General features: G+C 42.6%; 7 protein-coding genes and 1 non-coding gene across 11 annotated transcripts; 5 read left to right on the top strand and 3 right to left on the bottom strand.

The window, feature by feature from the left end:
• Positions 1–3,123: 3,123 nt before the first annotated feature.
• On the bottom strand, positions 3,124–7,199 carry LOC4329631 (uncharacterized). Its single transcript, XM_015771918.3, has 6 exons — positions 7,095–7,199; positions 6,763–6,961; positions 6,522–6,608; positions 5,335–5,703; positions 4,811–4,955; positions 3,124–4,723 (listed from the first exon to the last, which is right to left on the bottom strand). Exons 1-6 carry the CDS (start codon positions 7,178–7,180, stop codon positions 3,501–3,503), a joined length of 2,109 nt encoding a protein of 702 aa, XP_015627404.2. The 5' UTR covers positions 7,181–7,199; the 3' UTR covers positions 3,124–3,500.
• Positions 7,200–10,041: 2,842 nt separating this feature from the next.
• On the top strand, positions 10,042–10,113 carry TRNAQ-UUG (transfer RNA glutamine (anticodon UUG)). Its single transcript has one exon. It is a non-coding gene; the product is annotated as a tRNA-Gln (tRNA).
• A 5,886-nt stretch (positions 10,114–15,999) lies between these two features.
• On the top strand, positions 16,000–16,842 carry LOC9266831 (formin-like protein 14). The gene has a single exon (XM_015769503.3). It carries the CDS (start codon positions 16,021–16,023, stop codon positions 16,669–16,671), a length of 651 nt encoding a protein of 216 aa, XP_015624989.1. The 5' UTR covers positions 16,000–16,020; the 3' UTR covers positions 16,672–16,842.
• A 4,995-nt stretch (positions 16,843–21,837) lies between these two features.
• On the bottom strand, positions 21,838–27,625 carry LOC4329634 (protein PSK SIMULATOR 1). Its single transcript, XM_015772103.3, has 12 exons — positions 26,675–27,625; positions 25,995–26,320; positions 25,813–25,905; positions 25,629–25,719; positions 25,107–25,200; positions 24,907–25,004; positions 24,719–24,788; positions 24,507–24,610; positions 23,890–24,006; positions 23,732–23,808; positions 23,602–23,646; positions 21,838–22,943 (listed from the first exon to the last, which is right to left on the bottom strand). The coding sequence occupies exons 1-12, from the start codon at positions 26,999–27,001 to the stop codon at positions 22,319–22,321; spliced, it is 2,067 nt and encodes a 688-aa protein (XP_015627589.1). The 5' UTR covers positions 27,002–27,625; the 3' UTR covers positions 21,838–22,318.
• A 13,112-nt stretch (positions 27,626–40,737) lies between these two features.
• LOC4329635 (zinc finger transcription factor YY1) lies at positions 40,738–44,171 on the top strand. Of its 2 annotated transcripts, none has more exons than XM_015772203.3 (6): positions 40,738–41,056; positions 41,180–41,238; positions 42,528–42,727; positions 42,837–42,926; positions 43,226–43,369; positions 43,449–44,171. In XM_015772203.3, the coding sequence occupies exons 1-6, from the start codon at positions 41,010–41,012 to the stop codon at positions 43,938–43,940; spliced, it is 1,032 nt and encodes a 343-aa protein (XP_015627689.1). In that variant the 5' UTR covers positions 40,738–41,009; the 3' UTR covers positions 43,941–44,171. The 2 variants fall into 2 exon arrangements, with proteins under 2 accessions (XP_015627689.1, XP_015627691.1); XM_015772205.3 differs by having other exon boundaries at positions 41,190–41,238.
• A 6,949-nt stretch (positions 44,172–51,120) lies between these two features.
• Positions 51,121–55,337, top strand: LOC4329636 (transmembrane 9 superfamily member 1). The gene is made up of 12 exons (XM_015772118.3): positions 51,121–51,312; positions 51,860–52,052; positions 52,162–52,266; positions 52,416–52,433; positions 52,509–52,597; positions 52,678–52,830; positions 52,990–53,124; positions 53,211–53,377; positions 53,881–53,975; positions 54,069–54,442; positions 54,539–54,812; positions 54,894–55,337. Exons 1-12 carry the CDS (start codon positions 51,211–51,213, stop codon positions 54,959–54,961), a joined length of 1,773 nt encoding a protein of 590 aa, XP_015627604.1. The 5' UTR covers positions 51,121–51,210; the 3' UTR covers positions 54,962–55,337.
• A 488-nt stretch (positions 55,338–55,825) lies between these two features.
• Positions 55,826–60,302, top strand: LOC4329637 (pentatricopeptide repeat-containing protein At3g62890). Of its 3 annotated transcripts, XM_015771933.3 has the most exons (5): positions 55,826–57,719; positions 57,885–57,971; positions 58,166–58,401; positions 58,512–58,975; positions 59,978–60,302. In XM_015771933.3, the coding sequence occupies exon 1, from the start codon at positions 55,857–55,859 to the stop codon at positions 57,615–57,617; it is 1,761 nt and encodes a 586-aa protein (XP_015627419.1). In that variant the 5' UTR covers positions 55,826–55,856; the 3' UTR covers positions 57,618–57,719; positions 57,885–57,971; positions 58,166–58,401; positions 58,512–58,975; positions 59,978–60,302. The 3 variants fall into 3 exon arrangements, with proteins under 3 accessions (XP_015627419.1, XP_015627420.1, XP_015627418.1); XM_015771934.3 differs by lacking the exon at positions 57,885–57,971 and having other exon boundaries at positions 59,975–60,302; XM_015771932.3 differs by lacking the exon at positions 57,885–57,971.
• Positions 60,303–62,910: 2,608 nt separating this feature from the next.
• LOC4329638 (uncharacterized) lies at positions 62,911–64,787 on the bottom strand. The gene is made up of 2 exons (XM_015771935.3): positions 63,924–64,787; positions 62,911–63,854 (listed from the first exon to the last, which is right to left on the bottom strand). The coding sequence occupies exons 1-2, from the start codon at positions 64,272–64,274 to the stop codon at positions 63,255–63,257; spliced, it is 951 nt and encodes a 316-aa protein (XP_015627421.1). The 5' UTR covers positions 64,275–64,787; the 3' UTR covers positions 62,911–63,254.
• Between the last annotated feature and the right edge of the window lie 1,106 nt (positions 64,788–65,893).

Genomic DNA, 65,893 nt, shown 5'->3' on the forward strand with positions numbered 1-65,893 from the left:
AGCTCGATAACAGTTACTCCAAGGCCTGCACGCGGTTGAGAATATGAATTCGTTCATTTGCATCGAAGTCGGGGGCTACTGTCAGGGTTATGGATACCACATACCTAATAGTAGTTGACTAACTCTCGGTAGGACCCACCACATACCATGTCTTATACGGAAACTGACTTCACGTATGGAGGGAGTTCCGGATAAGGAAAGACAACCAGAGTTCTACATGGAAACGACATGGACTACTCGGATTGTATCCATATTGGTTTTCCTATTTCTACTTGGCCAAAGGGATACCTATGGGTATAAATACAAGGCCCCCTAGGAGGAGAGAGACCCACAATCAACATACACAAAACAATAGATAAAGACAGAAGATCAACATACAAGCCAACATACGCCAAGACAAGACGCCGGATATCGACTTCAGGGATAAGCACGGCTAGTCCCCTACGGTGTCTCCGGGTACTGTCAGGAGAGACGAAAGCGCTATCTCTGATCTCGCCGGGCACGGATTCGAGGAGGAAGACTACCCTATTGTCGACTACGAGTCAGACCTTCAGACCGCTATGTCGACAACAGTTAGATAGGCTACCCCAAATATTGTACTGGTGTGATTATGGTGAATAAGAGCAATACCGGCTTCGGCCAACAGGATGTAGTGTTATTACCTGACAATTCAGGGGCCCGAACCTGTATAAAAATCCCCGTCTCCGTCTCTTTTACCTCAGTCTCGCGTATATCCTAGTACCAACGATCCTCATACTATGCAAATACCGGAATCGCGACATCAAACGTCGACAGTGGTGCTATAGTAAACATTTGCTAATGATGGATTAATTAGGCTTAATAGATTCGTCTCGCAATTTACAGGCGGAATCTGTAATTTATTTTGTTATTAGTCTATATTTAATACTTCAAATGTGTGTCTGTATACTTAAAAAAATTTTAGTACACGAACTAAACACAGCCACGATTAAGTTACATTTGATCCGTGGTAAGGTTAAGTTCTCAATTTCTTTTTATCAGATTATTATCGGCCGCAGTTAAAATCTATTTTTTTTTTAAAAAAAAAAGGTTGATATTTTTGAGAAAAAAAAGTTGAGTTTGACAGTTATTTTGTAATAATCTACTTTTAGCATAGTTTTGAAACCTCTAATAATGTAGATGTGAAAAATTAGCCTATAAATTCGCCGTTCAAAAAAATTAGCCTATAAATTTGTTTATTTTTTCACAGTTTATCAACCGGAGCCCAAACGATCGAAGTAGATCGATTGACCCTATAATATTTTAGTAATATTTCTAAAGTTATGCAATTATTATAAGTTTCTTAATTTTTAATGTAGAATTGACCTAAAACCGAAAGATGCCAACCTGGATGAATATCATGTCCAATGGCTTTTAGCCGAGAGGATATGTTAGAGACAGTTATTGCTACTTATGTGTAGTTTGTACAAGTAGTAAGTTCTTATGGTACTCCAAGTTCGCATTCGGAGCATGAAAATTATTTTCCATTTCAGCCGAAATAAACTAGTACTCGAATATAATGATTTCTACGTTGTTTATCAATTCCTAATTAAGGTAAAAAAAATTTAAGTCATTTCAGTTATTGATTTTAAAATTTTTATTTACTTGGATTTCCTTTGAGGCATCCGATTGGCTTTAGAATCATTGAAATAATGATAATCATGAGAAACAGCGCGCAATTCTTTATATTATGGTATAAAATTTAAATTGCAAAAATTATCATATTTTGGAACGCATGGAGTACTTCCCTATGGTATTCCATGGAAACTTTCATACTACTACAATATTCGCATAAATATCTTTTTGAACTGTCGTAAATGGTGGTTATGTACAAAGATAGAGCCTAATATGTACAGTTAGATAATACATATTTATTTAGCGGATATACCTCTACAATAGTTGACATAACAAAGGTTCTAATCATTAAACTAAACAAAATACCACTTCCTCCGTTTTTTAATAGATGACGCCGTTGAATTTTAAACACATTTCTGAACCATTCGTCTTATTAAAAGATTTTACGCAAATGTATAAGATATAAATCATGCTTAAAGTATATATGTATGATAAAAACAACTCACAACAAAATAAATTAGAATTATGTAATTTTTTTAATAAGATGAGTGATCAAACGTGTGACAAAAAGTCAACGGTCATCTATTAAAAACAGAGGTAGTACTATTTTATTACTGTTATTTCCTTTTTCGCACCCTAGTAAAGCCAAGCACCCTAGTAAAGCCAAGCTTCCATTTTATAGAGAGCAAATAATCGTTGTTGTTAACTGTAGAAATGATGTTTTTCCTTTCTTCTTTCTATCTCTTCCATTTTAGTAAAGATTCATAATCAATAGTCTCATTAATTACCATTGTACACACCCTAAGGCCCCAACCATTGGTATATGCCGAAGGGAATACTTCGGCGACAAAGGGAATTTCGGCATTATGTAACGTACAAATTCACAAAGAATGTGTAGGATTCTTTATATCCAAATATTGTCCCATTTGAACGAACTGCTGGGCAAATGCTTCATACGACGAGCACTCTGTAGTGGAATAGTGCCATTTTTATTCTGGGACCAAAAGATTCTCTACTGTACTAGGTTATCTCGGCCCCGCCTGTTTGTGGATTACTCCTACTAATCAAAAACAATTTTAGAGACGACAAAATGACTAATTTTAAAATAAATTTCTGGCAAAACTTAAAATCAGCTTCGAACAACCAGCAGCATTGCCAGCGTCCGTCCATTGCCAGTTGCCACGATGTCACCGCAATGGCAAAGAATGATCAAAGCAAGCGACCTGACAAGACACGAGTGACCAAAATGCCAACTGCCACGGCACACGTGGTCACCAGGCTGCAGCCCCACCGTGTGTGACAGTTACACCAAACAGAGGTCTTAACATCCACTGTGTGCGGTAGCAGTTGACACATCAACCACGCGGTTATCATCATCAATTACAGTACATGCAGTAGAGTGTATGAAATGCTATCACACTCCAAATCTTCGTCGCAATGCGTGCAGCATGGAAAAAATCTTGAGCCAAAAACAAGGCCATTCCAGAATTCATCCCCTGTTTTTTTCAAAGCCATAAATTAAAGCCGATAGAGACAACTTGCATGGCGTGCCATCTTCACAGTTTGATCAGGCCACAATGACATAGTTTCTGAATATTTGGCCAATCAACCAAACTATCCAACGGAGAAAGAGGCGAGGCTGTACAGGAAGGCGGCATGATAATCTCAGGCCAGCTTAACAAATGGAACATATCAGTCTAAGACATCACAGAGAAGGCAAAGCGATTAAACGGTGTATCCAGTCTAACCTAATGTTTTCACCAGTGCTTTGGTTCAGAAAGGAATTGAGCTACAAATGCAAAGGGGGGCAAAGAATAGATGGTATCTACGTGGCCCTATTTACATTTCAAAAGTAAACTAAGCGCACAAAAGTCCTAGGGCGTTATTATAGCAAGGAATTTACCATGTTAGGCTGGCTTCTGGCTGGCTGGTGGATTCACCTTGCTAGCCCCGTTCACCGCTGTGTTGGCCCGGTTGTTGGCTGGTGTTACGGTGCCAGGCGCCACATTCTTGGGCACTAACAAGTTGCCCTTTGAGCTCATGCTTTGCTGCTTCTGGACAGTACTTTGGGTGCCTGTGGTAGCAGGAGCAGGTGCCTTCCCTCCTAATGATCTATTCAGCACGCCAACTATGCCGCTAGACATCCCACCCTGTGGAACTGGAGCTTTGGTCTTTTTCGCAGTTGCTGGAGGTCCAGCAAATACAGGGTTGCTTTTGCCAACTGTGGGCAGCGTCTTCAGCTGTTTTTTCTGGCTGCCAATAACGCTTTGAGCTTCTGGAGCAATCTTGGCAGCCTTGCTCTTATCCACATTATCCTTATTTAAGCATCCTTGGGCCACAAAGCGATCAAATTCTAACATGTCTGCATCCTTGGGGTCTATGGCCTCCTCAATCTTGGGATCTTGAACATCTTCCTGCTTCACATCCTCAGGGAACAAGTCCTCCATTGTGACTGCAAAATAATTAGAGTTGTCATCTATTTCCATTTTGTCAGAAGATCCAGACACTGGTGTGGTGTTCAGTGCTTTCTTAGTTTCTGATAAATGCACTCCAGCGGATTGTCCCAGAGGATTAACCCCAGCGACTTCTGAAACATTATGAACTTGTTCAGTTGCATGTGCAGTCAAAACTTGAGATGGACCACCAGTACTTTGTAATTCTAGGTGTTGATCACTGCCAAGCTGTGTCCCAGGTTCACCAGCCACAGTAGGTGTTTTAGATCCCGTAGAAGATTTTGAAGATCCTGTTCCTCGAGATCTTATGTGCACAGCTTTTGTGGACTGTGCAGCTTTTAAAAAATTGGTGGCAACACTTGGTTCGGCAATTCGCCCACCAGCAGCAAGAGCTGCCTCTTGTATCGACAAAGGGCCATTCACAGGAATTGATTGGGCAACTTGTTTCTTAGAATTATTTCGTGACTTATTTGAAGCATTTGATACTTTTGGAGGTGGAGGTGCAGATTGCGCAGGTGCTTGATGCAACTGAGGTGGTGGTAACTGCACTTGTACTGGTTGCACTGGAACAGGCACCGGAACAACATGCACCGGTACCGGCAATGGTGAAGGTGCTGTAACAGATTTCACCTCAGGATTCGTAGTAGTAACCATTGGATTGTGATGTGGCACACCTCCTGCATGAACAGTTCATATAAGCACAAAAAGTATCAGCAAAGACCACCCCGAAGATCACATGGGAAAAAAAATGCCAGTTGCGATACCTGGTCTTAATGTAGACGATCTGGTCGTCCCAATGGCCAATGAAAATGCTTTTTGTGCTGCCTTTAGTTCCTCCGACATAACATTGGGTATTTTAGGGGTAGCAGGCTTGGTTGACCCCTGACGCTTGCAAATAAGCGCCCATCTCTGAAAAAAAAACATACATTATCTTATTAGACTACAGCTGTCTACATGAGGAAAATGGGGGAATATCAACCATGGTTATCAGTTATCAGCAGTCACAACTGCCAGATGCACGATTACACAAAAGAACTCAACTAGGATGGGTGAAAACTCTAATATAGGCTTAGATGAAAAGCGATCAAACGATTGCAACAGCAGCACACCTAATTTTTTAAATACTTGCACTGTGTGCAAGGAGGTGCCGACTCTTTCATTATAGAATTGTTGCAATGCATGTAACCATAAGTTGGGCGACTTCAGGAATGGTAATCCCATATAGGCGAATAAGAATGAACAAAGCACAATGATGGGTGCTGGTATGCAATTGACAAGGTGATCTTACCTGTTGAAGTTGAAGATGCGTCCTTGAACTATCAAATTTATATTTATGCAGAATTTCCATCCAATTTCCTTCACCATGCTTCTGTACACCTGCTCCTAGTTCCATGTCCTCCTCTCTGGACCATGGTTTAGGCTTCTTTTTCTTTTTGGGATGTCCATTAGGGTCCAAAGGATCAGGAGATGAGCCTGTGTGGGAGGGCTGCTTTGAGCTGGAAACCGGACCTGTACCGTTTGTTAGACGGTGACCAGGCACAAGCTGTTTATCAGATGGAACACGCACTATCTTTTCATTTGGAGTGTTTAGCGCAGCAGCTTCTGAGTTGACACGTTGACCAGAGGTTTGTTCACGTGAAGATCCGGTGATAATAGTCTGAAATTGCATGACAGGATCAGGTGCCATTACACAGAACCACAGGCCTCAAAAGAATACCATGCAAAATTGCCAAAGAAACTAGAGGTTAGGTGGTTTTGTGCATCACATTCCATACGACAATCTTTTCCATAAACTAAAATTGATTGCCCTTTTATGTCTTTCTAGACACATGTAATTCAAGACTGCCTGCAAGCACTATAAGTGTGCCACTACACACAATTTTAACTTGTAAATTATTAGATGGCAGGGAAGGCCACACACTGAAAAAAGAGAACATTTTTCCCATGCATTTTCACATCCACAAAGGAACTTTTTATTGCCCTATTTGTAGTGAAAAACACACGGAGCACTATCTTCCAGTTGATAATGAAGCACCAATCAAGCTATGAACACTGCCAGTATTGAGCATCAATAATAGCCTTTGAATATGTTTGCCCATATTCTGTCTATCTCAAACTATACACACTAGCATAACTACTAAGTTATTCAACAACCTATGTTAGTGTCAAAGCATAAACTGTGCTTGCGGAAGCCAACAATAATAGAAACACTACACATTATCAGATAGATACTGAACGGTGATAAAATAGGAGATCACGACCATAATCAAATAATATGTGCAACAACTGCCTCGTATGAACCCAAAATGACACACGCACACACACAAGAACTACATAATCACACAGAAAAAAAAAGGTGCGAAAATAAGGGGAAATCAACCAGTTTTAGCATCTTATACTCGAAAGAAGCATCCACGCTATACGAAATTATAGGCTTCGGTTGTACAAGATAATGGTCTTTCCAGAAAGTGATACCTTGGCAAACGATGTGGCCTCAGCTAATGCTTCATTACCCGGAGCAGGGACAATCTCAATCTCACATTCTAGATCACTCCCATCGTCCTACGAATTATCGGTCACAGCAGCACAGCACCATCAGAGAAACGAACAACCAACACTGAAAACAAGCTGAGATCTACTTCTACTACTGTATAAAATCTCAACAATTTCCCGAATATATATAAAAAAGTAACAGAAATCTCGGCGAGTGGCGAACCAGCGGCAGGGAGGCGGGCTCGACGCTCTCGACGAACTCGTGGCCGTAGGCGAGGTGGCGCCACAGCATCTGGTACTCGCGCGCGGAGGTGATCCCGGTGCTCGTCCTCCGCACCAGCGCCCTCCAGTCGATCCCCTTCCCCGCGCCCACCTGCTTCCCCATCTCCTGCAGCATCGTCAGGATCGTCGCCGGCTGGTACCTGCGAGGTTCGGGGGGGGGGGGGGGGGGGGGGGCAGCGCCGCGCCGGTGAAACGAAACCCTAGAAACGACCCGCCGCCTCCGCCGCGGGGCGAGAGAACGGAGAGAGAGAGAGATGGGGGAGATGGATTTACCTGTGCAGGATGAGGTAGGCGTCGTCCTCGGAGAAGCTGCGCTTCCGCTTTGCCGCCCCGCCCCCGCCGGCCGCCGCCGCGTCCATCTCGGAGTGTAACCGACTCGTCGGCGCTTGGCCGGGGAACTCCTTTTTCATCTCCTTTTCTGTTATTATATTATTTTTTCTCCCCTTCTTTTTTTTTTCTCGATTTGCTTGTTGATGAGAGCGAAGAGGGGATGAAGAATTGAAGATAGTCACATAGGTGAGGTGAGGAAGCGCTGATGGGCTTTTTGTGCTGCTCATCCCCTCTTCTCCATCCCCCTCTTAAGATCCTATAAACAAGTTGGGGCCTCCTTTGCTTTTGCAAATGGCAAATTATAGAATCTGAGTGTTTGCTCAATTGTAAAACTTCTCAAAAAGTTTAGTATTTCAGAAGAAAGGTGTTCTCTTTATAATGTTATGGTACGGACACCTAGTTAGTTTCATAAGAATTTCAGAAGATTGCATTCTTAAAGTTTTATTCTTATATGATTCAATGGATTCGATAGTTTGGTAATATACATCCTATAGAATGATTTTCCAGCCCTTTTTTTCAAGAGGAAAATAAGCATGAGGCAAGAGCCTCTACAGTGTGAACGAAAAATCGATTTTACGGTAGGAGAATCGAATCATGCACAGTGTCGTTGTTGAACGTCGTAGGTGTCAAAACAAATCGAACTCACATTGGAGTCGAACAGAAGGAGTAAAATACTATTTATTGTGCATGCATGCATAAAAGGTACACCAATGATTGGGTGATTCTCTTTTACAGGTCCTACAAAACAAAACGATTTGAATACTATAGCTACTGACCTGAAATTTTGTTCAACTCTTCGATTAGATTGGCCGAACTAAACACTACAGATGCCTTAAGAGTTCGTGATTTGTCTTCCTGTGAGAAGTCCTCTGTTTATTTCTCTCTACTTCCTCTATCACCCAAGAGTGATTCCTATAAAATTCATGTGATTTATTTCCCGAGGACCATCAGGCACTAGCTCAAATATTTCTATTTTTAAAATCTAACAATATTCCAAAGAGCACAACGTCCCATTCAGTGGCAGAGCCAGTATTTGAACATGAGGGGGCAGCTTACTAAATGATAATTAATACGGAAAAATAGCATGACAATTAATATTTTTGTCTTCTAAAAGCCTCACACGGATAATGTGTACATATGTTTTGGCAACACAAGAGAATTAATTTTAGCCTTATTATACGTTGCCAAAATATATAAGAACATCGTTGCAGTTCAAAAGGAACACATAAAATTACACAAGTATATTAATTGAATTTAACCTCAGCGGTTAGCTATTTACTATTGCAGGATTGCTGCATGCAAAGCTAAGCAGCCAACACATACTACGGCTAGTTGGCCAAGGACTAACCCAAATCGCAACCTAGTATCCATGCATATGGTTTGTTCATGGGGGGCCTAATACACTGATGAATAATTTTTTAGATAAATATGTGATTATTTGTACTACTTAACACCCCCCAAGCAGAGATTCCATTTATACGTTGTTTTTCTTATTTCTATGTCTTTTAGAAGGAACCGGCTCCTCTAATGTTCAAGACGCATGTCACCGCGTAACATTGCTCACACATATGTTGTCCAAATTAATCGGACGCACCTGGTGATTCTTTCGCAAAACAGTTTCTCGTAAGCAATCGTTTTAGAGAGGGCTTAGCTTAGTCGCTAATACATGAGATTACTTCTTCTCTCTCTACCTTCGAGCAGATCGTAGTGTGGCAAAGAAAAAGCTAAGGACCAAGGGACGAAAAAAATCCTTGCTAACACACAAAGAGCACAAATCTCCGATGTCTTTCTATTGAAAAATCAGGGGAATGTGGTTTGAAAGTTGTGGTATAGGGAAGAGTATCATATAGGATGGTTGATTTGCCGGTTTTCCATTGCCGCTATATATATGATGCTGTTGTATTTTTTTAGAACTTAGGACTTAGGAGATGGTATTGTGAGTCAGGTGATCAGTACACCAAAGGTCCAGAGCGCCGTTGCGTGTCGTGGACCAAAGCATTGGCGTGCTGTTACCGGTGAGTAGCGCGTGTAGCCAGAGGCATTCCTATTCTGTGGGTATGTGGCAAGTTCCTTTTTTGATAGAGAAGAACAAACTAAAGATTAATTCAAGGATTAGCGGAGGAAGACGATATCCCTATAGAGCTAGGCCGTCCGATTAATTTGGACGACATATGCACAAGCTACGTTAGGTGGTGGCGTGCCTCTTAAACGTTAGAGGAGCCGATTCCCTTCTGAAATCTGGTTTTCTAAAGGAGCCCTAAGTATACTAGATAATAAATTAGTGACCTAACATCCTCTAAAAAAACTAGTAATTTAGTACAAGGCAAAGTGGCACAGAGAAAGAGTTAGGATAACACCAGTAGAATATAGAGATTGCATAGTGGGTTAAAAAAAACTAATTTAAGATTAATATTTTGTAAAAGGGGATTTGATGATTTTCCACTCTTTACTCTTTAAATTGGGGAACATTTGATGATTTGTCATTCAAGTCATTGACTTTAGAGGACACTGCATGTCATTGTCTCGGTAGCAATAACCTTTCTTCTCACAATATAAAAAGTTCACAAGTCGTGTTTTAAAAATGTATACTCAAGTATGTCTTGTGTGTAGCATATAACTATGTCTTAGATATTTATCTATTATTAGTTGAGGCCAAAACAAAACGACGGACATAGGTTAGGATGCATGACAACATGGCTTATATTAAGCATTAACTTTCACCCCTGTTTCATTTTGAAGATGTTGTATTGGTAATACCAAGATGGAAACAAAAGACCATCGTTTGCATCCCTCATAGGAAGTTTAGCCGCGAGAGAAGATTTGAAACATCGATGTAAAAAAATATATGCTACGAATAAATAATGAATCTAACGGTTTGAAAATCAGAAATGGTTCCATAGTGTAGTGGTTAGCACTCCAGACTTTGAATCTGGCGACCTGGGTTCGAATCCCGGTGGGACCTTTTTTTTCTTTTGTTTCTTTTCTTTGTGATTTAGCAGCTCATGCATGAACAGGCGATGCATTGGGTGGTTCAATCTTAGCACGAAGTGCAGCTTTTTATTCACCTGTTTCTTTTTTCGTTTCTTTTCTTTGCGATTTAACAGCTCAAGCATGAACAGGCGATGCATTGGGATCTTTTTCGTTTCTTTTCTTTGCGATTTAGCAGCTCATGCATGAACAGGCGATGCATTGGGTGATTCAGTCGTAGCACGAAGTGCAGCTTAGCTTTTTATTCACCTGTTTCTTAGTCCAGGGGATAGGCAAGCTCCATGTTCTTCATTCATCAGCAGTCTACATGCCCGATTGGTTCGTTTCGTTTTTTTTTTAATTACAGGTTCTGAATGCCTGGGTTTTTCTTTTCACAATCCAGATTACACATTTTGCAGATAAGTATTGCTGCAATTCTGCAATTGTACTCTGAGCAATCTCTCTTTTGTTACCAGTACAACTTACCACTGGTAAAGCTATGTCACTGACTGCTTCTCTGAACCATCTGAAGCTGCATAACTGATATTTCCAGCCTACAGAAGAACATCTCTCCTGCCTCCTCATTCTTCTTGCCATGTCTCATTTATTGCGTAAGTTAGTTATCAGTTTATCAGTCACTAAGCCATAAAATTATGAGCATGACAAGGATCCATCCACGTTACAGTTTCTCAGTTTCCCATTGAGGTTCATACTTGACAGCAATTAGTGATTAAGCTAAAACAGAAGCAACTAGCAAATGATGTGATTGCTCTTGTTTTTGTAAGCTTATAGAGGTAATTTCTGGCCTCTGCACAAGCTCTCATATAGGAAACTCCAGCTCAAAAGGCCTGTAGATGAATTAATTCACCACACCATGCGTTTGCGACAAACTGCTGTAGTACCTGAATTTTACTGACTGAATGAACTTCTGAACCACTGTACCATAACTGGATTCTGTTATCAGTCGCAAGGCACTGAACATACTTCAGAAAATAGTATCATGAAGATATCCCTAACCAACACGTTATATGTTGTATTTGTTTGTCCATGCTTTTTGCTTATCATGCTCAATTGGTCATGCACTGACAATACATATGACTCTATACCAAATTGTATTTAGTTTGGCGCAGCTTCATCTGTAAGCAGTGGACCAAGACCAACTAACTGTATCTATTAATCATGTTCCTCTTCGGCTTTCGCATATGTTTGTAAGTACTAGGGAGTAGGGAAGTTGGTTTCAGCGCATCCAAGATAGCTGTTGAGATTAATCTGAGTTAAGTTGGGAAGACACATCACTGATCAGATGAAAAACACTACTGTTCTTTTGTTCTATTAATTTCCATTAGTGCTACAAAGGAAGAATTTCTACCTCCAAATCAACCAGTTCTATTCATTCAGATTTTACGGCATGATACATAATTTTTATTTCCTTATATTACTAGATTTTTTCTATCACAAATCATTATGGCCATTTGCAAAAGGGATTTTTTTAAAATTTCCATAGATCGTTTTTTTATCATTTTTCTCTTCTTTTCTTGTAGAACAACTCCTGTAGCAGCTGTTTCATCTGCTCCATTACATACCAAACTCCCATAATTATGCAGATTTATCTGTTCCAACCTGCTTGCGTGATGAATGATGATAACTCATGTGTCTTAATGCACAATCTGGTCCAGAGAAACCGTACAAAAGATTACATGCATGGATGACTGATTGATCATCATATGCTGAGCCTTAAACTCTCACAGCGAAGAACTCTGCATCCTGTTTAGAATTGCTACCTGCAGACACTCTAATTACATGCAGTATTTCTTGTCATGTACTCATTGTATTTTGCATATCATTGCCTGATGTTGTTCTGCTATCTACCTGACCTAACGAAGGAACCAATGAATTGACAGCTTCTGAATTCATTCTTATCATTCTTCCAAGACCAATGCAAACTAGTAGAGAACAGATGATTCATATCAATCTTCAGACAGCAAGTACGCAATCAAGGATGGCATGTAGCCTCTTGGTACCTGGTACCTAGTACCTGGTGATACCTTAAAGATAGTAAAAATGTTGTGTATGCTGCATTCTTGTTTATTACATAATCGCGTTAAAGATGAAAACATGTGCCAATATTATGAATACTATCTGTAAACAGTAGTCTGAATTTTTTTCAGAAGATACTGTCAGTGAATGCTCAACATGTTCAGGGCATTACAAAGATTTCATTATGAATGTAGCTTTCGGAGTGCACACACTTTATGGAGCAATATGCACACTAGTGCCCCCCACAATTAGCCGGACCACAGCTTTTCTTGCTTGCTTAATGATGCTGCATTTGCCCTGCTAATCTGACGGCGACCTGTTTTTCAGGCTCAAACAGTTGCAGGCAAGGTAGTAAAATTGGAGGCTGAAAATATAAAACTGGAGAATCAATGCCATTCATTTCTGCTCCCCATTTTGCCGTTTTGCGTCATGTGAAAAATGTTCTTTTTTATATAAAGAAGTGCTTAATGGTTAAACTGCAATGCTCATGCCACTTAATTTCAACAAGATTAGGTACACCTGATGCGTACGTTTATCATATTACTATTGTGTCTGAATATAGTATGCTGTAAATTAAGAACCGTCAGTTCAGAGTTTAGGCATCAGAGTAGGCATTTCTTTTCTGAGTAATTTTGTCTGTTATATGCACATTTTGTCAAGAACTCTATCTTTTTTTACTGACAGTTATCTCAACTAAATCTTCGTGACCCGACACGCGAAGTAAAATGTTGGATTCGACGGTAAAAACAAAAACTATTTGGCCTTCAAACCGTTCTCTTTAAAAGAAAAAACTGGACTTCAAACTGAAGAGTAAAGTTCAGAGCCAAGCCAAATAATGGACTTCACCCAATAATATATTAGGTCAGCATGTACCACATGGCCCTTTGACAATGGCTCCAAGATTAGGGTGAAAGTGAAAGAAGAATCACCCCAAATTAATTTTCCTCGAATTATCGGTTGCAACACGATGCCAGATACTACAAAACACAGATTTAATTATCCTGTACTCGATATTCAGAAAACTCCCGTCAGCTAGGTTAGCCTTTGTCATCTTCCTGGTGTCTGTTGCAAGCTGAAAACGCTGTCCTAGCTAGCTGATACTTAAATGATAATTAACGCCATGAATATTGCATGATAAATGGTGACTAATTATCCCAGGAGAATCATTTATGGCGTATTATCTCCCTCCGTTTCAAAATAAAAGATAATTTTTATTTCATTAGGATAAGAATTTAACCAACAATTACTCTATTATGATGTAATTTTTGTGACAACTAAATTTGTTAAATTGGTGTTAAAAAATACTTAATTATGGTTATGCTTTTCTATCACATTAGTGAAACAAAATATGTCTTGTATTTTCAAATGGAGGGACATTATCCGAACAGATGATACTAAATGATAGTAGCAATTAACACCATGAAAGCATGCATGACAAATGATGAACTAATTAACCAGGACAATTAATTGTTTAAGCCATCTATCTAGCTAGCTATCTCCATCGTCTGAACAAACGCAGACGACACAGACGCAGGTAGAGGATTGCAGAAAAGCAAAGCCTAATGACAATCAAAATCAGGCGCTTTCCTAGCTTGTTTAGTGCTTATCTTGCTAGCTTTTGTCTCTGATAGCAGCTGGTTACTCTAATTTGCTTCGCTTTTCTGGGTGTTTTGCTCTCCGATGCTTTGCTTCGCTTTGCTTTTCTCCTCGTCAAGTCAGTGATGAACCCCGATGGCGAAATGGGCTACATGTGTCATTCGATGCATATGCATCCATGGGCGTGTAGATTTCAGATTGGGTTATTTGCGATGCCGAGTTTCCAATTTAAATGGATGAAAAGGGGAAGTAGCTGGCATGAGGAAAAAAAAATTCCATCGTTTTCTTCTTCTTTTTTTACCGTGAAAGTTTAGGTTTCTTGTATCGTGATTTGCAATTTACCACTTGAGTAAGTCTGTAAAAAAAAAAGAAGAAAATTGGGATTGCATTTCTGGGCATGCATGAATCCTGGGAAGCTGCCTGAATTCAGAGTGCGTTGTTCCAAATGGGAAGTTTCACTCCAAAGCTACTACTACTGAAGATAACTGAAATCTGAAGACAGAGAAAAGTACATGCACTGTAAAAAGGTAGCCATACTCATTGGATCGTTCTGCCAAGATCAGTACTGCATCACATCGATCAAACTATATCTATATGCAACTGATCTAAATCTGAATTTGTTAATTAACTAGAGTAGGGAGGTAGTATATATACAGTCCCTTGCATCTTCTGCAACCCATTCTTTAATCAACTCAAAAAAAGACAGGATGAAGTGAACAGCCGTGCGCATTATCTCAGTGATTAGAGTTAAAACGGTTAATTGCAACCATCACCATCCTCGTGTACACGTGGTGCTGAAAAATAATCGGAGAACCTACTGTCCATGCAAAGCTTTTGAGAGAAATGTGATTCAACGACGTATCACCAGCAGCCTAAACCTCCAAATCGCAGTGTATATATTACAATTTCGTCACAGAAAATGAATTAAAGTTTCAAATTGCAGTACTGTTAACTTGTGTTACCAGCCTCGCTTTTGTGCTTTGTTTGTTGAAGGAAACATCGCACATTAGTCACATTCTACTTTTTACAAAGAGAGGACGAGGAAAAAAGAGCGAAGAGACGGTAGGGCTAAAGTGGTATTAATCCGGCGCTCCGAATTTCAAATGTGCCATCAGTGCACAAGTGGACTTTAAACTCGCTCTGCTCATAATCCTGTCGTGAAATACACTTCTAAAACCACTTACCAGAATATTTAAAACAACTTGATCTTAAAGACTTGAACTAATTTGAAACACGACAGCTTCTGCCAAATCGTTGCAAAAAGAAAAAGAAGAACATATTTGTGAAGAATTTGAGCTATTCGATCCCGTTCTTTTCTTACTCTCTCCGTCTCTAAATATTTGACGCCGTTGACTTTTTTAAACATATTTAACTGTTCGCCTTATTAAAAAAATTTAAGTAATTATTAATTCTTTTCCTATCATTTGATTCATTGTTAAATATACTTTTATGTATACATATAGTTTTACATATTTCACAAAAGTTTTTAATAAGATAAATGATCAAACATGTTTAAAAAAATCAACGGCGTTAAATATTTAGGGACGGAGGGAGTAACTAAAATACATATTTTATCTCAATTTTCATTGGCACATTTTCAAACTGCTAAATGACCCATTTCATAAAAAACTATATATAAGTTTATTTTAAAATATCAAACAAATCTTTTTAAAATTATAATAATTAATCAATTCATTATGCACTAATGATTACCGCGTTAGTTGGTTGGAGACAGTAACTAATCCCTCGTACACTCAAAATAAAGCAGCTCATTAGCATACAATTAATTAAGTATTAGTCATATTTTTTTAAAAAAATGAATTAATATGAAGAATTTTTTTAAGAGAAAAATACACTATTTAACAGTTTGGTAGGCGTGCCTATAAATAACGCAAGAGAGTAACAAGGCATGGTTTAGTTCCCAACTTTTTCTTCAAACTTTTAACTTTTACATTGCATCAAAATTTTCCTACACACACAACGTTCCAATTTTAATCAAACTTCTAATTTTAACGTAAGTTAAACACTCCCCAAGTTAAGAAAGGGGATGTTTAGCCCCTCCCTCCCACACACCCCAACCCCAAAGCCAACAAACGATCTCAGCCTTAATTTTGCCACAGCTCTGGTAAAAGCTTTGTTGGCGTTGCTGCGGACTGAAGCAGCCGGGTTGGCCACGTCACCGTGCCACGTGGCCGACGGCATTGCGCGCGCGGCAGCATAAAAGGCGACGCCGCGACGCGACGGCCCCAGCGAGTTGCCCCCACCCACCATGCCCTCCTCCTCCTCGCCGCCCCCGCCGCCGCCGCCGGCGACCACCGCAACTCCACGCCGGCGCCGCCGCCGGCGGCTCCTCCCGTCGTCGGCAGGCGGCGGAGGCTCCTCCTCCTCCTTCTCCTCCACCAATTCGTCGTCGTCGTCGCCATTCGTCTCCTTCCTCCCGCCGCCCACGTCGCCGTCGCCGTTCCACCGCTTCCTCCCCTCCCCGCTCCGCGCCTCCTCCGTCCCATTCTCGTGGGAGCACCGCCCCGGCATCCCCAAGACGCCGGCGAGGTCATCCCGCTCCTCCTCCAAGCAGCCGCCGCCCGGCGTCGTCGGCGGCGGGAAGCACTACCCCTCCGCGCCGCCGCTCCCGCTCCCGCCCTCGCTCCTCTCCAGGGCGGCCTCCGACCCCTACGCCTCCGCCGTCGTCCCCGCCGAGTACGCCGCCTCCGGCGCAATGCCGCCGCATCCGCCGCCGGGCTACTACTACCCCGCCGGGGCGAAGGCCGCCCGCCGTCTCCGGCTCCGGCGCCGCCGGCCGCGGCTCGCCGACGCCCTCGCCGAGTGGCTCTCCGTGCTCAGCCTCTACCGCTCCTGCAAGCGCGTCGCCGCCTGCTTCGCCGCCAAGGCCAAGCCGCCGCCGCCGGCGCCGGCGCCATGAGAGCTCGCGCGCGTGCCATCTCTCTCTACTACTCGTGTACGTTTTACTATTATTAGTTTATATGATTATTATTGTGGGTTTGGATTTGTGTTTTGGTGTAATTAATCAATTCGTGTGATTAACTAAGATGGGAGTATCATACATGAACAACAAGATTCTTAGTTTGATTAATTAGTGTGCTTAATAATTAATTGGTTAATAATCTCCAATAAATCGGCACCATTAGTTATAGTCAAATGTTTGTTGTTGTTGTTGCCGGTGAGGTAAGTTGGTGTGTGATAGCTTCACTGAGGTTGGGCTTAGGTTTGAACTTGTGGTTGAGTTTCTCTGGGTGACCATTGCTGATCAAATTATCTTTAGCTAAAGTTTCTCTGGGTGGCCATTGTTGATCAACTGTGTAAGCATGAAATTAATTTAAACTATCTTTAGGCTGAGTGTCGAAAAGGGGTTAGGATTGAATTTTTTTTTTTAAAAAAAACAAGACAACTCATTAGCACACGAAATTAAATTAAGTATTAGCTATTGTAAACTTGGATTTATTTGTTTTTACAAAAACTTCAATATATATTCTTTAAAAAATATATAATATTTAATAGTTTGAAAAGTGTGCTCACGAAAAATGATGATGTATCTTACCCTAATTTCTTCTTAGAACTTAACCTAGGTATAGCTAATGTTACATACAGACATGGCAGGCTGCCGAAATGAGCGTGCTTATAGTGTTTTTATACACATGGCAACATATGAGTAGAAGTATAGAACATACCTCAATGTATACTTGCACCACCCAAGTTCGAGTTATATATATCAAACTTGGTTTAAAATTTCTCTTAATAAATTGGAGCATATGACAATGTTTTTTTTTAAAAAAAAAAACTTGACTGGCGGGAATGACCGTTCCTCGGCTTTTCATTAAGAAGAATAAGTCTCAACCAATCTGTCCGAGAAAGATCGCGAACTCTGCCCCCCGACCCCTATACGGACTGGTTCTTTGATACCACTGTCCACTGCATGAGGATCTGTTCTCCATTGATTAATTCTTAATAAGTATTTATATAGGGTTAGCAAGTGATTTTTTTAACCAACTCTGAACTACTTGAGCACTGTAATCGCTAAGCTACAATCCCTTTCGTATATGCCAAATTCTTCGTAATAAAAGCGCACGATACCATGTTTATTGGCTATAACCAAAATTATATGGATGGATGATTGCTACATTGGGATCTACTAAAGACATGGTGCTCTATATTAAAATTGCTACATTATATGTATGTATATATATATATATATGTATATATATATATGTGTGTGTGTATATATATACATGTATATATATATATATGTATACATGTATATGTATATGTATACATATGTATATATGTATATATACTCAATTTCAACAATGGTGCCCGGGCACCATGGAGCACCAAACAAATTTAATAAATATAAATATATATATATATATATATATATATATATCGCTGCTACATTGGGATCTAAAGATAGGGTGTTCTATATATATTAAAACTGTTCCTTTTATATAAATTGCAATGTGTCCTTTTCGACAAGATTGTGCGAGATTATCAGAGAAGCACCGCACTGTCAACTCGCACGGATTCTTAATTCCTGCCATTTCTTTTGCTATTTGCGAGTTGTGACCTTACTTGTTATAGCAACCTTGGGGATTTTTTTTTTGTCGGGGCTGTCATAAATCATTAACCAACAGTCGATGTAACTGCACACCAACTGGTTGATTATATTACGACATGCTGACCATATAATTCTTGTAGTAGGTTTCAGTCTCCAAAATACTATCACAAAAAATGTTTCAGTTTAAATTTGAACTAATGAGTATTCTTAAGACACCGGAGTGTCTGCCAAGTAAAGATGTTAGCCTTCATTCCTTTTTTGAAAAAAGAAGTTGCTCACTAGCTAGTGATGCAACAATTATTCACAGGCCATGATCCTGTTAATTAAGGATTTTTTTAAAAAAAATTGATAGTGGTCAGCTCAAGCTCTTTTTCCTCCTGAGTCCTGACAATGCAAGCTAGCTAACCCCATGCTAAAGTCCACAATAATATATAGTCCATGGATTCCTCATGCATATATATAAAGTTAATTATAAACAAGGCATCCTAATTGTCCATTAATTATAGATTCTTATTATCCATCTAGCAATAATTAAACTACTACATCAAGCAGCATCTTCATCCTGTAGAAAGAGTACACACTACTTTGCAGCCAAAGGGGAACCATAATGCGAGTGAAAGAAGAGATTCTTTAATTAATTCCTTCATGCTAGCTACTGGAATACTAGTTAATAGCTGTTTGGTTCACTCCCTCACTTTGTCAAACTTTACCACACTTTCTAGAATACTTGTTTGTTTCACTTCCAAAGTTGTGGCATGCCAAAGTTTTTCAATTCAAAGTCTACATGTCATACACCTATCTTTTAGCTAAAAGTTGCCTAAGGTGTGGTCATCAATTTATAAGCCACAAATTTAGCTAGGTTTGGCAATGTTTAGGAGTGAACCAAACAACTCCATGTGTGCATGTGTGTGCAATATGCCACCGAACCCCATCAGCGATTGTTTCCTTGCCGAAAAGCGTGGAGCCTTTTCCTCTCGCTGGGTCTTGGCATGGCAGATTGATTGGCAATGGTGGTGTTTGTATGGTAGTACATGCTTCCTCCGTTTTTTTAATAGATGATATTGTTGATTTTTAAAACATATATTTGATCATTTGTCTTATTTAAAATAATTTATAAGAACAAATGTATAAGATATAAATCATGCTTAAAGTATTTTTAAGTGATAAAACAATTCATGACAAAATAAATTAGAATTAGAATAAGACGGATGGTTAAACATGTGATAAAAAGTTAACATCGTTATCTATTAAAAATTGGAGTATATGTATTATATGTATATGCATGTGGTGTGCATGACATGAGCCGTAAGGCAAGGTGACATTTCTGATGACAATCAAAGCTTTGCTTGCGTCTTGCGTCGTGTTGTGTTGAATTGTTTGCTGCTTCGTTCCAGATGAAAAACAAGCGGCAATGAGCAGAAGAATACAGCGATCGATCGAGTTCGTTCTTGGTTGCTAACTGGCAGGGGCGGAAAAACAGCTAGCTGGAAGGTCGTGGCTTGGAACGGCTCAAACTGGTGGTCATATAATGAGTCGAACGGGGCCATGTTTGGATTTTTTATCTCATGAGCTTATGAGCAGTTCATCACGAGCTGCTTGTTTTTTTACTCCCTTCGTCCCTAAATATTTGACGTCGTTGGTTTTTTAAAATATGTTTAACCGTTCGTCTTATTAAAAATTAAAATTTTAAGTAATTATTAATTCTCTTTTTATCATTTGATTCATGGGTAAATATACTTTTATGTACACGGTCAATCATATTTTAAAAAACCAACGGAGAGGGAGTACACTAGTAAAAATGATCATTAATTGTGTATATATGCTTTATTAACTAGTACGTAGTATTTTAATTGCATCCAAACCATTTGTATTTACTTTTTTTTTACCGCAGTCAGTAAAGGTTTCATCGGTCGTTTTGCCATTCAATCCTATATATACTTATATAGTTCATCCCCACTAAATGTAGTTAATGATATTCTCTCTTCTCTCATTAAACCACATCAACTCAATTATTTCTATCTTTTAGATGATAGATCTATGGTCTAAATTGTCTATTCTTTCTTCTCTCATTAAAAACATGCAATCTCAATTATTTTTTAGGCTTAAAATTGTATCAAATTGTTTTAGTTTTGATAATCAAATTACATTTTATTTTTACATATTATGCAATTTAATTTTCCGCAGCAACGCGGTGGGGTATTAATCTAGTTTAACTGATGAGAAAGGCTTGAGGGCGATCTTCTGGCTAGCCAGTTCTAAAAAAAATTGTCTCACCCCTCTCTTAATAAATTTCGATACGGGCCCCCTTCCTCTCATATCCAATGCCTAATTTCCCAACCACTAACCACACAAGCGCGACGTCTATCTCCTGATGTAATTCACACCTATGTATGTGACACCATTCCATTTACCTCCGGTTGCTGAACCTAACCGGAGGCAAAGAATATACTTCCTCCGTTTCAGGTTATAAGATGTTTTTATTTTTGGTTAAAGTCAAACTGCTTTAAGTTTGACTAAGTTTATAGACAAATATAGTAATATTTACATTACCAAATTAGTTTTTTAGTAAATTAATAATTGAATATATATTTATTAATAAATTTATCTTGAGTCGAAAATATTATTATTACTTCTATAAACTCGGTCAAACTTTAAGCATTGACTTTGACCAAAGTTAAAACATCTTATAACCTAAAATGGAGGGAGTATTAGGTTGTATCACATTTTTTTCTTATATTAGTTTATTTTAGAATGGAAGGAGTACGCGAGATAGAGACCAACATAGTACACATAGAGATCGGCACCACTTGTCCACTTCACTCCTCACCACCATGGTGGCATGGCGAATTATTGCGCCCCCATGAGCCCATGCGGCAGCCTTCCCCTTCCTCATGCAGCTATACCTTGAGGTGGAATCCGGATCAGGTGCAGTCGCTGCTGGGACTGCAACTTAGGCAGTACCAATTTTCATCAACAGATGCAAATGGAACGGTCCAGATCAGTGAGGCATACTGTTTATAGCACTGTAGCAAAACACTGTAGTACATAATACTGTTTGTACGGTCGCTGTATCACTAGATCTGAGCCATTGATCACTGAAATGGACGGCTGAAATTGCTTGCAGTTCTTAAGTTGCAGTCACAGCTATAACTGCACCTGATCTGAATCCCTTGAGGTGCACCTGCATATGGATTGATCCACAGCTGTAGTAGCTGGAGAGTGGACTCCAGCCCAGAGGATGGCACAAGGACAATGCGATCGTCCATGTTATCTTTCTTCTTTTCTGAACCTCTCTGATCATCTCCCTGTTTCTTCCTGAATCTTTGCTCCCTCTCCCTCATGGACCATGCATGGATTGATCCATCATCCATGACCCACACAGGGCGAGGAGAGGCTAGCAGATCTTTGCAAGGGTCCCCCCTCCAACAATCTCATGAACTTGGGTACATGCAAGCCCACATTGTACATGTAGTGCAGCACATGGAGTGAATGTACCTGCACAGAACAGTGCAGACAAACAGAAATGAAACTGTGCATTCCATTCCAAGACAAGAAGGGTTGAAAATTCACAAGCAGGAGGGTTTTTGGTCACTATCTATATGTGCCTGCAGAGTCTGTTGATATATGTAGTAGTACTACTAGTCTTCAGGCATTGCACAGCTGGAGTACTATATAACATGTCCATCCATGATTGTCTCATGGTAGTACAGTACCTGACAGCTGCAATTCTTGGGCTATCTATCCATCTATTTTTCTTTCTTTCTTTCTCCTACAATATACAATGGCGATTAATTAATTAATTGATCATGTATCAATCACACCCTAATTAAGCATCCATCACCGATCTTGGTTTCTCATCATCTGGCCATCTCCATTTCTTTCTTGATTTTTTTTCTCTTATTTTTTCTCACGGTTTTCCGGCGTCGCTGCGTTTGAGCAGTGGACAGTTTGAGCAAAATTTGCGGCGGAGAAGAAGATGGTGGCTGTGACGTCACGGTCACTGCCGCTTCTGTGCATCCGCCAGCGCCTTGATGCCGTCGATGTCGAAGTCGACGGCGGGCGACACCACGGCGGAGGAGGGCCTCCTGCTCAGCGGGAAGAGCTTCCCGCCGCCGCCGCCGCCGCCGCTCCGCGCCGGAGCATCGTTGCTGCTCTTGCTCAGCCTGTCGTTCTTGCTCAGCTGCGCCGCGGCTGCCACCGCCGACGAGCTGTCGCCGCCGGCGCCGCCGCCGCCGCGAGCTGACGACAGCTCCTGGCTCCTGCTGTGACAGGGAGCGCGACGCCGGCGGCCCGCGTACACGTCCTGGAGCATCGCGCGGTCCTCCCTGGTGAGGCCACCGCCGGTGCCGCCGCTCGGCCTCGCCACCGCCGGCGGTGGCGGCGAGGACGACGACGTCGTCGTCGGCACCTGGTGCGGCGGCGTGAGGGGAGGGGAGCGCACCGGCGACCTGCTCGGCGACCTGGACCTGCCACCGTTGCTTGGGCGGCTGTAGCTGATGAGGTGGTGAAGCCACAGGACGAGGTCCAGGATGCACGCCTCCGTCTTGGCCTTGTCCGCATGGTAGAATGTCTCGATCTTGATCACGTCTGGCTGCCCAGCCGCCCTCCGCATCGCATCGTTCCTGTGTAAATAAATTAGTTTGGAATTAAACATGATGAGAATTTCTTGCGTTCAGTAAGCTGGATGTACTGTACACACGCAATTGCGCTGCTAGATAATGATACGGAATATATTATGTATAAAAGATAATATAACAATACAGCAATGCAACTCGTACGTACATGCTTCCAGATGAAAATGTGATAATATTCCTGTGGAACAACTCTAACTGATTTGATGTATATTCGAGCATTCGACCAATCTACAGTTTTATACTCCCTTCAACCCTAAATATTTGACGCCCTTCACTTTTTTAAACATGTTTAACCTTTTTTTTTCAAAAACTTTTATGAAATATGTAAAACTATATATATAAATAAAAGTATATTTAAAAATAAATCAAATGATAGGAAAAGAATTAATAATTACTTAAATTTTTTAAAATAAGACGAACGATCAAACATGTTTAAAAAAGTCAACGGCATTAAATATTTAGGGACGGAGGGAGTAATTTATAGTTTGAACTTTGAACTTGTTAAAATCAACAGCGCGAAGTGTTTTTCTTGTTCTCTGATTAGCATGGTAATAATTTTTGGTCCTGTTTTCTCATGTTTTGATAACACAATAATTGGACTGATTAATTGATGGAGTGCACGGATGAGCAATGATGAGCATCTAACCCTGTGTTCGCCCACTCGCCGACCCATCCGAATCCATGGTGAGCTCTGATGTAGCATACAAGCAATGATGAACAGAACGTCAGTATCTGGAGTAGAATCAAAGGCTGGCTGGATCTTTTCAGTGCTATACCTGGCTGTATTGTTGGCAATAGGGATAATCCATTGCAAGGTTCTCTCCATTGAAGATCTGATTTCAGTGATCGGAACCTACCACAGCAAGACACAAATTTAGGATGTGAATCACTAATGCAATTTATCGAGCGATTCTTTTATTAAGCATCAAAATACCTCTTGTGGTTGTGGGCAATTATGTAGTTTTTTTCGAAGAGCAGACTTAATAGTTGGGGGCAGTCCTTGATAGAGCGCATCTCTTGTGCTTTGTGGTGGAACGGTGCTTCGGGAAACCTTCGGTTAGCCAAAATCAAGTCAGTAAACAGATTCAGTAATTCAGTCAATGTTCAACAAATAATTGTACTTGATGTCAATTCAGTAGAAGTATAATTTGCATTATTTTCTTTACTAGAATCATAAGATCTCTAACTCTACAAATATATTTTTCAGCAAAAATTTGTGACTTGTGACTGTAACATTTACAGAGGTTGACTGCCTGAACACAAAAGCAGCAGTTCTGAAAGAAACCATTGCAGTTTAAGAATCCCAATAACTTAAGTGGCTTTTCAAATTCTATCATTCTATCTTTCTCATGCCATTGTCCTGTATGGCCATAACTTGGGGGAATACAGACCATACTTTCGAGCGGATAATATCATAGTATGGAAAAATATCACCAGCTATTAAATCCTATGGGAAAACATTGACAGTTCACCTGATAAGCTTAAGATCATCTAAATTTTGTGTATTGACATGAACAGAAAAATATATAAATAACCTGAAGAAAAACTTACAATGTTGTCAATCTGTGAAATGATATTGGCATAGTGCAGCGAGAGGCCAGCTGATCCTAACGTCTGACGGCTCTCTGAAGGTTGATTCAATTGTAAAGCTCCATCTACAGAAAAAAGGGAGACCAAAAGCATGGAGAAGTCCAAAGTAATCAGTTGGTAACCATACTGAATTAGTGACTTGATGATTGAAAATTCTGAGCAACTAGGCATACCATAGGTCCCAAAAGATTCTTGAATCTCTACATGTAAAAAGTGGACAATATCCACAAGTTTATCCATGACCTACAAACAGAATGAAGATTACATGGTTCAGATTAACCATTAAACCCAGATGACAGGGTTATCTTTCTGTCATTATACAAACATTTCATCTCATGCAAATTTCAGTACAAACGCTTACGTCTTCGAGCATCTTATTCCAAAGGGACTTTTTCTTCAAGCTTTTCACATGCCTCCTTTGGCTCTTCAATTCTTGCCTTATAATCTGAACAGTGTCCCCTGCTCATTCATTGTACTCAAACAATCATTCTCAAAGGGAACGACTAATGGCTTCCTAATTCAATCTACAAGGGTGTGAGGTATTGATGATGATAGGTGTACCTCTTTCAAAAGCAACTGATTTTTTCTCTTCCTCCAATTTACGGCGATAATCTTGCTCAAATCTATCTAATGCATGCAACTCATGGTACAGATCCTATGAACAATATAAAAATGAAACAGAAACTGTATTAGGAAAAGCTAGCATGGAGCAGATGGACATGGGGTGAAATATGCATAGCAAACAGATTAATGATTGACGCAAACATGATCTAGTAGCATAATAAATAACACTTGGAATCGATTCTCGTTTCAGTATAACCACTAAATACATACTGCCTCCAAAATCAAAGCGTGACATTTCCTTTTCCTTTTCAAACTCAACTGTAGCAACTTTGATCACTGAATTCTACTATCATATATCCAGAAAAATATGTGTGTTATACCATAAATATTTCACTCGTATCATTTTCATTGAAACCATATATTCCAGAGAATGTTCTGTCAAAATTATCGTGGTTGCACACATTCTATGATCGCATTATTTCGTGACTAGGGGAGTATTTAAGGGTGTAATGTACTCACAGCCGTGTGCCGAACCAGTGTCAACAATTGCTGCATCTCTGCTTCTGCTATTTCTTTCAAGTTTGGTTGAGGCGTAATTTCTGATTCTAGCCTGGAAGCAAACAAGCACAAGATCAAAACCGAGTTCATCATACTCTGATATCAATCATCAGGACATGTAATCAGTGTGAAGCTGTGAACCTACTTGGAAAAATAGCGATCGAGGTTGTGCCACTGAGTATCCTTGCAACGATTGCCAAATCTGATCACCTCTCGCGAAAATAGCGCCAGCTCTTGCCTGCAAAGATGACCAGAATGTGAAGATCTCATTTACAGATCATGGAAGTTAGAACTAGAGCAACAAGATCACTCTCATCCATCACAAACCTCTTGTCGGCTGCAGCAATTCTCATCAACTCACTCATATCGCTAGAAACCAAACGCTTTACGCCCTCCGATCGGAGGACGGTCCCCTTCAAGTATCTGACGCTTTCTTTGGACAGAGACTGCATCAGGCTCATGCCCTTCACTATTGTGTTGGCAACCTCAAACGCAAGAATCTTTTGTGGGCTCCCCTTCATCTTCGCGCCCGCCACAAACCCACCTACAGGGCTCAAATTCGTCATGCTGCTGCTCAGTGTGTCCAAAACCTCCACTGCTTTCCCAATCCCAGATGTGCTGGCTCTACCAAACACCGAGCCTTTGTCTGAAGCCTGCAAAGAGTGCACCATTACACGGTGGAAACCGGTCAGCAGCCAGCAGGTCAGGAGAGCTTATTCAGAAATGCAAAGCTCATGCCTGAATATGCACAATCTGATACACATACACAGAAAAAAAAATAAAAATAAAAGGCAACTAGATCATTGTCTCATTGTTTATGCTACAAATTGCAGTGTAAGAAATGCCTAAATTACGTCAACAAAATAAGACGGAGTCCACATCTTGCAGTCTCTCAACTTTGAAGCAAAAATGTTCATGATCGATGTTAACCATCTATTAATCCAAATGGCAATGCTAATCCTGTTGCTTGAAGAAATAGAGGGGGGAAAAAGAATCGGGAGACTTGCCTTGCCGGAGGTGCTTGTCCTGGACTTGCCGGCCTTGAGCTTCTCCGACGAGGAGCGCACCAGCTGCGGCTCCTTGGAGACCGACCGGCGAGCCTTGCCGCCGCCGCCGCCGGTGGACAGCCGGGGGGCCTTCTCGGGGGAGAGGCGGCGCGGCGGATCAGGCTCCGGCGCCACCTCCACCGGTGCCGTCTTGTGCTTCCCCTGCACCTTGCCGGCGACGGCCGGGAACGCCTTGAGCTCCTGCTCCACCACGAGCCCCATCGCCCGGAACGACAGCTCCGCCGGCGACCTGTCCCCCGGGATCCCCGCCGAGCACACGCCGCCCATCTCGGCCCCCAACACCCAATGCGCCGCCGCCGCCGCCGACGAGCTCACAACCCAAACACCTCCACCACCGGAATCCACCGCCGGCGATCGACAACCAAACGAGCAAAACAGGATCCGCGCCAATCCCACCACCGCAATCCACTGCCACTGGACGCCGCAAAGATCGCGAACACCACCAAGAACGCTAAGTCTCCCGCGTTGCCGACGACGACGACCACTACCACCACCACCACCAAGAACGCAAAAATCCAACTAAACCAAGCGAAAAGAAATAGAGGAGAGACGAGGCGAGGCACCAAACAAGGGAAGAAGAGGAAGGAAGGCGCGGATCGCGTGCGAAGTCGTCGCCGCCGCCCGCCGCCCGCCCGGTTTTAGTCAACAAAGCCGGGCGTCCGAGACCAGATTTTTCTCGCCCCGCGGCTGCGCCACCGCCAACCCCCCCGACAGCGAGAGAGCGCGCGCCGCCGGTGTGGCCGGACGGCGAGGTTTCTCCGGTGTGATTTGATCGGAGTCGGAGGAGGAGGAGGAGGAGGAGTGCTCGCGATCGTCGCTAGGCGAGGCGAGCTTTGGGTGGGCGACTTTTTGTGGGTTTTTTGTTTCTAAAAAAAGGGGGGGCGAAATGGTGCAAAGTCCACGGTCGGGGGTGGATTAAAAAAATGTACGGGCTGTCAGCCCACCGCAGCGATGGAGCCAATGACTTTTGGTTGGGTTTGACTTTGGGCGCTTTGTCGACTACCCCCACCCCCACCACACCACCACCACACCACCCCTCTCTCCTCTCATCCTCGTATGCTCCTCATCAATATCACACTTTGGCTTGGTCACAATCAAAATTTTTTAATCACAAAAGAATATAGATAAATCTTGGCCATAGTCAAAATGGGTTTGAAATTTCGAATTTGTAGTATTTTTACGGTGTTTTAATTCGTAGTTTTTTTTTTGCCTTTGTTGTGACTATTTTTTTCCTAGCATGTAAGAAATCAAACAATGGCAATACGGTCTTCCTTGCAATGGGCCTTTGTGGAAAGGGAAAAAAAAACTAAAGTGTGGATAGAACGGTGCAGGGTACGATGACGCAAAGATATAACGCGTGGTGTTGAATACATGTGTAAGGTTTTCTTCGTTTAGACGTCTTCAGTTTTTGTTGCGTGGCTAGCATCTACGTAGGTTTATATCAGCTATTTATTTTTATTCATTTATCACTCGTTCGTCACACCATAGCTGAACCGCTTATCTCTTCTTTCTAATATTTTATTATACTTTAGATATCATCATACTATGGACACTTATGTTTAGAGATGACAATGGGTCGGTCGAGTTTGGGTGGAGCAAGAACATGCTTGACCCGAGACCCGAAAACTCCTTGTCCGCCCATGTGCAATACTCTTCGCTGGGTGGGAAAAAAAACCATATCCATGCTCGTCGGGTACTGGGTACCCACTGGTACCATGAGTTTTTAACCAACATGACGGAACTATCTATTAATAGGTATAGACTGTCATAATTAAACATCTATTGTTAACTAGCAAGTATAAAAACCACAAGCAATCTATGTACAAGTTATAGTCATTCGCAAAGTATTAAGTATATATCAAAATTAATAATTCTACCACTACAAATTATAGTAGCCTAGGACTATGTTGCAGTTGCCACCACTTCACTTGGTCACAGTCATTTTTTTAAGATAATGTGTGCCCACAGTCAAAACTGGTTTGAATTTTTGAATATGAAGCCTTTTTATGGTGTTTGGATTCGGTAGGTTTTTGCTTTTGTCATGATAGATTTTGGTGTAGCATCGTTCGCACGTAAGAAAAGGTTCCAAATGGGATGGTGTGAAAACAAACAATGGCAATAGGATCTTCCTTGCAATCTGCCTTGTAGGAAGGGAAAGAAAGGCAAGTGTGGGTGGAACGGTGCAGGGTGTGATGACACAAAGAAAATGTGGGTGGAACGGCGCAAGGTGTGAGATGACATGGAGATATAACGTGTAATATTGAATATAAGTATAAGGTTTCCTTCATTAGTACGTCTTCAATTTTGTTATGTGGCCAGCATCTACGTGTGTTTATATTAGCTATTTGTTTTTATTCATTCATCACTCTTTTCTCACACCATAGTTGAACCGCTTGTCACTTCCTTTTAATATTTTATTTTACTTTTAGAGGTTGTCATATCATGTATATTTATGTTAGATTTAGATCTACTACATCTTTTTTTTCACTCCTCCGTCACACTAAGATTGGATCACTTGCATCTTTTTCCCTATATATTATTTATTTATAGGAGTCGTCAAATCTTCAGGCACTTATATGTCCTCATATCATATGTTTTTTCATTCATTTATTGTTCTTTCATCACATCATGGTAAAAGAACCTACCTCTTCTTTCTTATATATCTTAAATTCTTAATCTTATAGGTTGTCGGACCATAACACATCAATGTCAATCAAAACAATGACATCCCTGTCCGTTTTTGAACCAACAGTGGATAATTGATGATGATGATAGTTCGAGGTACCACAACCGGGGTTTGAAACGACTACCATAAGTAGTATCATTGCCTATTCCTCACATTAATCGCTGGTGATACTGATTTTCAAAAAAAAGGATGTAATCAATGCAAAAAAAAGTGATACAATTTGCATTGATTCATAGTAAATTGTGTTCATATAATCATTCATACACACTGATAAACAATCCAACTAGAATCACACACTTACATTCGTACAGATTTATCCAACAATAACAAATAAATTCATTGTGATATTAAATACATGTTTTCCTACAAAGGCAAAAAAAAATAGAGGGAGAAAGAGATGTGTAGGCAGAACGGTGTGGGATGAGATGACGCGAAGATAGAATGTGTGATATTAAATATGAGTGTAAGATTTTCTTTATGAAAGTGCATCTAGGCCCCTAATGATTTTGATGATTGATTACAATGCGATTAGAGAGGACTAACATTTTTATTCAAGCAAATATGAAGGTTGTTATGTCCTCAACGTGTTGTAATACAATGCATATCCCATGAATGCGACATAGCGATGCAATGCGGCAATGATCAAATGGTATATTGTATCTTTTTCCTCGCATTGTGTCGTAGGAAAGCCATACTATTAAGGGGGATGATGCATAGACATATAAGGAGTGATGCATGTGCTCAAAATCAATTTTTCTTCGAAGCATTTCTCTTTTGGAGCGTTCTGGAAATTTTCGGAAGTTCCGAAAAGAATTTTTAGAAGTTCCGAAAATACACAGAACCGTGTTTGAGCGTTCTGGAAATTTTCGGAAGTTCCGAAAATACACAGAACCGTTTGAGAGCTCTCTGGAAATTTTCGGAAGTTCCGAAAATACACAGAAGCGTTCTGGAAATTTTCGGAAGTTCCGAAAATTGCGTTGACTTCGACTATTTCTCATATCTGGAATTTTCGGAAGTTCCGAAAATCCCTTTTATTGCACTCCAACGGGCAGATTTGTGATGTGGGTATAAATACCCACCTCCCCTCACTTGTGAGGGCTGCTGGTTCCATTCCAATTATTTGTGCCATTGGCTTGCTCTCTCTCTAGTTCATTTGAGCCTTGCTTCCTCGATTCATCTCTCCACCCGTGTTTGATTTGGATTTGGTGTGTGTGTGTGTGAGAGTGTGGATTCGAGTTTGTGTGGGTGCTTCTTGTGGTCTTTGTGAAGATTTGTGAGCACTTGCATCATCTCCGGGAGTTCTTTGCATCATCTTTTACTCTTGGAGGTTGAGGACTCCTAGACGGCTAGGTGTCACTCCCGAGCCACCGATCTACTTGTGGTTGGCCGGGAGAAGTTTGTAAAGGTCGGATCTCGCCTCCGCAAGGGTAGAGATACCTCTTAGTGGAAGGAGGAGTGCTTAGTGCAACCTCTTGAGGAAAGGGTTAGCTAAAACCCGGCTCTTAGTGAGCTCCTCAATGGAGAGTAGAATCCCCTCAAGGATTTGAACTCCGGGAACAAGTTTGCAAGCTTCACCTTGGTGATATCTCTTCATCCCTCTCCTCTAACTTTGCTTGCTTGTGCCGCTATTGGTCTAGTTGCTGTATGTGCCTTTGATTACATGTGGTAGACTTCTAGATCTAGATACTTCTTTTTATGTGCGCTGCTCTGTGCATTTTTGGAAGTTCTGAAAATCCTTTCGGAAGTTCCGAAAATTCCCAGCCTAGTTCCGAAAATTACTGCTTCCGCTTTACTTAAGTTTTTAAATTAGCCTATTCACCCCCCCTCTAGGCCTAATTGACCTTTTCAATTGGTATCAGAGCCTAATATCCTAATTAGGCTTAACCGCTTGGAGAGATCATGTCGGGCCAAGCAGGGGATGGGATCGATGGTGATAAGGGAGCTAAGATCCCTTATGACTATCCCCCTACATCTACATCTTATGTGAGTACCTATAGCGGCAAAGCTCCATATTTCAGTGGTACGGACTATGCCGCTTGGAAGCATAAGATGAAGATGCATTTGAAGTCTATTAACCCATCTATTTGGAGAATAGTCGAAAAAAGCTATGTTTTGCAGAATCCCGAAGATCCCACCAAGGAGGACGACGAGAACGAGCACAAGAACGCTCAAGCCGCTAATGCAATACTTAGCGCCTTGAGTGGAAGTGAGTTCAACCGTGTGGATGGCATTGAGAGTGCCAAAGTGATTTGGGACACGCTTCGGAACTTGCATGAAGGCACGGATAGTGTTCGTGAGTCCAAGGTGGAGATCCTCAAGGGGCAATTTGAGAGATTTGTGATGTTGGATGGTGAGAGCCCAAGCGACATGTACGACCAGTTGAGCAAGATCGTCAATGAGATCAAGGGACTTGGCTCCAAGGACATGACCAATGATGTTGTGGTCAAGATGATGGTTCGAGCAATCACTCCAAGGAACTCTACCTTGGTGATCATCATTCGTGAGCGTCCGGACTACAAGACTCTCACACCTCGTGATTTTCTCGGACGCATCCTTGCCCATGACATGCTCGTGCAAGAGTCCAAGGATGTCATCCAATACATCAACCAAAGCTCAACCGCAAGCATCAAGAAGGAAGACTTGGCTTTGAAGGCAAAGGAAGAAGAAGAAGAGAACCGCAAGAGCAAGAGCAAGGCGGAGATCGATGATGAAGAGATGGCTCTCTTCGTCAAGAAGTTCGGCAAGTTCATGAGACGAAGCGGCTTCTTCAAGGGAGGTTCTTCCAAGCACTACTCCAACAAGTCAAGTGGAAGACACTCCGCAAGAGTGTGCTACGTGTGCAAAGAGCCCGGGCACTTCATTGCGGATTGCCCCCACCTCAAGGATGGTTCCCACATCAAGGAAGATAAGAAGAAGGGTGAGAAGAAGGATGAGAAGAAGGAGAAGCACAAGCATAGGAAGCGGGAACATTATGGCCAAGCTCACCTTGTGATGATCTTCGGCTCCGACTCCGAGTCAAGCTCAAGTGATGAAGAAGGAGTCGTCGCGTTCGCCGTCAAGCCTTCATCACCACCAAGACTCTTCGACAACTCAAGTGATGAGGATGCTCCCATTTGCCTCATGGCAAAGGAGCCTAAGGTACCTTCTCCTCTCAAGTCATTTAATGTTGATCTTGTTAGTGATGAGGAGGATGAGGTTATGGATGACGAATTGTTTAAATCCATAACTAAGGAATCCCTACCACACTTGAGTGAGTTGCTTAGGAAAATTGAGGACCAATATGCAACACTTGAGAGGCAAGATGTTTTGCTCATTCGTGAGAAAAAGCGGTGTCATGAACTCAAGAGTGAGCTTGCTAAGGAGAGAGAGAAAAATGAGGCATTGGTACAGCTTTACAAGCAAACCAAAGAGTCTCATGCTAATCTTGAGGTGGCGAACGCTCAACTTCAAGAGAGAGTGGATGGCTTGGACAAAGCATACCTCTCTCTTGAAGAGAAGTTCGAAACCTTAAAGAATAGTGTCTCTCTCCCTAGCGAGCCATCTTGTTCAAAAATTGTCCCAAGCGATGAACCATGTGTGAAATGCAAAGATATTGATATTGAAGCTTGTGCTACTAACTCTATTTCTTTGAGTGCTTTGCAAAAGCAAAATGAGAAGCTTATGGGACTCCTTCACAATGGCCTACTTAAGTGCCATATGGGTAGTAAGGCCCTAAAGGAGTACCTAGGCTATCAAAGGGACAACTTCAACCATGAGGGTCTTGGGTATGTTCCTCCACCAAAAGGAAAGGTGGACAAGAGTGTGATGATCAAGAGTCCCTAAGGTCTTAGCAATTTTGTTAAGGCCAAAAGTATCCTTACTAATGATTATGCTTCACATGGTTCTTTTGATGCATCTTATGTTCTTAGGAAGAATGCTAGTGGTTATGTTGTTGCTAAGTATGTAGGCCTAAGGGGCAAGAATATTTCTATCAAGAGAGTACTTTGGGTGCCTAAGGCACTTGTTACTAACATGAGAGGACCCAAGCAAGTATGGGTACCTAAAACTAGAAATTGATCTCTTGTAGGAATATGTCTCCGGTGGAAGAAGTTGGGTGATTGATAGTGGATGCACCAATCACATGACCAGAGAAGAATCAATGTTTTCAACTCTTGATCCAAATGGCACTTCACAAGATAACATAGTCTTCGGGGACGATGAAAAGGGAAAGGTTATGGGATTGGGTAAGATTGCAATCTCTGATCTTTCCATTGCCAACGTTCTCTTGGTAAAATCTCTAAACTACAATCTTTTGTCCGTTTCTCAATTATGTTCTATGGGTTACAATTGTCTTTTTACCGATGTTGATGTGACCGTCTATAGAAGGAATGATTCCTCGGTAGTTTTTAAGGGTGTTCTCAAGGGAGAGCTTTACCTTGTGGATTTTTCCTCAAGTAAAGCCAAACATGAGACATGCTTAGTGGCTAAGTCTAACACGGGGTGGCTTTGGCATTGGAGGCTAGCCCATGTTGGTATGAGGAATCTTTACAAGCTTCTAAAGCACGATCACATCCTTGGACTAACAAATGTTCAATTTGAGAAAGATAGGGTGTGTAGCGCGTGTCAAGCCGGCAAACAAATTGGAGCACATCACCCCGTCAAGAATGTGATGACCACTACAAGACCATTAGAGCTTCTCCACATGGACCTCTTCGGGCCAATTGCTTATCTAAGCATTGGAGGTAACAAATATGGTCTTGTTATTGTTGATGACTTTTCACGCTTCACGTGGGTGTTCTTTTTGCATGACAAGAGTGAGACACAAGCCATCTTCAAGAAGTTTGCAAGAAGAGCACAAAACGAGTTCGACCTCAAGATCAAGAACATTTGAAGCGACAACGGCAAGGAGTTCAAGAACACGTGCATCGAGAGTTTCCATGATGAAGAAGGCATCAAGCACGAGTTCTCGGCTCCATATTCACCTCAACAAAATGGAGTAGCGGAGAGGAAGAATAGGACTCTCATTGAGATGGCGAAGATCATGTTGGATGAGTACAAGACATCGGACCGTTTTTGGGCCGAAGCCGTCAACACCGCATGCCACGCCATCAACCGCCTTTATCTTCACCGCCTTCTTAAGAAGACTCCCTATGAGCTTCTTACCGGTAACAAACCAAATGTCTCTTATTTTCGTGTTTTCGGTAGTAAGTGTTACATTCTTAATAAAAAGGCTAGATCCTCTAAGTTCGCTCCTAAAGTGAATGAGGGATTCTTGCTTGGGTATGGGTCAAATGAATGCACATACCGCGTTTTCAACAAAACCTCCAGTATTGTTGAGATCGCGCGTGATGTGACATTTGACGAAACTAATGGCTCTCAAGTAGAGCAAGTTGAATCACATGTGTTAGGTGAAGAGGAGGATCCGAGCGAAGCAATCAAAAGATTGGCTCTTGGGGACGTACGTCCTAGGGAGCCACAACAAGGAGCCTCTTCCTCAACACAAGTAGAACCACCTACATCAACCCAAGCCGACGATCCCTCTACCTCAAGCTTGAATCAAGGTGAAGAAGACGAGCAAGTTCCACCCTCACCGATCAACTTAGCTCGCCCAAGAATCCACCAAAGTATCCAAAGAGATCATCCCACCGACAACATCTTAGGAGACATCAACAAGGGAGTATCCACTCGTTCTCATATGCAAATTTTTGTGAGCATTACTCGTTTGTGTCTTCTCTTGAACCTCTAAGGGTGGAAGAAGCTCTTAATGATCCGGATTGGGTAATGGCGATGCAAGAGGAGTTGAACAATTTCACCTGGAATGAAGTGTGGACTTTGGTGGAGCGACCTCGGCAAAATGTGATTGGCACAAAGTGGATCTTCCGCAACAAGCAAGACGAGGCCGGGGTCGTAATAAGGAACAAGGTGAGGTTAGTGGCGTAAGGGTTCACCCAAATCGAAGGATTAGTTTTTGGTGAAACTTTTGCGCCGGTAGCTAGACTTGAGTCAATTCGCATATTGTTTGCTTTTGCTACTAACCTCAATTTTAAGCTATATCAAATGGATGTCAAAAGCACCTTTCTCAACAGGCCTATCAACGAGTTGGTATATGTGGAGCAATCACCGGGCTTCGAGGATCCAAAATATCCCAACCACGTGTCCAAGCTCCATAAGGCACTCTACGGGCTTAAGCAAGCCCCTAGAGCTTGGTATGAGTGTCTTCGCAATTTTCTTGTGAAAAACGGCTTTGAGATCGGGAAAGCCGATTCAACTCTTTTTACTAAAAGGCATAATAATGATATTTTTGTGTGCCAAATATATGTCGATGACATTATATTTGGTTCTACTAACAAGTCTTTTAGTGAAGAGTTTAGTAGAATGATGACCAAGCGTTTTGAGATGTCCATGATGGGTGAATTGAAGTTCTTCCTCGGCCTTCAAATCAAGCAACTCAAGGAAGGAACTTTCATTTGCCAAATAAAGTATTTGAAGGACATGCTCAAGAAGTTTGGAATGGAGAATGCGAAGCCAATCCACACTCCCATGCCATCAAATGGCCACCTCGACCTCAATGAGCAAGGTAAAGACGTCGACCAAAAGGTATACTGTTCCATCATTGGCTCACTCCTTTATCTTTGTGCATCTAGGCCCGATATTATGCTTTGTGTGTGCATGTGTGCAAGATTTCAAGCCGCTCCGAAGGAGTGTCACTTTGTGGCCGTGAAGAGAATTCTTAGATACTTAGTGCACACTCCTAACCTTAGTCTTTGGTATCCTAAGGGAGCGAGGTTTGATCTCATTGGCTACGCCGATGCGGATTATGCCGGGTGCAAAGTGGATAGGAAAAGCACATCGAGTACTTGCCAATTCTTAGGTAGGTCCCTTGTTTCTTGGTCTTCCAAGAAGCAAAACTCCGTCGCCCTATCCACTGCCAAAGCGGAATATGTTTCGGCGGGGAGTTGTTGTGCTCAACTTCTTTGGATGAAGCAAACCTTGAGAGACTATGGCCTAAATGTGTCCAAAATCCCACTCCTATGTGACAATGAGAGCGCCATTAAGATAGCTAATAACCCCGTCCAACATTCCCGAACCAAACACATAGATATTCGCCATCATTTCTTGAGAGACCATTCCACAAGAGGCGACATAGATATCCAACATGTGAGAACCGACAAACAATTGGCGGATATGTTCACCAAGCCTCTAGATGAAGCTAGGTTTTGTGAGTTGAGAAGTGAACTCAATATCTTGGATTCTCGAAACGTAGCTTGATCTTTTGCATACATTTGTTTTTGGTTTCTAGTATAGGTTACTTTACTCCTTGTGATAAAATGAACATTCAATTCATGGATGGACACTAGTCACATTTTTGTGGATATTTTGAATCTATGTGTATGGGGATCTCATTTTTCAATGAATGTTGGTCCTAACACAATTTGCAATAGATTCGCACATTCCCTCTTTCGAGGGTGAATCATCTTGTCTCATGGTAATTCACTCTCATTTGATCTTTGGATCATCCATTTGTCTTGTGGCTATTGTTTTGTGTGGTTTATTGCGTGCTAGCCATAAGCTCAAATGGGGCCTAAATGTTCGACCATTCTTTTCACTCCATCTCCTATCAAAGGTTTGCAAATTGCTTTCATCAAAATTCCCGGTGCAAATTCCCTTGAAAAAAATTGTTTTGGAAGTTCCGAAAATCCCTTTTATTGCACTCCAACGGGCAGATTTGTGATGTGGGTATAAATACCCACCTCCCCTCACTTGTGAGGGCTGCTGGTTCCATTCCAATTATTTGTGCCATTGGCTTGCTCTCTCTCTCTCTCTAGTTCATTTGAGCCTTGCTTCCTCGATTCATCTCTCCACCCGTGTTTGATTTGGATTTGGTGTGTGTGTGAGAGTGTGGATTCGAGTTTGTGTGGGTGGTTCTTGTGGTCTTTGTGAAGATTTGTGAGCACTTGCATCATCTCTGGGAGTTCTTTGCATCATCTTTTACTCTTGGAGGTTGAGGACTCCTAGACGGCTAGGTGTCACTCCCGAGCCACCGATCTACTTGTGGTTGGCCGGGAGAAGTTTGTGAAGGTCGGATCTCGCCTCCGCAAGGGAAGAGATACCTCTTAGTGGAAGGAGGAGTGCTTAGTGCAACCTCTTGAGGAAAGAGTTAGCTAAGACCCGGCTCTTAGTGAGCTCCTCAACGGAGAGTAGAATCCCCTCAAGGATTTGAACTCCGGGAACAAGTTTGCAAGCTTCACCTTGGTGATATCTCTTCATCCCTCTCCTCTAACTTTGCTTGCTTGTGCCGCTATTGGTCTAGTTGCTGTATGTGCCTTGGATTACATGTGGTAGACTTCTAGATCTAGATACTTCTTTTTGTGTGCGCTGCTAGCTCTGTGCATTTTCGGAAGTTCCGAAAATTCCCAGCCTAGTTCCGAAAATTACTGCTTCTACTTTACTTAAGTTTTTAAATTAGCCTATTCACCCCCCCTCTAGGCCTAATTGACCTTTTCACTTTATCCTGATATCTTTAGTTTTGTTTTGTAGCTAGCATATACGTGGGTTTATATCAGCTATTTCTTTTTTTTATTTATCACTCATGTGTCACACATCAATTTCTTTTCTTTCATTTATCACTCCTTTGTCACATCATAATAGAACCACCTATTTCTTCATTTTGGTTTTCTATCTTGCTCTTAGAGATCGTCGGACCATAGCATACTTATGTTATATTTAAATATACCACATAGTTTTCATCCATCTAGTACTCATCCATTGCACCATGATTTGATCACTTCCATCATCATCTCTCCACGTTCTATTTATTCTCAAAGGTCATTAGTTGTTCGAGCTATTTATTCATATAATCTATTTCTTTCTATTTATTTATCACTTCTTCACCGTACCATAGTTGAACCACTTTTCTTTTCTTTTCAATATTTTATCTTATTATTACATATCATCGAGCCATACCAAACGTGCGTTAGATTTAGATTAGTATATCTTTTCATATTCATCACTCCTCCATGATTTAACCACTTGCATCCTCATTCCATATTTTATCCATTTTTAGATATTGTCAAACCTTCAGGCAATTACATGGCCTTATATCATCTATCCCTTTTGATTCATTTGTCACTCATTCATCATACTAGAGTTGAATCTCCTATATCTTCTTTTTAATATGTTATCTTATTCTTTCAGGTCATCAGATCATATCACACTTACATTAGATTTAGATCTGCTATATCTTTTCGTTCAGTTATCACTCCTTCGTCACATTATGATATGATTTGAATACTTTTCTCTTATTCCATGTTTTATTTATTCTTAGAGGCCATCAAACCTTTGAGCACTTACATGAGCTTATTTCTTATATTTTTCTCTTATTCATTATCGCTCCCTCATCATACCATAGTTTGGTTATTTGGTTTATCGTTCTATGTTCTATACTATTCTTAGAGGTCGTTAAATATCATGACATTTATGTTTGGGTGGTCAGACTGGGTAGCCCGACTGTCAGACTGGTAGACTTCGAGGGAGAGTCGGTTTCGGGTTATTTTCGTGGAATTTCTAGATTGCTTCATGTTTATGACTTTCAGATGGTTCCTATTCGTATATGATACTATTGTGTGCTGATGTGAGTCAAGTTGGTGCGAACTTGTACTCGAATATGGAGGAGTATAACCGATGATAGATCAGGACTAGGCTTAGGAGAAGTTGAGGTCCAGACGGTCAAAGATATCATGTGGGATGCTCGGACTAGAGAACAATGCATATGGAGGTTAAGGTTTCCATATGGCATACACATGGTGTTGTGCGCGTATGGAAAAATGAGTCAAATTTGATTGGAGTCTAAGTTTAGGAATATTGGAGTGTGGAATTCTATGGGGATGTTGTTTCCCTGTTTTGGTATGTTTCCTATGTGATTAGAAGTCTTAGTTCTAGTTGGATTCGTGGCTAGAGACAACCACATTATGGGTATAAATAGAAGATGGCTTGAGGCTAGGAGAGATCATCTTTTGGAGAGAAAAATTAGGGTTTGCTTCGATGTTTCAATCCTAGTTTGTGAGTTGAGAGAGGAGTGATTTAGATGCACTTTGTAAACACATATTGATGCAATAAAGTTAATCTACTTTCAAGAGTTTCGTTGATACGCTTTTTTCTGGATTCCGACAATCAGACCGACATTTAATGAGTGGTTTAACCAGCGGGACCGACATTTAACGAGCGGTCTAACCAACGGGTAGTCCAATAGGTGTCAAGGAGGTAGTCAGACTAGTGACGTGCAAAAGTGTAATAGCCCTCCCTCCAGAATAGCATAGCCATCCCATTCGACGGACGAGCCCACTTACACATACCACCCCACTTACACTTTCATCCTTGTTTCGTGTAAAAGGTAAACCCAGGAGTGGCATGGTTGGAGGGAAGAGGATTTATAAGTTGGTTCCAACTTTGCTAACTAAACAAGCACATATCTCTCATGGGCAACACAGGCCAAATCCTAATTGGACCAGGATGTCACATACCCCCACCCCCCGCCACATAGGCCAAATCCTAATTAGGCCAGGATATCACATATACCCCCTTCAAAGGACCCGATGTCCTCATCGGCCCAACTTATCCAGGGGCGGGCCCACTATAATTCGTGGGTATTCAAATGAATACCCAAGATTTTTGAACAAAAAATACATATATGAAGTATATATTCCATATATGTATATATAGGAAAAAAGAAAAATACCTATACCCATTCAAAACTTAAAAGAAGCCCAAACTGAACCCTCCCACCACCCACCATTTTAGGTCCATTGACCCAATAGCAAATAAAAGCCCACATTTCTAACCCTATTTCTTCTCCTCACCTCCCCTTCCCATCCCAACCGGCCAACCCTCCCCACCCCAGCCGCCGGCCGCCAGGCGCCCTGCCCAGGCCGACGTGCACGCGCCGGTGCCTTGCGCCGTCACCGTGCCAGCCCAGCCGCCTGCGCGCAAACTTTTATTTCTGCTAAAAGTTTTGGTTTTTTTAATGTTCCTACCGTTCACTATTCTCTGATATGCTTGTTTTTTTTATATTCAAGCATATAACTCGGTGCTAAGCTCGAGGTTCAGTTTTGACTATAGTTTTAAACACGGTTTAATTATAAAATAAATTTTGTGAGAGGATCAGAACGTCAGATTTTCAGTACTTCCCTCTGCTCCGCATTCCGTCTCGGCTCAACTGCCCTCGAGGCCAAGCAAAAGCCCCCGTCGCTCTTGACTCTCTCTCTCTCTCTCTCGCTCGCGACAAGCAGCATGTCCCCACACGCGCACAACAATCGCAACCGCAAGCCACCTTGCTCTGCTTGCTACTCTCGTTGTTGGCGCGGCGCGGCCCGGCCTTGGGGGGGGATGGATGGGGATGTGGCTGGGGTGGGAGTGGGAGCAGCCATAGATTTCCTCCTCCTCCTCCTCCCTTAGCCGCCACCACCACCTCCCTCCACCACCATGCCGTCACCATCCCAGCCGTCCTCCTCCTCCTCCCCCAAGCTTCTCAACCCTAGCCGCAACGCAAACCCTCCACTCCTCCTCTCCCCTTAGCCCCCCCCTAACGCCGCCGCAAATTAACCGACGTCGACGATGATGCAGACTGCCGGGCGCCGCCGCCACCGATGGGTCAAGGAGTGGTCCGTTCCTCTTTCCTCCTCGAATTCCAATCCCTTCTTCTAATGGGAGAGAGCTTCTTGTTGGTTTGATTCGGATTCGGATCTGATCTCTCGTCCGCGCCACGCGCTTATACATGTTGTTAGGGTTCCGCAGGATCTGGTCGTCGCCGGTGGCCCATGCGCGCTCTACAAATGGGTGCGAGGTACGCCCCGCCCTCTTCAATTTTTTGCTTTGCCTCCCCGCCCTGTTACTACTTTGCTATGTGCGGTTTATCGTCCGTATGCTCGCGCGTGATGTTATCATGCGCGATGGGATCCCTTGCAGTTGCCGGCTGCTTGAATTCCATGGGAGGTTGGTTTATCAGAGAGGACCTGTTTAGGCATTTTTTTTCTGAATTGGCCCCTCCCCTGGCTAGCTTTACCGCAGGGGAGCTATGCGATTTGCTTGGCCTGTGACTTTGTGACAGCTTTGACGGTAATTAGTACGCGTTCTAAACAGCTAATGGATGTATGGATTATTTGTGCAACGCTCTTGGAAGTACGATTTCTTAAAAAAAAAAAAGAAGCTCTTGGAAGTACAATTTGTTTTTAAAAAAAAGCTTTCTACATCAGCATTGTTTAGATAAGTTTTTCTAAGCTTTTTGCTAGCTTTATACTCCCTCCATTTACTTTTGATAGGCATATTTCCAAATCTGAAAATTTTATTTTTCATAAGCATATTTCAATCCAACAACCTATCCTCTTAATGACTTTCTCAGATTTAATGCGTGACTCTCCATTCTTCCACACAAGATTGACTACATGGGCATCGAGAAATGTAAATATTAATGAATCGCTTGTTTACGAGGAATAACTAGTAGCATGCTTAAATGGATGATAAGTAGAATTACTTATCTTTGGTCTGTGTACCAAGATGAAATATGACCATCAAAAGTAGATGGAGTGAGTAATATTTAATCCATCCATATGAGCAATTTTCCTCTGTCTGTCTATGATCTATCCAATCACCCAGTTAAAACGCGCCCTTAGTTCGCTTTCGGTTTTCATGCTGTCCGTTCATTACTGTATGGCATAAGCATTGCAGTCCAAGTACCTGGGACTGCGAGGCACAGGTGTAGTCCTTTTGACTTTTGGAATAGTGAGATTTACTATGTTTTTTTTATCATTTCCAAATTTCAGACCCTATAAACCAATTTGTTCTAGTAAATAAATAACTTGATCTGAGATAAATGTAGCGAACAATTGAAATTTTGTCAAACGTTTTTTTAGCGAGTTACAAGTATATCTTTTGACCAATATCCCATGCCTTTGCAGTCTGCACTACATCTGAGCTTCACTTCGACATATTTATGAGCAGTGTAGAGTTCTCATTCGGCATGTCCAACCAATAAGGATACTAAACTAGTTGAATTCATTTGTTGGGCTTGGGCATGCCTTTTGTTCTGTGAACTACCCTTTCAGCTGTTAATATTTTCACCTTATTTCTTTACAGAGGATAGGTTGTCAGCTCTCAAATCCAGGGACAAGGAACAAGAAGCAGAACTGGCAAAACCTGAACCAACCACCGAGGTTCTCTTCCTGTGCAGCTATGAGGGCTGCGGGAAAACTTTTGTTGATGCAGGGGCTCTTAGGAAACATGCTCATGTTCACGGGGAGAGGCAGTATGTGTGTCACTATGCCGGTTGCGACAAGGTACTGCCTGTAATCTTTCTTGCCTGCGTTGGCCTTTCTGGATCACTATGGCATTGCTGCTTCTGGGTTGTTCGCTAATGTTATTTTCTTTTTGAATCTGACTTTGCAGAAATTTTTAGACAGCTCTAAGCTGAAGAGGCATTTTCTTATTCATACAGGAGAGAAGAACTTTGTCTGCCCTCATGAAGGCTGTGGAAAGGTAATTAATATGATCTCTCCATTGTAAACTTTGTCATTCATTTCTATTCCTTGACTGCATTTTCCGTACGATGCATAAATTTCAAATACATGTTAAATAGTCCATATGGAGTGGCATATCAACACTTATTCCCTTTCTCTAATAGTATTGAGTTTTTTTGGGCCATGCTTGGATATGGTCAAACATTCTAATTATGGAATAAACCCCCCACCCCCTTTGGCATTATCGGTAATTGTTGCTGTTAATTTGTTAGGTTTTGGTATGTTTCTTGTTAACATATTTGGTCCTGGTTATTGCAGGCTTTCTCATTGGATTTTAATTTAAAGGCACACATGAAAACACATTCTGTGGATAACTATCATGTGTGCAAGTACCCAGAATGTGCTCGAAGGTTTACACAGGAATCAAAATTAAGGGCTCATATCAAGCAACAGCATGAAAAGGTAAGATCTAATTATACCTCCAGATTTGTGCTTAGGAAGGAACCAGTTCTGACCACTTACTTTCATAACACTGATATAGGGTGGTCTCCAGAATCCAGGTGGGTCTGCAACAAACCGCAGTGGTCTAGCAGACCACTCCCATAATAGTCACACACCGAAACCGTCAGCAGCTCCACCCACTCCCTCAGCTGATCGCCCATACGTCTGTCCTTATGATGGTTGTGCCAAGGCATACATTCATGAGTACAAACTTAACCTCCATCTGAAGAAAGAGCACCCTAATCACTACCAGGATGCCGGTGCTCAAGCCGCCTCTTCGAAGATGTCGAAGCGAAGAAGCAAGCCCTCCTTGACGGCCAAGATGCCACTGCCCAAGGTCCCTAAGCGCAGGGGTTACACAGAGCCATACCAACCTCCTGTTAGTGTTGTCGAAGAGCACCAGTGGCCGAGGAATGTGCTGTACGAGGACGATAGCGAGGAGACTGAGGAAGAGGGAGATAATGTTGGGGACGGGGCGAGGTACAGAGCTGCTAGCAGCGACGACGATGAGGAGACTGAGGACGAAGAATGAGCTGCTCAGATCAGTCGTTTTTTCATCCAGTGCTTGTGCATATGATTTACAAAATCTTAGCTTTTGGGTTATAGTTTTGCATACATGTACAATATTCAAAATAAGGCTGGGTAGTTGGTCAGAATTGAGAATTACCCCCCTTCCTTCTGAATTATGCAGGTTGGTAATGTTGGGCTGCTCCCATTAATCAAATTCAAAAGGACAATCACAGAATACAATCATTGTTTGCAACCTTTTATGCTTTCACCTGCTTTTTTCAAGAGGTATTGGACCAAACTAACAATGCTTCGATGTGCTTACCAATGTTGAAGAATCACAGCTTTCTTCCACCTGACACGGCCGTGGTAATTCAACCTTTGCCGTGCATACGTGCAATGCAATGCCGTTCGGACACGGTGGTTTCGGCCCACAGCTATTATTTATGTCTGTTTGTGCTGGCTTTGAGCCCACTATTTTAAATTGAGGATTGGACCCATTGAATCCAGTAGAAACTATACTTTCTATATAGGTTATACAATTATTATAAGTTAAAGCTCAACATACAAGTATATCAACTCATCATCATTAGCTATTACTTCCTCCGTTTCACAATGTAAGTAGCATTTCCCATATATAAGTAGCATTTCCCATATATGAATGTGGAAAATGCTAGAATGACTTACATTATGAAATGGAAGGAGTACTTTCTCCGTCTAAAAATATAGCAACTTAGTATGGGATTTGACTCAACTTAAGACAATGAATTTTTATGGGTCAAATCTCATCCTAGATTACAAAATTTTAGAACAGATGTAGTAGCATCTTAAATTTTGTACAAGCATGACACGTTATCTTCTCCCTACGTCATTTTCATAATGTTTCAATATTCAATATCGTGCAATATTTCACGTATACCCATCATAAATTCCAAAGCAAAGCAGGTGTATCACCTAATTTTAACATAAGGTTCAGCCTAACGAAAAGTTTTCTTCTGTTTCTCTTCTCGAGTTTATGTGTTTCTCAAATTTCATTTTTTTTTCTGCAGTCTAATCAGGCACTAGTTATTTCTGTATTATTTACAATCCTTTGTTTTTTTTTCTATTCCTTCATTTTCTTTCTCAAACTTGCATTTGAAAGCGGTTATCGGTCCGGGGCGGAGACACATAATTAGGGATTGAACATCAGGCTTGTTTCCTTTAATCCCTTGTAAATCCTTTAAAAAATCATGAAAAGTTTTGAGGATTCAACAAATTGCATTGGTTGAGGTCTTTATTGATTGATTCAGTCCTAGTATTTTTTGTAAATTCCTAGCTCCCGTCAATGTATCGGTCCAGTGCTTAATTATGCTTCTAACCTGTCGGCAGTGTGCCCGATTCGGTGCAAGTTCTTTGCCTTTGCTTATGTTGACTCCTACCGCGTCGTAAGGTCACTTTGATTCGTGCCAACTGCCAAAGTGTTGACCACGATGTACTAGAGAATAGTACTACTACAGTGGTATTTTATTGTACACAACCGAAGCTGGGGGCTGCAGCGTGCAGTCAAGTTGGGGAAATTCTTTTTCTTCGATTATCACATCGGATATACAGATACACATTTAAAGTATTAAACGTAGGCTAATAATAAAATAAATTACAGATTCCACTAGAAAACTGTGAGACGAATTTATTAAGTCTAATTAATCCGTCGTTAGTAAATGTTTACTGTCCACATTGTCAAATTATAGCGTAATTAGCTTAAAAGATTCGTCTCGCAATTTACACGCAATATATGTAATTATTTTTTTCCTACATTTAACACTCCATGCATGTGTCCAAACATTCAATGTGACAGCGTGAAAATTTTTGTTTTGGGAACTAAACAGGGCCTGAGCCATTGATCAGCGCCGAACAGGAGGGTTCCCGAGTTCCGACAACTCGCATTAGGCCTTGTTTAGTTGGGAAAAATTTTAGGTTTGGTTGTCACATCGGATTATACGTAGACACATTTAAAGTATTAAACGTAGTCTAATAACAAAACAAATTACATATTCTGCCAGAAAACTGCGAGACAAATATATTAAGCCTAATTAATCTATCATTAGTAAATGTTTACTGTAGCATCACATTATCAAATCATGGTTCAATTAAGCTTAAAAGATTCGTCTCGCAATTTACACGCAAATATGTGTAATTGATTTTTTTCCCTACATTTAATATTTTATGTATGCGTTTGATGTGACAACGTAAAATTTTTGTTTTATGAACTATACAGGGCCTGGCATGATCATGATCGCGTCGTTAAGCTCACCGATCCCAAGATAGCCACGAAGACAAGGCGAAGGTTCCAACAGCGCGTTGGTTGGAAACGGTAATAAAGAAACCCACGTCGTTCCTGCAATACCCTCACACTCTCCTTCCTTTTTCTTTAGGACTACTCATGGTCGGGGATGAATTAAGCAGTGATAGCGTATTATGACCAATGCAGTTAAAATAACGACTACAACTTTAGCAGTGATAGCATATTATGACCGTTGGATCGATGCAGCCAACAGCTTGGATCTACTCTGCCATCCCCTGCATAGTATACGCTACAGTGATTCGTGAACAGTATTTTCTGATGATCTGAGCCGCTGTTTTTGATCCATCGGCTACCTTGCAACTACTAAAGTTGCAGTGATAGTAACAACTGCACTGGATCTCAATCCGTCGGAGATGCCATGGTAGTTTTTTTTTCTTTATAAACACAGAACATAGACAACGCACAACACGACACACTTATTTATATGAACATACACACGCATATCCAGATATATCTTGATTCATTATACTAAGAGGGGACACATTCTAAGTTGGCTTTTTTTTTATTGGATGGAGTACATTCATCCTAATTCATAACTTAGTTGAAGGTCCCGTTTGGTAGGACTCCAAACTCCTACTCCAATAGAATCTAGCTCCTGTTGGAGGTTGGAGACCTGTTGAAAAATGTTTGGCTAGCTTTTAGCTCTAGATCTAAAAAAATTAAAAAAAAATAGAATCCCCACCAACGGTCGTGCGCCACCAGCGCGTCCTCCCCACTCGCGCCAGCTGCTCGCACTGCTCGCCTGCCCCCGTCGGAGCATCGCCGTTGGCTTGCCGTCTGTGCTCGCCCATGGGAGGTGAAGTTTCAAGAGGGATAGAGAGGGGTGAGGAGGTGAGTTTTGGGTAGTTCTGTAGCGTTTGTGTGTAAATATGCTAAAAAAAATTGAAGGCAGTGGGTCTTTTGGGTTGGAATGGAGCTATGGAGCAATAAAAACCCAGCTCCACCTCGTAGTCCATATTTAAGGAGTAGCTCTGCTAACTTCACTCCTAAAAACATAGGATCTAAACCATTTGGCACAACTCCGGCTTAAAGCTGGAGTTAAGAGCTAGAGTTGTGCCAAACATGCCGAAAATGTGCTCTCTCTCTCTCTCTCCTCTCATTAACCCATATCACTCAACTGTTTTGTACTTAGATGATTATTTACGGTCCAAATTATCCACTTATTTTCTTCTTTTATTAAGTCATATCACCTCAATTGTTTTTAGCTCTTAGATGATTAATCTATGATCCAAACTATCTCCCTCCTTTTCTTCTCTCATAAAACTACATCAACTTACTTTTACATTTGAATCATTATTTTATATACTATTTAAATTTAAATTATTATAAACCACATAAACTTACGCAAGATTATATTATCTAGCTATCTTACACAATATTTTTACTCGGTGTTATCATATTAAACTTTTGCAGCAACGCGCGAGGTTCACCTAGTTATACTTGTAGCAAAATCATCTTGATTAATGATCTATTGAGTAGTGTTTTATAGTTAAATGGAAAGAAATGTGAGAGGATGGTTTTATACTCTTATGACATAAGAAGGCTTAATCCATCCTTTGGTGAAGAGAACAATATGAAAGACATATTATTCTCTTCAATACCAAACAGAAGTACATGACACACAATTGACTTTTTTTTTCTCAAACTATGATAAGCAATATTTATCAATCACTTAGAAGAATACCATTGGATCCACCGTCAAAAGTACTTTGGGCAATGCCCAGTATGTATATTCAATCGCTATTGGCCGACTATAATATAATCAACCACAACGAAAAAGGTTTTTATCCTCGCAAAAAATGGTTTTATTTGATTATATTTATATTTGTGTTATTACCGCTATAATAAAATCAGTGAACAATTCACTACAAGAAGAATGATGAAGTACATGCTCTTTCTTTGCAAGTGCACTGTGCACATAAATAGCTAGGTGCCCAATAATCCTCCTATGGTCATGAATAATGTTGGTACCATTAAGATGACAAAAAAAAACATGGATCGGCCGTTATATATTGAGCAAAATGGCCAGAATGGAAAAGGACCTTTTATATATTGTCTTGCGTGATGAAATGGCACGAGGTATCGACAAGTATTCTATTAATATAATAATGAAGAACAAATCTTAAAAATCTAAAAGTGACATTTTTAACAAAAAGTGAAATACCATGTAGGGACACTGGAAAAAGAAAACTATACAAGTAGATACGAACAATCAACTGTACAATGAAAAAAGTTGAAAAATACTCTAGTACTATAACAACGAGTTTGATGAAAACACAAAATATCCACAATTCAAGAAATATTCAAAGGATAAAGTAAAAGGAAAAAAAAGGAAAAATGCTATTTATTTGTAGTATAAGTTTACTACATGTAACCTTTGTCACACTATATCACATAGGCAGCTATTTAATTACCAATAGAAATTATACTATTCTATATTTTGTTAATCCATTTACATAAATACTACACGTCTAATGTTCTACTTAAATACCTACCACACTTGCACAAAACTTCTTATATAACTTATCAATATTCATTACTTACCCTGTCTCAAAATATAGCTACCTAATATAGAATGTGACATTATCTACACTACTAGAAAACTGATCTTTACTCGGTCGCCCCAAAACCACAATAGTCCCGGTTACAAAAAGAACCGGGACTAAAGATCCTCTTTAGTCCCGGTTTAAAATCCCACAGCCATTCTACGATCTTTAGTCCCGGTAACACCAACCGGGACTAAAGATAGTCCCGGTTCATCCCCTGTCAGTCCCTTGTCAGAGGGGCGGGGATCTTTAGTCCCGGTTGGTGTCACAAACCGGGACTAAAGATCATCACTTTAGTCCCGGTTGGGATCTTCTAGATCTTTACTCCAAATCATGCGTAGTATATAATCCATATTCCCTATCCACTCACCAACAACCGGCCTCTTCTCTCCTCAGATGCATCACCCTTTCCTCTTCCTCCTCCCATCCCGGCCTTCTCCTCCCCCTCCTCCCCTCCCATCCGACTCCTCCCTTCCCATCCGATCTCTCCTCAGATCCATCTCCCTCTCCTCCTCCTCCCCTTCCTCCTCCCATCCCGGCCCTCTCCTCCCCCTCCTCCCCTTCTTCCTCCCATCCCGGCAAGGGCCGCCTCCTCCCTTCCCGTGCCCAGCAGGACCGCACGCGGCAGGCAGCCGGCGGGGCCGCACGCAGCAGGCGCCGCGCAAGGCCGAGTAGCGAGCGGCGGCAGGTGGCGCTACCGGCATCCATTATTTCTTTTCTATTTTTTTACAATTTGTGATTCACTGAGATGTATAATTTTGTGATTTGTTGTATGGATCTGAGATGTATAATATGTGATGTATTTGATTTGTGTGTAATTTTTTTTTTAAGATTTGTGATGTATTTGATTTGTGTGTACAAGTAACTTAAGATTTGTGATGTGAATATTTTGGGATGTTATTTTGATTTGGGGTTTGATTTGGATATGCATCCCACTCGATTTGAGAGGAAATATAGGGATTAAACTCTGGCTAAAAAACAATGAAAAAAAGAAAAGGAGACCTAATGGAACTGCCGCTACCCTCTCTTTAGTCCCGTTTAGTCCCGGTTGGTGTTACCAACCGGGATTAAAGATCCATCTTTAGTCCCGGTTATTTCAACCGGGACTAAAGATCTTTAGGCCCATCTTTAGTCCCGGTTGGAAAACCGGGACTAAAGGGGGTTGCCAACCGGGAGTATAAATGGTTTCTCCACCAGTGCTACCACTACGAAGCTGTCCAGATTTGTTGTACTACCTCCTATCCAGATTCGTAGGACTAGATAATATCACATCCTATACTAGGTAGTTACATTTTGGGACGGAGAAAGTAATATGTTTACTAATCGACCCCTCCGTAAGACATTGCACGTTTTATAAGGCTGAGTTCTTTCTCATAGGTTCCCAACTCCACTCTCTCGTTTTCCGCGCGCACGCTTTTCAAACTACTAAACGGTGCGTTTTTACAAAAAAAATTCTATATGAAAGTTACTTTTTTTAAAAAAATCAAATTAATCTATTTTTTTTTAAAAAAATACTAATACTTAATTAACCACGCGCTAATAGACCCCTCGTGCATAGGACATGTGTTCCTAACCGAAACTAGCGAACACAGCCTTAGGCCCTATTTGGGGGAGCTTGTCCCAGCTGCAGCTTTTTACAAAAGCTGCTTCTGCTAGAAGCTACCCCAAACAATGCACAGCTTCTGAGAATATGTAGTTACAGATTCTAAAAAATGAACTAAGAAACCAGAAGCTGGAGAAGCTGGGTTTCAGGGCTTTTCCAGATTTTTAGAAACTGGCTGTCAAACAACTGCTTCTCAAAATCTAAAGTTCCACAAACAGGCCCTTACCCTCAACCGGCGAGAGGTGCCTCTCCTCAAAACCTCCTCAACCCCATCAACCATCTCGCTCCTCCATGCAGGAAGTCAGCAACACCAGTTGATGACACCAACACACAAGACATTTGATAATTTAATATTTTTTCCAGTGTCCAATTTATTTTAATTAAAACTTATAGGATTGATACTCTATCCGTAAAAAAAAGAAAAACCTAAAACACGCTGTGACCAGGATGTAACCTCTCTTAATGTAACGAATTTGGATAAATCATATCCCCTTTTAGATTATTTTTTTTATGGAGGAAATACATGAGACCATCTGAGTGAATGAAAGTGGGTTAAAATGTAAAACAATCGAAGCCCGTTTCAAGCAGTGTTAAATTATTAATAAATGTAAAAAAAAGAGAGAAACAAAACGAACAGCCCGGGAGAGGATAAAAAAACAAAAAGAAAGAAAAAAAAATACTAGTACTAGTAGTAGTACTCTCGTAATAATAACACAATAGGAGGAGCAGAGAGGAGAGAGCCACTGCACCGCGCGTCCGCCCGCGCTCCCTCCCTCTCCTCTCCTCGCACTCGCCGTCCCTCCCAATGGCCTCCGCTGCCGCCCACGCGGCCACCGCCACCGCCGCCGCCGTCCTCCTCGTCGTCTTCCTCGCCCCCCTTGCCGCCGCCTCCGACTCCGACCACAAGGTAAAAAACCAACCAGCTCCTCCTCCCACTTCACCGCCTCGCTGGGAACAACAGACGGGGGGCGCGCGCTTCGGCGTCGGAACACTCGGTCGCCACCCACCCGGCGGCGACGGGGTCTGTTCGGGCCGCCGTGGCGGGGACGTGTGCGCCGTGGTTCCGCTAGATCCGTGCTCGCCCGGGTGGGAGGGTCAGATCTGCGTGGCGCGGGCTCCGGCGGGGCGGGATCTCCGGGTAGCCAGTCCCTCCCTCGTGCTGGATCGGGGTCTCGTCGCGTGGTCTCTGCTAGAGATCTCGCCGCGCGAGTGGTGAGAAATGGAGGGGTTGCAATGCGAGAGTTCGTCTCTATCGGCATCCGTGGTCCTTCTGAAAGTTTGACTCGTTTGATCTGTAACGTCTAGTGCAGTTAGTCTGACTGTAATGTTTGGTCTTGCGGTAATTAACTCAGGATTTAGGTGATATTTTGGCCTACTGTGTATTTTGGAGGAAGAATGTGTTTGTCTGGTGCTTTGGAACATTTACGATGTGTCGTGTTCTTCGCTTTGTGTAGTACCAATCGGAGGAGAAGGTTATGCTCTGGGTGAACAAGGTTGGCCCGTACAACAACCCACAGGAAACTTACAACTACTACAGCCTTCCGTTTTGCCATCCGTCCAATAACCCCGTGCATAAATGGGGAGGGCTTGGGGAGGTTCTCGGTGGAAATGAGCTGATTGACAGCCAGATCGACATAAAGTTTGGAAGTGAGCAATCACTTTTGTTGTGCATTGTTCTTTTTATGCTGCTTCAGTTTTGAACATTGAAACGGGAAGGTAAAATGCAGTGTTTAAGACTGATCATGGTTTGTCTCAGGGGATGTTGACAAGGGTACCATTTGTTCAATTGAACTTGATCCTGACAAGGCCAAACAGTTATCTGATGCGATTGAGAGTTCATATTGGTTTGAATTCTTCATTGGTAAGCTGTTCTGGTTTCCTTCTTGACTCCGCTGGTGTGTTTACTTGCCATTTTTCAGTACGCATAAACATTTTTACGCACTGTGACTTATTGATTTACTTATTATCCTTTTCTGCACACTTCTGGGAAATTCTATGCCACTATCAAAGATGATTTGCCTCTATGGGGTATGTATCCTCTTTTATCATTACTATTTTCTCTCAAAGATCTTATATATAGTCTAATAACTTATAACTTAACAGGTTTTGTTGGAGAGGCAGACAGAAATAGCGATAACAAATATTTCCTTTTCACTCACAAGAACATCGTCATCAGATACAATGGCAATCAGGTTTGGGTTTCATGAACTTGCATTTATTCCTTCGCAGGACCTTCAAGAAACTGAGTATTACTACTGTTACATTCCTGTAGATTATTCATGTTAATCTTACTCAAGAAAGTCCAAAGCTTATTGATGCGGGTAAGGCATTGGATATGACATATTCTGTCAAGTGGGAACCAACCAATGTAACATTTGCTCACCGCTTTGATGTATACCTTGACTACCCTTTCTTTGAACACCAGGTAAGAACTCAGTTTCTGCAATTAAAGCCTGGTTCTGCACCTTGGTTCTTATGTATTTTGTTGCCAATTTTCCACATAAAAAATTATGCCTTGATTCTCAATTTCCCATGTATATCTTGCAGCATTTCCTCTGACCACAGATAATCCATTTTATGGCAGATCCATTGGTTCTCAATCTTCAATTCTTTCATGATGGTTATCTTTCTCACTGGGCTAGTGTCAATGATTTTGATGCGCACTCTAAGAAATGACTATGCAAAGTATGCCCGCGACGATGATGATCTTGAAACTCTGGTGATTGACTATCTATATTCAAATAATGTACAAATTCTGTTATGCGCTTCATACATCCTCTTGCTGACATTTTTATTCAATATCAGGAAAGAGATGTCAGTGAAGAATCTGGATGGAAGCTTGTCCATGGGGATGTTTTCCGGCCTCCTCGCAGTTTGGCTCTTCTTTCAGCCCTTGTTGGTGTTGGCACACAGTTGTCTGCTCTTATTCTGCTAGTGATTTTGTTGGCAATCATCGGAATGCTGTATATTGGGTATGCACATCATTTATGATTTACCTCAAATCACTACAATTAACACCGATTTCTATAAAGGCAGCTTCTACTAAATGCCTTAGGCCCCTAAGTTTTCTCCATCCTGTCACTTGTTACTTTTGTCAAGCCAAACAGCATACACCACCTCCAGTTTAAAATACACAATTTGTTAACGTAGACAGGACTGCATTGGTTTTCGCAGTAAGGCTTTCCAGATTCTAGGTGTGCCTGAATGTGTGGTTATAACTACAATCACATTATGACATGTGAGGAATTGTCAAATCATAATTACCGCCTTCACATGAAACCCAGCCCCCTTTTCTAATTTTCGGCCTGTCAATGAACTGCTTAAAAGGTTCTTTGGAGTGCACATTTATCTTTATTTTTGATATTTTGCTTTTATTTCACAAGTAGCTGAACTACTTTATGAAGCATTTAAGTCTAATCGTACTTTCTGATTCTATGCAAAAGCGCATCTCTCACACCTTATATTCTTATTGTAGGCGAGGAGCTATTGTCACAACATTCATTGTTTGTTATGCCCTTACTTCATTCATCTCTGGATATGTCAGTGGTGCACTTTATTCACGGCATGGGGGTATGAACTCAGTTTACTTTACATCTTGAACAGGCACACACCTATTTTACTATAAGATGCTCACCTCATTTAAATCCTTGGTTTGCTGAGCAGGGAAAAACTGGATCAAGGCAATGATTATGACAGCATCACTATTTCCGTTTATGTGCTTTGGAATTGGCCTAGTGCTTAACACAATCGCTATATTCTATCGATCATTAGCTGCCATACCATTTGGTACTATGGTGGTTGTGTTCATCCTGTGGGCCTTCATATCTTTCCCTCTTGCTCTTTTGGGAACTGTTGTTGGTAGAAACTGGAGTGGTGCCCCAAATAATCCATGCAGAGTAAAGACTATTCCTCGCCCTATCCCTGAGAAGAAATGGTACCTCACGCCTTCTGTCATTGCCCTCATGGGAGGACTGCTTCCTTTTGGTAGCATCTTCATTGAGATGTACTTTGTCTTCACATCATTTTGGAACTACAAGGTAAAACAGGCAACACTAATTTTCCCATACAGGCTTCATTACTAAGGAGCCCTGAGAGTTGAGACTTATGCATCCTTCCTGATCATCTATTGACAGGTGTACTATGTATATGGGTTCATGTTGCTAGTCTTTTTGATCCTCATAATTGTCACCATCTGTGTAACAATCGTTGGTACATATTTCCTGCTGAATGCGGAGAACTACCACTGGCAGTGGACTTCATTCTTCTCTGCTGCTTCTACTGCCGTCTATGTTTACCTCTACTCCGTATATTATTACCATGTGAAGACCAAGATGTCAGGATTCTTTCAGACAAGTTTCTACTTCGGCTACACTCTTATGTTCTGCCTAGGTTTAGGAACACTCTGCGGTAAGCTCTTCTACACCGGTAGCATGCTTAAACCCAAGAATTTGATGGTTTCAACTGATACCGGTTCGAATTTTGGTCCAGGTGCTGTCGGGTATCTTGGATCGACACTGTTTGTGAGAAGGATCTACAGGAACATAAAGTGTGACTAAAAATTGACCCCGGTTTAGACAGATGGGGCGAAAAACTTTGTATGTGTGGCTTGTTCCGTGAAGTGATCAGCCATGTTTTGGTGGCCAAGAAGCCAGGGCAGTTTATGGAGTACAAACGTTCTTCGGCGACATTGCTGGGATGCCATGGTTTTTGTTTTCTTGTCCCTTTTGTTCTCTTTGATCCCCCTCTCGGTGCCACAATTTTCATGTTCAACTAGCCATATATAGCTGCGATCATAGTTTAGATGTTAGTATATACCAGAGTTGTTATTCTTGAGCCTCATATCTGTGTTGCTTCACTTAAAGCTGTAAGATCCATGACATTTGTTGACCTTTAATGATGAAAACATCTCCGAAAGACATCATTTTCAGATTTTATGCTTGTGTTTTCCTGCACGCAGAGCTACAGAAAAAAGAAGCTTAGCAGATACACATCTATTATCATTGAAAAATAGCACAACATCTGAACATAAAATCTATTAGTACATACTAGACCATTGTGTAACAAAATTTCCTGATAAAAAGAGGGGAATATTTCATATGCTACTGTGATTTGCACAACTCAAGTATCTTGCAAAATATGGAATAAGTTGGAAAACCAGTGCCTGATTTCATACTAGTAGTAAAATAAACCTGGAGTTCATTATACTGATACCCCTTTTACCATGTGCCCAACACCCGTGATAAGTCTGGAATGCAAAAGATTCTACACCAAATTCGTACAGTAGTACTAGTAATCGTTTATTTTTCGTACAAAATCATGGTGAAATAAATCGAATTCAAGGACAAACGTCAGCTGAAGGATTCAAATTCGTTTGCGAGTCTCTTCGTTTTTACGTGGCGCGCCAAGGCTCAAACTTCTTTGCACCTCTGTTCTGAACGCAAGGTGTCCGCCATGGCGCCCGCGCTCCCCCGCCGCCTCCTCCCCTGGCTCCGGACCCCACCTTCCTCCTCCTCCGCCGCCGCCTTCTCGTCGGCGCCCTCCCGAGGCTGCCCGCTCCACGCCGCGCTCGCCCGCCGCGGCGCCCCGGCGGCCGCCTCCCTCGCCCTGTACGCCCGCATCCGCGAGGAGGCATCGCCGCCCACCCCGTTCACCTTCTCCCTCCTCCTCGCCGCCCTCGCGTCGTCGTCGTCGTCTTCCCCGTCCCCTTCTCCGTCCGCAGGCTGCGCGCGCCTCGCCGCCGCGTGCCTCGCCCACGCTCAGGCGTTCAAGTGCGGCGCGCTCGCGCACCCCGTCGTCACCAACTCCCTCCTCAAGCTCTACTGCTCGCTGGGCCTCCTCGACCGCGCGCGCAGGGTGCTCTACTCCGGTGGTGCCGCGCTGGACGTCGTCTCGTGGAACACGATGGTGTCCGGGTACGGCAAGGGCGGGGACCTGGGCGCTGCGCGGGAGGTGTTCGCCAGAATGCCCGAGCGGAACCTGGTTTCCTGGAGTGCCATGGTGGACGCGTGCGTGCGTGCCGGGGAGTTTGGGGAGGCTTTATGGGTGTTCGATCGGATGATGCGGGAGGAATTCAGGCCAGATGTGGTGGTGCTGGTGAGCGTGCTCAAGGCATGCGCGCATCTCGGCGCCGTTGAAAGGGGGCGTTGGGTTCATAGGTATCTGGAGACAGGGAGTTTTGGAGGTAGGCGTGGAAATCTCATGCTTGAGACAGCTCTTGTGGACATGTACTGCAAATGTGGGTGCATGGAGGATGCCTGGCAAGTTTTCGATGGAGTTCATCGTCGCGATGTGGTGTTGTGGAATGCGATGATCGGTGGGCTTGCGATGAATGGCTATGGTGAGCGTGCTCTCGAATTATTCCGAAGGATGCTTCAGAAGGGTTTCATGCCAAATGAGTCGACGTTTATTGCTGTTTTATGTGCATGCACCCATACAGGGCGTGTGGACGAAGGGAAAAGGGTTTTCAAGTCCATGCAGGATTATGGCATTAAGCCACAAAGGGAGCACTATGGATGCTTAGCTGATCTCCTTGGCCGTGCAGGGAATGTAGAAGAAGCTGAAGCTCTGTTACTGGATATGCCAATGGAGCCACATGCTTCTCAATGGGGTGCACTCATGTCATCATGCCAAATGCACAATGACATCAATGTGGGTGAGCGTGTGGGTAAGCGGCTTATTGAGCTAGAGCCATATGATGGTGGCCGTTATGTTGTTCTATTCAACCTATATGCTGTCAATGGTCGATGGGAAGAAGCAAGGACCATTCGGCAGATGATGGAGGATAGGGGAGCCAAGAAAGAAACAGGTTTGAGCTTCATAGAGTTAAATGGTTTGGTCCATGAATTTATTTCCGGGGATACAAGACATCCTCTCACAAGGAAAATCTATGCACTATTGGAAGATATAGAGAGGAGATTGCAACTAATTGGCTATGTTAAGGATACAAGCCAGGTGATTATGGACATGGATGATGAGGAAGATAAGGGCATCGCCCTATCCTACCACAGCGAGAGGCTGGCATTAGCATTTGGTATCTTAAACATTCCCCAGGGCGTTCCTATTCGTATTGTCAAGAACCTTCGAGTGTGCCGTGATTGCCATGTGCATTCCAAGCTTGTGTCCAAGCTCTACGAGCGGGAGATCATTGTGCGTGACCGTCATCGTTTCCATGTGTTTCGTGATGGAGTATGCTCATGCAATGACTATTGGTGAAAAAGATTTTACATTATTGAGTATGATTGGAATCATGGACATCGTCAAAGGATGGCCAAAATACTGGCCAAGGTATTTATGGTCGATATATCAGTAACCAAGGTGAGTATGGAGAAAACCATAATAGACTTCCTTTGCAGTTTGCACAGACTGTTCTTCAATACCACCTTTGCCATGATATAGTGCTTATTTTCTGTGAAATGATGAATACTGCAATTGATTTTATCTTTTAGTTTGCTTCAAATTGTTATTCCCTGTCTTATGAAGATTGTAGGCATATTAATCCTCTTTTAAAATGGTGGATGGAACTATGATGAACTTTCGTGCAGGTGGTGGTAACTAATGAACTCTCAGGTCTATCAATATTTATGTGTTTTGTTTTTAATTGCTAAACCATCTGAATTGATATATTGTTAATTGTGAAATCCTCAAAACAAAATGGCTACTTTCCATTAGCACCATTACTGAATTTTACAAATTTGATGCAGTTCGTTATTGAGTCTCAACTGTTACTAGAATTCTTTCTACTCACTCTATCTTGTTATTAGGTTTGCCAACGCCTCTTGGGTGGATCTGTTTGAAACTGTAAGAGAACAAGATCAGTAGATCACTGTTCTTTCTGGAGTATCAGGATAATCAGTGTAGGCGGAGGCCGTTTCTTGCAGAGCTGATTAGTTTCTTTTCAAGCTTGTTTGCCTGAACTCCAAGGGATAGAAACGAGTGGACACGCTCGCCATCTTGGACTGATCACTGATTGCGTGCTGACGGTTGACATTTTCCATCGGTGATCACTATTCTCATCTTCTTAATCTGCCAATCAAGTTCAAATTCCCAAGCCACACCTCGTTTCTTCTTCAGGTAGGTGGATTGACTGGTTGTTGTTTTTTTTTTCAGACGATGGAACTCGCGCGCTTTCGGTGTCAGGGGAATGGCGGGAAGGCAGACGATGGAATCCAAGAGATGGAGGAGGAGCTTCCAGAACCCCTCGCTTCCACACTGAAGCTCTCCCCTTTGCTTTGCTTTCCTCACTCCATATGTGATTCCTTCCTTTTCCACCTCCACCCAAAAACTTTCCACCCACTCCACCTCTTCATCACACCCACTCTCTCTTTCTTTCTAATGGATTACTCGGGCGGCGGGCCGGCGCCGGCGCCGGCGACGGGGAGAGCGCGGGTGCGGGGGCGGTGGTGCTACTGCCGCTGCTTCCGGCGGTGGGGCCGCTGCTTCTGCTGCTGCTACTGCTGCAACTCCTTCCCCCCCATCCAGGACGACCTCCGCGGCCCCGCCACCGCCGCCACCTGAGCCCCACGCCCTACAGAGATTTCGCCCCCAACACTTCCTACCACCTACCGTACCAGGTGAGTCTACTCGCGGCACACGCTTCGTGATTTGTTTAGATAGCTAGCTATTCCGTGTGCTTGGTGTGGTCAGGGTGTGTGTCCATCTCTGTTCGATCGCTCCCCCAAACTAGGTTTAGCGTGTGGATATTCCGTAGCCCCCCTGATCGGGTGCTTGGATAATTGGGATGTAGCGTGCTGTCTCGTAACGTAAGGCTCATCACGTGAGCCGTGATCATTGTGCTGGGTTTGTGCTGGGATCATGGGATTGATGAACAGTTTGGTTGTTCCGTGCACTCCGGATCTAGGTTTCAGTGCACTGCACGGGTGGGGACCGTCCAGAGGAGCTCCTCCGCGTTCCTGCGTGAGATGCTGAAATTGCTTGTGGCGAAACGCTGGATGGTGAATTGAGTTGTCTGGGGTTGTTCTTGTCGGGTTGGTAATTTTGTTGTCCTGTGATTTGAGTAGCGTCTTAGTGGTGCAGATTTTGTAGGCTGGTGAAACAGAATTAGCAAGCCTTGGGTTCATACCTGCGCTGTTTGGACGCTATTGCGATTAATTTAAAATTTTATATGCCTCATATTAGTTGATGCCAATGCATGCTTTTGATTTGGTTGCTGTCTAGGCACAAGACAACGTAGTACTTTGAACTAGTGCGTCTTGATTATGTGCCGGAGACATACCATGTGTTCTGTTGAGTCTAAATTAGGTTCATCAAGAGAAAATGAGCAATTGATGCAGAATGTCAGGCACAATATTTTACCTGTTAGTATTTGTTAGCATTGGGTGCTGGTATTTGCCTCGTATTTACATCAGTACATGCTACACGATCATCTATTAGTTTAAGATTGTCACATTTTTAAGAGAATATTATGTCCGTTCTTGATTAGCTGGTATATACTATTAGTTATATTGGGATGTTGGATTTTGCTTTCGTGCATATGTATTCGTACAAACTCATCCACTTATATGTTCCATAAATTTGATTAATTATTGGTTTGACCTTACTATTCATGGCAGCAGACACGTTAATCATGTAATCAAATGGTCGCCATGAGGACTGCACCAACCTTTGTTGCTATATAAACTAGGCAAGACTACCTTTCTGTTCAGATGTGAGGGTATGCTAATATTCAGGAGTTATTTTGGACAATTACTGGACAAGAGATGTTCTTGGTAGCTGTTTAAAGTACTTGCTTGTAAGTTTAGTGAAAAGTCCATGGACATATTGCTTTACGGTAAATCTGTGAGGATGGATCAAGTGATCATTTCCATGGACAGCAGAGTGTTTCCTGTAATATATAACAACTATACATATATGAAAATTACTTGTACATAAAGTGAATTATATCTGCTGTTTCATTCTCAAGTATTTACTATGAGCTTTCACATCCTGGTACAACCATAGTGAATTATATCTGCTGTTTCTGATCTGTCTTGTGATTACAAGTGTTTTACTCGTTCTGTTGCAGCTGAGAATGAACTTTCTTGATTCCACCATCATATATATCTGATGCGTGACATGCTCATACATAATAAGCATTCTGAGATCTGTACATATACAAGAGTACAAATGTAGCATGTGGTTGGTGCTGTGTGATGTGCAGTAACAGATACTTGCCATATAAATCGTTGATGCAATCTAATATGGTTTGTATTATTATGTCGGTGTCCATCTGAAACCCATGGGCTATGGCCCTCTCCTGGTGTTTGTTGTGCAGACATCTTTTCCTATTTGCACTTGGGACATTTCTGAACTGTCAGGTGCAGTTTCCCTGTTACATATTCGATGCATCCTCCGATGACTATTGAGAAGATTGTGTCAAATCTTTATAGTTGTTATTGTTTCCTACCAGGCACTAAATCTCCCTGTTTATGTGTTTGAGTCGGTTTGTCTTGCAGTGAGGGTTCATTTTCTGGCTAGTCTTTTCTGATGATCTCTAGTGCAGTTGAAACGTCAGTAGCAGATAGCAGATCTGCTAATCGCAACATCAGCAACAAACCAGCTTCAGCCTCTTCTTCCTCAACAGTGACCCTGAGGTGACATTTTACACTTTTGCATCACTTTGTTCAAACTGAAACCCTTGACATAGGTTTAGGTTTATCTGAAACTTTTTGCATTCCCCTCGGCCTCGCTGTTTACGGATTGATGCTACTATTTCTTTTTTTTTTTTGCAGCTCCTACACACGGATACAAGATGTGTTGCATCCTGCCATGACCTCACACGAGCAAAGCACCAAATTAGCCAATATCATGGCACACGCAGGGCTGTCTGCTGGTTGCATGGATCAGGGCAAGAGAGAAACCAAGTGTGTGGGGGCATTGGATGCCTGCCTGCCTGCTTGCTTTGCTTGCTGCATCCCCCCTCACCTCACCTTCCCCTCTCTTGTTGACTGTGGTGTATGCACACCTTGTCTCGTGTAATTATGGTCTCTAAGCCCTGCCCGCAACTACTGGTCTTTACATCTCATTCTTGATCTCACACATACTCACATCTCATTCTTGCATCGCCATCTATCTTTACACTATTCTCTGACTGCATTCTCAGCACCCATCTATCTCAATATCTCATCATGTTTGTATTACAAAGTACTACTAACATTCTTGTATGTAACTGCAGTCATCCGTCTCCACAGCTTCTGTTTACAGTTCTGAACTTTTACAGTATCTCCATGGTTACTGTCACACCAGAGGAGCGTACAAGTAGTGGAGGTGGAGTACTCCCTTGGCTGCCTGAACTGATGAGATGAGCGGGGCCATGAAAGCTGGAAGCTAGCACTGGTGAGAGACCAACCAACCCTGCAACCATGCCCTCCTGCTTGCTCTGCAGCATCAAACTCTGCCCCTGCTTGCCTGAACAAAAGTGAGTTCTTTGCTCACCTTTGGGCACACACTCACACATGTGGTCAATAAGGCACAGAAAGTTCCTGCATTTCTTGTCTACTTCTGGTTACTGAGGAGTACCTTGCCTGCTCTCTGGGGTCAACTTGTTTTAGTGAAAGAGATAGAGAAGAGTGTGTGACTGTCAGTCAGTCAGGTTATGGGGCTTGTGATAGATGATGGATGGGGTGTTGTGGTCATGGCTGGCTGGCTGGGCTGTGGAGATCTTTCCATGGCAGCCTTGCCTGTGATCTTGGCTGCAGGGCAGGGTGGCTCAGTTCCTACCTGTACTGCTGTTGCTCCCAGCCCCAGAGTCAACAAGTGTGGATTGTCTGCCAAAAGGCTCAGCTGCTGCTCCTACACACACTTTCAGTTCTGATTCTGCCGTACTCTGCTCTCTGTGTGTGATAGGGGAGGGAAGAGGGGGGGGGGGGGGTCCCTACCCTACTTTATCCCTCCATTTGTTCTATTCATCTCCTGTTCTAGTGTCCTAGAATCAAACTGTACCCAGACTTGGAGAGATCTCCCTCTACCTGCTCAAAAGCTTGCTGCATCTTTTTCCTTGCAAATGCTTAAAGAAAGGAGTGGAAAATTGCACTTTGCTAGGATTGTACTACAGTAGTGCTGGCTCATAACCTGTCTGGGAATTGACTTGTGCAAAGATTTTTGGGGTGTCTTTTGGTGGTCCTGAAAAGGATTAGGAATGTGCAGTGACCAGTGAGAGGGTTGGTCAATCTCTGCAAAAGCAAAACAGACCTACATCTACATAGCTCCAGACATTAGGATTTATGAACACTTCACAGTTACTATCTCCTTTTCTTACATATATATACTAGTAGTAATAATAGTAGAATGCGTGCAATCAAATCTCAAAACTTTGAATGATTAACTAATGCAAAACCATGAGGGTTTGACATGAGAAAATGATATTGGTAGAGTTGTCATGAAAAACACTTCCATATAGTTTTATTTTTAATAGCTTGTGTAAATTAGAAAAAGTAGCGATGAAACATGTGCATTGAGGCTACGTTGTCCAAAACGAGAAGTAAAAAAAAGAGAGAGAGAGAGAAGGGGGTAGTAATTGATCATTAATTAATATTTCATGGCTTGTCAACCCTTGGAAGTTAACCACTTAACCTTAATCATCCAGAAAATGGAGAAAATGGAGAGAGGTTATTAGGATAGCATCTTGTGTTGGACACTGTTTGCAACTGTTTTGAGTCCATTTCTGCTAATGCCATTTATGATCAGACATGTGCAAGACAAGAGTGTGCAACTAGTGTTAATAGCTCAAGAACCCAAGGAGCAGAAGCAAGCTGAAGAGTGAAGAGGAGGACAGCCAAGAAAGCAGCAGAGGCAAGCAAGCAAGCAGGTGGTGTGCCTGCCATGGCGGCCGCCGCGCTGCTAGCTAGCTGATGGTTAGTTGCCGCCGCCGCCGCTGCAGAGGTCGAGGAGCTTCTTCCTCCCCTCGGCGACCTCGTCGAATAGGTCGTCGATCAGGGCGATGACGTCCTCGCACCCGGACCTCAGCGCGTCGGCGCGCAGGGCGACCTCCGCCGCCGCCGCCGCGACGTCGCCGGCCCTGTCCACGGCGTCCCTGGCCTGCTCCACCGCCGCCCTGGCGCGCCGGAACTCGTGCATCATCGCGCCTCCCCCTGCGTCGACGACGGAGGGCGACACCGCCGCCGCCGCCGCCGCGGCGCGCTGCTGCGCGCGGGCGAGCGCCGACGCGAACGCGGCGCCGAAGTAGGCGCCGCAGTCGGTGGCTCCGCCGGCGCCGCCGGCGTCGGGCCAGTAGTGGAGCACGCCCCAGGAGAGGAGCGTGAGGAGGAAGGAGGTGAGCATCCTGGTCGCGCAGAGCACGCCGCGGAAGCCGTTGAACCCGGTGAACTTGGCGTCGGGCGGGATGGTCTCGGCGAGGCGGAGCGCCAGCGCCTCGGCGCGCGTCTCCACGAGCACCCTGTTCTCCTCCCTGATCGCCATGGCGTCCCTCCTGCACGCCGACATCGCCCTCGTTACCTGCACCCACAGATCGATCGTCACGACGACGGCGGCGGAGGCGGCGGCGGCGGCGTGTGAGTGACTGACCTCGAAGGAGAGGTGGGAGGAGCGGAGGGCGGAGGCGAGGCGGGAGGCGGAGTCGGAGTAGCCCTCGAGGGAGGCGGCGCCGAGGCGGAGGGCGCGGCAGGCGTCGCAGAGGCGGGAGGTCTCGTCCATGTACTCGTCGAGCCAGGCGGCGCCGCCGGGGAGGTGGAGCGAGCCGACGAGCCGGGCGAGCCCCGCGTGCGCCGCGCGGATCAGCGCCAGCGCCGCCCGCAGCGACGCCGCCGACACGAACTCCGCCGCCGCCGACGACGCCGCCAGCGACCGCTCCAGCTCGTCCAGCCCCCTCGCCAGCGTCCCGTAGAACGCCGCCACCGTCGACGGCGACGGCTTCATGGCCAGAGATGATATCTCCGAGATCTCGAGAGAGGTTAGCTAGCTATAGCTATAGCTACAGCTTATGGTGGTAGCTAGCTAGCAATATGGAGGGAGAGCAATAATGGCGCGAGCGAACGAACGAACGAGTGCAACTGTGCAACCGTGCGGGATGGATATATGGAGTTGGGGTTGGATGGCGACCTTGTTCTTACTCCCAAGCCCAACAAGGCTCTACTAGCTAGTAGTAGGTATAGCTAGGCTAGCCTTCTTTGCAACTCTACTGCAAGCAACAATGGCCTCTCTCTCTCTCTCTAGAGATCTCTCTCATGTGGCCATGGCTGCTGGTAGCTGGTGAGGAAGAGACTTGGATGGATGGATGGATGTATGGAAGGAAGAAGATGGGAGGGAAAGGGGGCTCCTTTGTGCTGTGTGTTATATAGGGCCAGGGCACTTCTCCAGGGGGGCTACATGCCTTTAGGCTTTAGCTATGTACTGCTCTTTCTGCCACACCTACTGCCAGTCAAAGCCTAGAGAATTTTCATTGATTTGGGGTGAATTTTTCAGGGACTGGCAAAAATAACTGTGGATATATATGGTAACCAGAAATTTGTTCAAATAAACTTTAAACAATAAGGACCATTTTGGTTTTGATTCCAAAATATATATATGTCCTACCAAATTGTTGGTACTTTGAATAGAATTTTAGCTAGTGTTCGGTTTGCTATCAAAATATGCCCAATAACACATATAAGTTGCTAAAAAAATGGCACTACTAAAATTTATCTATATTTTGGCATTGTCAACATTTTAACATGACAGTAAACCAAACAAGCCTTAATTTCTTTTATCTTCTGTTGTCAAAGATGTCACGATGTATGGAAAAAAACATGAAATTTTGAGAGATTTTGAGGGAAAGCTAGCATATTTACTCTTTTTCTTGATTTGATCCACTAGTAACTAGTACCAAATTAAAATACCTGAAACTCAAGAGAGATCGATTTGAAATTCCAAATCGTGCTACCACCGAGCAGACAACATGTCAATTACACCCAAAGTTGATAGTGCGAGCTATCATCAATAATAACAATCATCATCATCATCATCTCATGAGAGGTAGGGTGGACCGTGGACTTAATTCCCTACGAGATCGAGTGATTGATCGACCGGATATATATGTTCATGGGTCACCTTTTTATTTCCCTTCCTTATAATTAGCTCGCTCGCTTTTCTGAAAGATACTTGTCAGTAGACTGTGTTTTTTTTTTTGACACAGTGATGATGTGGAGTTGTGGATGCCCTAGCTAGAGAGAGACAGTTGATGGAGATCTACTGCATTTGGCACTAGTGTTCACTGGCCGGTCAGCTGATCCATGCAAGCAAGCTATCCCTTTTTCTTCTTTTCTTTTTTTTTTCTTTTTGAAAAGATTGTATGCAAGATACTTCGTCCGTTTCATATTATAAGACTTTCTAGTATTGTTCACATTCATACATATGTTAATGAATCTACACATTTACGTGTATCTAGATTCATTAACATCTATATGAATATGAGCAGTGTTAGAAAGTTTTATAACCTGAAACGGAGGTAGTACTTGTTAAGAGTATTTATTCTGATATGGATATACCGAAGGGTGAGA

Source organism: Oryza sativa, chromosome 2, assembly GCF_034140825.1.
Source record: "Oryza sativa Japonica Group chromosome 2, ASM3414082v1".
In the NCBI taxonomy this organism is placed as follows: Eukaryota; Viridiplantae; Streptophyta; class Magnoliopsida; order Poales; family Poaceae; genus Oryza; species Oryza sativa.

Excerpts from the sequence above, each read along its gene's own strand:
- LOC4329635 (XM_015772203.3), top strand. The coding sequence starts at position 41,010 with ATGATGCAGACTGCCGGGCGCCGCCGCCACCGATGGGTCAAGGAGTG. Across the intron at positions 41,057-41,179 it reads CACCGATGGGTCAAGGAGTG|GGTTCCGCAGGATCTGGTCG; the intron begins GTCCGTTCCTCT and ends ACATGTTGTTAG. Across the intron at positions 41,239-42,527 it reads GCTCTACAAATGGGTGCGAG|AGGATAGGTTGTCAGCTCTC; the intron begins GTACGCCCCGCC and ends ATTTCTTTACAG.
- LOC9266831 (XM_015769503.3), top strand. The coding sequence starts at position 16,021 with ATGCCCTCCTCCTCCTCGCCGCCCCCGCCGCCGCCGCCGGCGACCACC.
- LOC4329638 (XM_015771935.3), bottom strand. The coding sequence starts at position 64,274 with ATGAAGCCGTCGCCGTCGACGGTGGCGGCGTTCTACGGGACGCTGGCG. Across the intron at positions 63,855-63,923 it reads CCTCCCACCTCTCCTTCGAG|GTAACGAGGGCGATGTCGGC; the intron begins GTCAGTCACTCA and ends CTGTGGGTGCAG.
- LOC4329637 (XM_015771933.3), top strand. The coding sequence starts at position 55,857 with ATGGCGCCCGCGCTCCCCCGCCGCCTCCTCCCCTGGCTCCGGACCCCA.
- LOC4329634 (XM_015772103.3), bottom strand. The coding sequence starts at position 27,001 with ATGGGCGGCGTGTGCTCGGCGGGGATCCCGGGGGACAGGTCGCCGGCG. Across the intron at positions 25,720-25,812 it reads CTCGATCGCTATTTTTCCAA|GCTAGAATCAGAAATTACGC; the intron begins GTAGGTTCACAG and ends GTTTGCTTCCAG. Across the intron at positions 25,005-25,106 it reads ATCAGTTGCTTTTGAAAGAG|GGGACACTGTTCAGATTATA; the intron begins GTACACCTATCA and ends ATGAATGAGCAG.
- LOC4329636 (XM_015772118.3), top strand. The coding sequence starts at position 51,211 with ATGGCCTCCGCTGCCGCCCACGCGGCCACCGCCACCGCCGCCGCCGTC. Across the intron at positions 54,443-54,538 it reads CATCATTTTGGAACTACAAG|GTGTACTATGTATATGGGTT; the intron begins GTAAAACAGGCA and ends ATCTATTGACAG. Across the intron at positions 54,813-54,893 it reads AGGTTTAGGAACACTCTGCG|GTGCTGTCGGGTATCTTGGA; the intron begins GTAAGCTCTTCT and ends ATTTTGGTCCAG.
- LOC4329631 (XM_015771918.3), bottom strand. The coding sequence starts at position 7,180 with ATGGACGCGGCGGCGGCCGGCGGGGGCGGGGCGGCAAAGCGGAAGCGC. Across the intron at positions 6,962-7,094 it reads GCCTACCTCATCCTGCACAG|GTACCAGCCGGCGACGATCC; the intron begins GTAAATCCATCT and ends CGAACCTCGCAG. Across the intron at positions 4,724-4,810 it reads ATCGTCTACATTAAGACCAG|GAGGTGTGCCACATCACAAT; the intron begins GTATCGCAACTG and ends CTGTTCATGCAG.